Here is a 72,089-nt window from a genome sequence, read left to right as displayed (position 1 = left end):
AAGCAAAGAAACTTTACTAGATATTATTTCAGACAGGGCTTCATAACTCAGCTGTACATTAGGCACTTGGGAAACATTTTCAAAAACTCCAGTGCACCAACTCCATCCCAGAACTGTAACTTGGACTCCATGAATTGTGAAGTTGGGATGTATCATATAGTACTTGAAAACCTAATTCAAAAATCTCCATTTAAGGTGAGCCATCTTAAAAACAATGTAACAATTTAGGCATATTTTCACCATTAGAACCTGATTGATAGTGAGGGGCACTAAGACTTGTATTTTTGTTGTTTGGAAGAAAGACTGAAAATGACTGAAAAACACAATTTGGTAAAAATCTTATATTTACAAAACATGCTTTACATGTTGTTTATACTGACACTAAGCTACAGGTTTAGTATTTTTACTGACAAATGCTTGTAACTTAGAAAACATATTAACGTATTGCACTTTGGCTAAGTTTGGGTTTCTCATAAGAAAAGAGGATTATTTATTTGAACATACTTTCCTAACACTTATATTTAAAGTGACCACCACGGATCCATATTGAGGCATAACTTGCTAACTACATTAACAACTAGTTTTCAGAATTGAAGCCTAAAAATATTTGCTAGTTGGATCACTTTCATTTATTTAGTTTTTCGTGTTATTCTTTGAAAACATAAACATCTATGTAGGATTTTATTTTGATTTTAATTTTTGTTTATACAATTGAGACCTTTTGGTATATTTTGTCCATATTTGCTATCATTTATTTAGGATTCTAATTATTCCATTATTATTTTTTAGAAAGAAAGAAATGAAGTGTTTAAAATAGTAAAATATGAAACCTATGTTTCTGAAATCACATTATTTTGGGAATTGAATGATTCTGTTAACATAAATTGTCATGAACTGTTGTGACACATTTTATAGGCTTCTGCTGCCTTTCTTCTGCTTGCTTGGGAATCAGATACATCTGGCAACTCATTTAAGTCAGCAAAGTTTATTAATTACTTCCCATTATTTCAGTTACGATGTGTGATGACTTTTGGACTTGTGAGACTTCAAAAATAGCTAAAACTGGTACTTTCACTTTCTTCATCTAAAGAGGATAACAAAGAGTTCTCCTGAGAGAACCACCATCTTTGTTCAGTTAGCAGCTCTTGGTCACCCCAGATTTCCCTACTGGACAGTTGGAATGTGTTTGTATTCTGTTAGCTACTCATGGATTACAATGCCTTTCAAGTTATTGGAATCTGTTTGCTAAGAATAGACCCTATTTTATAATTAATATTTTACAAAAGAGAAGACCACTTACTTTGCATTGCATTCTTCTTAAAATATGAATTATACAGAATTAATGACTTGGCTAATATAACAATGTTAATAACAAAGGAAATATCCAAAAACACATAGGCAACAGAAACGGTCTTCAGATATATATATTATAGTTTTATATTTCTGAAAATCAGAGTCTTATAAGTCAATATCTTCATTAAGTTTGAATCTTATAGTTCAGATTATTTAACTCACTATGTATAAAAGAAAGAATTCCTATACAATACAAATATGGATAGACTATTTTGAATATCATATAGAGAAAGGGAAAATTAGAAAGCTGCAACTTATTATTCTGTATCAAGAATCTCAAATACTATTCTTGTTAAATTAATGCCTTTTTGGTATAATTATAATATGGCCACAGAAACCCAAATCTAGAAAATCTGAATTAAAATCATATTCTCAAACTCCAACACACATTTGAATTTATTATTATATGACAAATTGTTATCAGGGTTAGAGAAAAATTTACTTAACAAAAGTGGTTAGACAGGCCCAAATTCTTGAGGAAAAAACAAACACATTTCAAATGAACAAACAAACACTTCAGGGCAAATGTCTTTTGAACAAAAAATACAAGAATAAAGAGGTCTTTGAAAAGTGAACTTTTCAGTAAGAGAGGGTAAGTGAAAATATCTCATATTATGGTGACAATCTATGCTGGCCACAAAGGAAAAAAAAAGACTATCTCTGATGAAAAAAAAAATGTATATAGAATAAAAATGGAAAACCACCTTAGATTATAGAAGGTAAAAAACATATGAAAACCTCACGTAAAAATGACTATCATGAAATAGACTTAATCAAGACTCTCTGACAGTCCAAAATAAAAAATTCAAATGTGGTTTTATTCATTTTACTAATGTACAAATTTACCAAATTTGCAACGATAACTCCTGTTAAATTCTCTAGTGTATTCTCCTTAAGATTGCTCATTGGATGGTATTATAATAGTAACTTTGTGTGTGTTGAGCATGTTTGTGTTTGTGAATGGATGGACATGACTGATAGCAGAAAGGATGTGTTACAAATTAATATCTCCCAATAAACCAAAGAAAGAAAACTTAAAATTTCCTTATCTTCAGGAACAAGTTGAATTTAATGGTTGGTTGTTAGATCCAGTCAATTACTTCATCACTCAATATAACCGCAGCTAAATTTTATTTTTCTTAAACAATGGAATCATGTCCTGGTTGTATTATTGAAATTTATTTGTGCCTAAGCTAAATTTTTATTTGCTATGTTTATTTTAATTACTCTGTTTTCTATATTTCCATTTAAATATGCAATTTTTATCTGAGAATCACTGAAAAAAATCTTATAGCTCATTTCATTTTTTGGACCTGATCAATTTTTCTTTCAGAATTGATGCAATAAGTTTATGCTTCCAAGTACTGGAATGAAAATAAGCAGATTGAACAAAAGTAGATCTGTTTCTAATGAAAAACATTTTGATAGTAACATAAGTTTGGTTGTAACTGAAAAGCAGTGGCTTCCATTTTGGAGAAATGAGCAGAGTACTAAATTTTAGCTTCCAGGCTGTGGGGAGCAGTTATAAGGGATGAGAGAATTGTTGAAGTTGCTGCTGAGCAGAACTTTAAGAACCTGTCGAGTAAACCTAATATTTTTCAAAATTTGTAAAATCTATTTAGCATAGAAGGGAAGTTAATGGGAACTTCTCTGATTCTGCCAAAGGAGGAACACAGAAAAAGCAGAAATAAAGAATGCTCTGAAGTTTTTTTTTGTCTGCTTCGTTGTTTTATTTATTTTTAATTTAAACTAACAATGAAGTAGAAGTGAAACTTGAAAAGAGAGTTAAGCATGTCAACATCATAGATGCAGCAACATACAATATTTGAATACTGCTAGTATTGTTTGATTTGAAATCCAGACTCTGAGGTAAATGTTCTTAAGATTTAAGCATCCAGGAGGTGCCTGGGTGGTTCAGTGGGTGAAGCGTCTGCCTTCAGCTCAGGTCATGGTCTCAGGTTCCTGGGATTGAGGCCCTCATGGGGCTCTCTGTTCAATGGGGAGTCTGATTGAAATTTACCCTCTGCCCTCTGCCCATCTCCCTGCTTTCTCCCTAAAAAATAAAAACAAAATAAAAAGATTAAAGCATCCAGAATATTTAAGCAATCTACTCGTTTACTATTTAAGTGAATATATTTTGATACAAAATTCATACTGCTCTCTCTTTCCATTTTGTGCTTTAGAGTGTCTCAGGAATGATACAGATACAATATTCCAATATTACAGTGGCAAACCTAAGTGAAAGTAAAGAACAGTGTTCCATTTAGTAGGAATTTTTATATATTTGATAGATGCTGCTACCTAGACAAAGAAAGAAGGTGTTGTAAACATATTTGAAAAAAATCACTTAAATTTTTACCCATTCATCCATCAATGGGTATTTGGGTTGTTTCCATTTGTGGCTATTATGAATAGTGCTACTATGGACATGGGCATGCAAACATCTCTTTGAGATCCTGCCTTCAAACGGAGGTGGAGAGAACATCTTTGGATCATATGGTAGTTCAATTTTTATTTTTTTATAACTAAATAAAATGTGGTATATACATGCAATGGAATTTTATTCAGCCTTAATGGATATAGTGGATATAATTGACACCATTGAATTATTCACTTACAATAAGTAACATGGTTTGAAAATGGTTAAGATGTAAATTTTATGCTATGAGTGTTTTACCACAACTGTAAAAACTTCTTACATGGCTTATAGGATAGTCACATGGTATATAGTATGTGGCTATATGAGATGTTTGTCCCTTATTTGAATATTAGGAATGTCTTCATGTAAGAGTGAAATTGATCTTGGGAAAATTTGACATGCATACCATAGAATTTGAGGCCGATATAAACAGTAGAATTGATATTCTATTTACTTCATGAGAAATAATGAATATGAGAAGCTAACTGGAGCAGTTTACCATGGAAGGCCCTACATTATTGAGACAGAATGTATAGTCTGTGGGCCACATAGATGACAGAATGTCAGGTGTCGTCAAGGGGTTTTGGTGGGATCCTGCCCAAGAAGATAACCTGCAAAGATGAGTGTAATTTAATGGTAAGAAGTTATATTAATTATAACTTTAAAGTATTTTAGTGCTTTTTAAAAGATTTTATTTATCTATTCATGAGAGACACAGAGAGAGAGAGAGGCAGAGACACAGGCAGAGGGAGAAGCAGACTCCATGCAGGGAGCCTGATGTGGGACTTGATCCTGTGTCTCCAGGATCACACCCTGGGCCGAAGGCAGTGCTAAACCACTGAGCCACCTGGGCTGCCCTTTTAGTGCTTTTTATTTCATGTGCTCTTAGAGACTTCCAATAATAAGTCTCTACCTTACAAAAATATAAGTTGTTATTTTAAAAGTGATGAGAAATCTGGCATTTGGATTAATATGGCCATTTTCCTAGAACAACACGGTAGCCACCGAGTATGATTGCTTGAATCATTCACAATGAACAGGGAACAGTTAATAATAACTTAATCATAAGAAGAAACAGGAAAACATGATCTATCCTCAAAAGGGAAGATTATCAATGGAAACCAGCCACAGGCTGATCCAGAAGCTGGAATTAGCAGACAAGTATTCTACAGCAGCTACTATAATCATGCTTAGAAAATAAAAGAACATATTCCTATAATTAATAAAAATGAAGGATACCTAAGCAAAACAGTAAAACTGTAATAGGAAGCAAGTAAATATTCTATAAAAACACATATAAAATTTAAAAGGATCATTGGGTATGCTTAACAGAAGAAATAATATGAAAAATAAAGTAGATCAAATATAGTTTTTAAATAAGCAGAGACTCAGGGACTTGTGGCATAGCATCAAAACAGGTAATGGATGTGTACTATTTTTCCCCGGAGGAAGAGGAGAGAAAATAGAGCAGAAAATAGCTTGGGAAAATTATGGCTGAAATGTTTTTAATTTATTAAAGATAAACACACAAATTCAAGAAGCTCGGTGGAACTCCGTGAAAACTCAGGTGGGACAAATACAGCACACACATGTTCTTGCAATCTTGAAATAAAACCAACAGCCAAATAAAACAAAAATTCCTATAACCTTAATAGTGAAAAGATAAATAATACAACAGAAATGAATAAAATATTTGAGCAGACATTTCACAACAAAAGATACACATACAGCAATAAAAACATTTTTAAAAAGCTCCACATCATTAGGTGTCGGGGAATGCCAACTGACCCACCTTGCCAAATCATTATATAATCACCAGGACTTTGAAAATTAAAGAGACTATAGAGAATGTTGTTAAGGATTTGGGGCAACTAAGTCTCATACTCTGTTGCTATAGTATAAAATTGTACAACCACTTTCAAAAATCGGCTGGTAGTGCTTTGTTTGGTTTGGTTTGGTTTTGATTTTTCTTTTGACTGATAGTATTTTATAAACCAACATGCATTTCTATGCTTCAACAATCGTGTGCCTAAGAACTTAAGTTTATAACTAATTTTATATTAGAATATTCATACCAGCTTTCTTTATAATTGCCAAAAACTTTTAGCAATCCTGTTTTTTTATTAATAGGAAAACGAATATACAATATCTGGTATATTTACACAATGGAAAACTCTTCAGGAATAAAAAGCCACAGAGTACTACGCATGCAGCTGAATTAATGGATCTGAAAAACATGAAGCTGAGTGAAAGAGTATATACTGTATAAGTCCATTCATAGAAACTACTAAAAAAGAAAAGATAGTTTTTGGTGGAAGCAATTAAAAAAGTGGTTGCCTGGTGGTAAGGATGGGTGACATTTCTTGAAAAGTAAAATGAGGAAACATTCTGGAATGATGATAACATTCTGCATTTCATAGATATTTAAGATGCCTAAGTATACACATTTTTCTGATTAATTGAAGAATAATAAGAACTTTGCTTCATTGCATGTAAATTTTCTATTTGCCTTTATATAGCTACTAACAAAGATCAAGATTTCCTTCAGTTTCTAATCATTAATCTTTCCTGTTTATCAGATTTTCTCTTTGTCTTTTATGTTCTATGTCCTTACTACTATTTTCAATTTTCAAATAATTTTTAAAATTTGTTTTTTTTATAATAAATTTATTTTTATTGGTGTTCAATTTGCCAACTTACAGAATAACACCCAGTGCTCATCCTGTCAAGTGTCCCCCTCAGTGCCCGTCACTCATTCACCCCCACTCCCCGCCCTCCTCCCCTTCCACCACCCCTAGTTCGTTTCCCAGTTAGGAGTCTTTATGTTCTGTCTCCCTTTCTGATATTTCCCACATATTTCTTCTCTCTTCCCTTATATTCCCTTTCACTATTATTTGTATTCCCCAAATGAATGAGAACATATAATGTTTGTCCTTCTCCGACTGACTTATTTCACTCAGCATAATACCCTCCAGTTCCATCCACGTCGAAGCAAATACTGGGTATTTGTCATTTCTAATGGCTGAGGAATAGTCCATTGTATACATAAACCACATCTTCTTTATCCATTCATCTTTCGATGGACACCGAGGCTCCTTCCACAGTTTGGCTATTGTGGACATTGCTGCTAGAAACATCGGGGTGCAGGTGTCCCGGTGTTTCATTGCATCTGTATCTTTGGGGTAAATCCCCAACAGTGCAATTGCTGGGTCGTAGCGCAGGTCTATTTTTAACTTTTTGAGGAACCTCCACACAGTTTTCCAGAGTGGCTGCACCAGTTCACATTCCCACCAACAGTGTAAGAGGGTTCCCTTTTCTCCGCATCTTCTCCAGCATTTGTGGTTTCCTACCTTGTTAATTTTCCTTATTCTCACTGGTGTGAGGTGGTATCTCATTGTGGTTTTGATTTGTATTTCCCTGATGGCCAGTGATGCAGAGCATTTTCTCATATGCATGTTGGCCATGTCTATGTCTTCCTCTGTGAGATTTCTCTTCATGTCTTTTGCCCATTTCATGATTGGATTGTTTGTTTCTTTGGTGTTGAGTTTAAGAAGTTCTTTATAGATCTTGGAAACTAGCCCTTTATCTGATAGGTCATTTACAACTATCTTCTCCCATTCTGTAGGTTGTCTTTTAGTTTTGTTGACTGTATCCTTTGCTGTGCAGAAGCTTCTTATCTTGATGAAGTCCCAATAGTTCATTTTTGCTTTTGTTTCTTTTGCCTTCGTGGATGTATCTTGCGAGAAGTTACTGTGGCCAAGTTCAAAAAGGGTGTTGCCTGTGTTCTCCTCTAGGATTTTGATGGAATCTTGTCCCACATTTAGATCTTTCATCCATTTTGAGTTTATCTTTGTGTATGGTGCAAGGGAGTGGTCTAGTTTCATTCTTCTGCATGTGGATGTCCAATTTTCCCAGCACCATTTATTGAAGAGACTGTCTTTCTTCCAGTGAATAGTCTTTCCTCCTTTATCGAATATTAGTTGACCATAAAGTTAAGGGTCCACTTCTGGGTTCTCTATTCTGTTCCATTGATCTATGTGTCTGTTTTGGTGCCAGCACCACACTGTCTTGATGACCATTTACCTCCTTCCATCTTTTGCATCATTATTATCAAACATCTCAATAATATATATATTTTAAAAATCAGACATTATTAACAACTAATATTTATTTATGCATAAATAAATGCCCATCTCTCTTGCTTTTTACCACTTTCAACAATTTTGTGATTATCACTGATATCATTTTCTTTATCCTGCCTAAAGTCCTCCTGTTGGAAATTCAATCAGATATTTTCCATTCATAAGTTAAAAAAAATAAAATTACTCTTCAAATGTTAGTATGCATATGGATTCAAAAGAAATACTTTTCATCTTTTAAATTATTTATTTATTTATTTGAGAGAGAAATAGATCATGAACTGGGAGAGAGGCAAAAGCAGAGGGAAAGGGATAAGCAGACACTCTGCAAAGCACAGAGCCCAGAGCCCCATATAGGGCTAAATCTCAGGTCTCTGGGATCATGACCCCAAGCAGAAAGCAGGAGTCAGATGCTTAAGCTACTGAGTCATCCAGGCGCCTTCAAAAGAAATACTTTTGCACATTCTGTGTTAATTTAAATTATTACGACCATTTTGGAAAAGCATTGAGAGCATGACAACACTCAAACATGGCTGGCAATGAGGTCCGTTTTCATATGATTAATTCCTTACCCTCTTCCTGCTCTGTTACAGGAGTTTGCCACTTGTGAGATGAGTGTTTCATGCCCCAGTGTCAGCTGTCTTCCTGCTGAGCTCTACCAATGGGAATTTGATGGGGAAGAGGGCAAGAGCCAGAGCATGTTTCCCTCTGTCACCATTCTTCCTGCCTCTACTAATAGAATCCCAAATCTGAGTTCCTGAAACTCCCTTCCTGCCATTGTCACTCATGCCTGAGGGTAGTAGCCACTTCTTGGTATTGTCAGTCTTTGCTTCTCTGCCACCTGGGGGGTCTCTCATATGAATAATCTATTTTCTGTGATGTACTCCCCGTGATTTAAGAGCTCAGAATTTTTACTGTTTTTCTATTTAAACTCTTGAACAAAACAATTTCATTCCTAGATCTGGTCTTGCACATATATATCAAGAAACAAATGCAAAAAGGTTCAGAGCAGCATTATTTATAACAGCTCCACATTGGAAATCACCAAAATGCCTTCCAGTATTAGCATAGAAAAAATAAATTAATGTTTATATAAAATGGATTTCATCAGTGAAAAATAAACGGCCTCCAATTAACACAACCACATGGATGATTCCCAGGAACATAAGGTGGGGAATTCAAGCAAATCAAAAATCTCAAGCAGTGTAATTCTATTTATTTTTTTTTTTTTAAGACTTTATGTGTTTATTTGTCAGAGAGGGAGAGCACAAGCAGAGGGAATAGCAGGCAGAAGGAGAAGCAGGTTCCTTGCTGAGCAGGGAGCCCAATGCAATGCAGGGTTCCATCCCAGGACCCTGGGGTCATGACCTGAGTGGAAGGCAGACCCTTAACCGACTGAGCCACCCAGGCTCCCTATTGTATAATTCTATTTATATAAAATTTAAAAAGAAGCAAACTTTGGATGGAAGTGAGAGATAGAGAAAAATGAACAAACACAATCTATGTAGGGAAGAGAAGATTAAATCAGAAAGGAACCATAGATTATCCTAAAGTATTTGTAATATCTTAATTATTTTAAATGGTTTGTGTGTTTATCTGTTCTTTTTTATTTTTTCTTTATACATTATACAAAATTTAAAATGTTTTTTTTCATAATTCTCAATATATAATTAAATATCTCCTTTTTTAAAATATATTCATGATAGAGTCAGAGACACAGGCAGAGGAAGAAGCAGGCTCCACCCCAGGAGCCCCACAGGGGACTCTATCCCCGGACTCCAGGACCACATCCTGGCCCAAAGGCAGGCGCTAAACCGCTGAGCTACCCAGGGATCCCCTATAATTAAATATCTATAAAACATAATTTATGGGCACCTGAGTGGCTCGGTTGGTTAAGCACCTGCCTTTAGCTCAGATTGGGATCTCAGGGCCCTGGGATCGAGACCTCCACTGGGCTCCCCACTCAGTGGGGAGCCTACTTCTTCCTGTCCCTCTGCTTGCTGCTCTCCCTGCTTGTGCCCTCTCTCTTATTATCAAATAAATAAATAAAATCTTTAAAAATATATTATGATTAATTATGAGGAGTTTGTAGTTTAGAAAATAGACTATCAATTTCTTTCTACTGTTACTTTAAAAAAAAAGATTTTATTTATTTGAGAGAGAGAGAGAAAAAGAGAGAGAGTAGGGGGAGGGAGAGGGAGAAGCAGACTCTCTGCTGAGTGAGGAGCCAGATATGGGGGTCAATCCTAGGGTGCTGAAATTAGAAACTGAGCCAAAGTCAGACTTAACTACCTGAGCCGCCTAGGTACCCTCTACTGCCTATTTCTTATCTTTCTTTTTCTTGAAACACTACTGTAATTTAGCACTGTCTTTTCTATATCTCTAAAGAAAACATAATACATTCTACATGAAAAGTAAATATTAAAATATTATTCACATAATAAGCACAATATATATCTGAATGTGTGTAATACCTGTGTATCTATGTTTGTGTATATATGCATATGTATTTATAAATATAACTAACTATAACTGAATAACTATATAACTATAACTATGGCTATACATATGCATATATACAAGCTATGGCTTGTGTTTGATCAGACATGCTAGGTTTTACATTTTAAATATCATGCAATAAATTGATTAAAATTTCTAAGCTGTCAATAACTACTTTCAGTCATAATTGTGTTAAAGATGACTTCCTCTATCAAGTAATAAGGAGATGATAGTCTTGAATTATTACAAACATGTAGCTTTCATGTATATATTTGGCAATAAAAGGGGAATATGACTTGACTAATAAAATCAAAATCAATAATAAAGTTTCTGCAATTACTCAGCATAACACTATTCAAAAATAATTTGTGAGAAATAATTATTTAGGGGTCATTTATCAACTCATTCATTCATTTGGTAAATAGATACACTCTTTGTGAATAACTTGAGATAGTATTATATGAGGAATTTTTGAGAAAAAGAAAAATTATCTAATAGTATTGAATATACTTTTTCTCCCTCATTACTCAAAATCTATTCTTCAGAAATGTTCATTTCCATATGAAACAATAATTCCACATGTTAGGTAGCCCCCTTTGCTCTTTTTTTTGACTTTTGTTTGCTGTTTATTCATTGATTTTCAGACTTACATAATCAGTGCTATTACGTCATAACCCCAAAATATTTCATTGCTTTTAAGATTTTTTAAAAAATGTATTTGACACAATAGAAAAAAAGAAAAAAAAGAAAAAAAGAAAAAAAATGTATTTGAGAGAGAGAAAAAAAGAGAGAGAGAGAGAGAGCACGAATGAGAAGGGAGAAGGGGCAGAGGGAGAAGCATACTGCCCGCTGAGCAGGGAGCCTGATGTGGGGCTCAATCTCGGGACTCCAGGATCATGACTTGAGCCAAAAACAGACACTTCACTGACTGAACCCCTCAGGTGCCTCTTTCATTGCTATTTCTGAAGTAACTGTTACTTATTTTTCCTTAGCCATTAGTGTTTTTTTATGTTTTTTTTTCTATAATTATTTTCTATAAACAATACAACTCAATCAACTACTTTCCCCAGGAAAAAATAATTTTTATTTCTCTTGGCTCCTGTCTTCTAATATTAGAGGTCAGAAGTGGTTGAAGACTACACACACACAAACAGAGACACACACAAACACACACATGTCTATGAATGGCTGTGGAAATACAGTAAAAATGTTACCCCCAATTTATTTTTTTTAGGTTGAGATAAAGCATTATTGGAAAGCATGAATGTCTAACTCCATATGAGAAATTGTTCTTGTTTTCCTTGGTCACAAGATTCTTTTTTAAAAGTTGTTTTTCAGTCACCAGAGTTAATTAAAAATATTCCTGAAACTTATATATATATATTTCATTCATGGACAGTTTTTCATTTGACAGTATTTTTTATATTATTTATTTTACATAGTAGGTATGTGATAAAATAGCCATTTTTTCAAGGAATTATTTATATATAGCATGCCATTCTGATAGTAATCAACACAATTTTATTTTCTAAAATTAAGCTGCTTTTGGTCAAGAGGGTCATAAACACATGATTTGTTCTTTTGCAAACTTTGACATCTTGTCTCTGATAAATACAGTTAATCTAATTTCTATTCCCAAAGAGATATACTTAGCCAATACTTAATTAAATAAAAATCTCTCCATTTTTCCTTAAGATTCTACCTTGAACTCCTAGAATACTGCTTGGTTACCTACCTAGTTATGTTTCTTCTTCTTTGGATTTTAGGCTCCACAATTAAATATATTCTAGAACAGTGCTGTTTAATATGAAAACCACTAGGAACACGTGGTTGTTGAACACTTGAAATGTAGCAAGTCTGGATGGAGATGGATTTTATGCATAAAATATACACTGAAATTTGAAGACTTATTACCAAAAAAGATTGTGAAATAGCTCATAAAATATTAGTTATGATAATATTATACTGATTATACGTTAAAATATTTTAGGTTAAAAAAAATATTTTAGGTTAAATATTCATATATTTTAGGCTAAATAAAATATATTAAATTTATTTTTATTTTTTAAAAACGTCTGTACTATAAAACTAAAAGTTACATGTGTGGTCCACATGATATTTTGTCTGGGCAGCACTTTTTGTTTGGTTCAGTTTTGAGTAATCTCTACACCCAATGTGAGTCTTGAACTCACAGCATTGAGATCAAGAGTCACACTCCATTGACTGAGACAGCCAGGAACCTTGGGCAGGATTTTTCTTGATAAGTCACCTCTTCTTTTTTTTTTTTTTTTTTAAGATTTTATTTACTTATTCATGAGAGACAGAGACAGAGACACACACACAGAGAGAGAGAGAGGTAGAGACACAGGCAGGGGGAGGAGCAGGCTCCGCCTTCCCTAGGCTGAAGGCAGCACTAAACTGCGGAGCCACCCGGGCTGCCCTAAGTCACCTCTTCTTAGTCATTGTTAATTTCTTAATTATTATCTTCAGTATGTGATGTTGAATATACAATTGCCCATATACTTATAAACTACCTTTTTAAAATATTGAAAAATTATTTTGTCAAAAAATGGAAAAGAACTTTAACCAATAATGTGATTATAAGCACTGTAGAGACCCAGGTTATTTGTTCTTGTTCCTGTCACAATCATCTAAACACTTCAATTTCTTATTAAAGTGTTGCTTCCACTGAAAACCATTCAGACAACTCAGCTCAATATTTCTAGCATCCTCCAAATCTACTCTAGTCCAACTCTAAACCATCATACTACCATATTTTATCCACATTCATTAACATTCACTATTAAATCATAAACCAAATATTCATATACAAGTTATTCATCAACAATTGTAATTACCAAACAACTCGGTAATTACAAATACTTACCTACTTGTTTATTGGCTTACATCGCCTTGAGAAATCAGCTCTAGGAAAGGACAATTCTTGTCTGTCTTTATCTATAGCTCTTAGAATAATCCCTTGCTATTTTTTATATTTATATTATGCATTTATGTATATTTATTAATATACAATATTTATATATAGTATATAAATTATTATATACAATATAGTGCAAAAAGTGTTTTTTTCTGGATGATATTGGGTCAAGATAGCACTGAAACTTTATTTTGTAAAATCTACCTACTTTTTAATCTCTCTGAATCCCCAGATAAACATCTTCAGAATATATATGTACATATTCACAAAAATGACATATTAATATTTGTGGACCACATAGAAGGAGCTGGAGGTATGGGTCTCCTGAAAGTTGGGTCTGGCAACAAGAATTGGACTCCTGCAGGGTGACTGGACTAGAAGACTACCCAGCATGGGAGGGCTCAGAGGCTGGCTTATTTTTTGAAACTAAGCACTGTGGTAAGAGTCACACAAATACACAAAAAGATGTTCATGGAAAATGCATCACCTGCAAGGATCAACTGCATTACTTTAGTGTTAAAAGGAATTACATCTGGCTTCAGGAGAATAAATTTCCTTCAAAATAACCTGGGTATCACTCAACCTTTTCATTATCATGCTAGTGTGCATGTGGTATGGAGATAAGATGTGGAGCTGGGAATGAGGCAACACACTTATATAGTAGGTCTCTCTCTTGGGAACAAGGCTTCAGGTAATCTATCTTGTCTTTCTCCAGGCTTTCCCCTTTCTGCTTTCCTTCTTGAAAATTAGTTGTAATATCCACTTATCCTCCAGAAGTAATGTTTCCTGAGCCTTCAAGGGTCCAGCCTCATTGGCAACTGGGTGAGGAGTTGTGGCAAATTCTGAGATTTGGTTAACCCACACCTTCGGCCAAAACCCCACCTTGCAACCAAGGCTCTATCAGCAATAAAATTGTAAGTTTGACTTCAAAATTCTTCATATTTGTATTATTTCTTAAGTGTTTAACATCTGGGAAGAAAGAAAAGATACCACTTGTAACAGATCTCCATCCCTCAGATCATAATAACTAGGTTGGCAAAAGAATTCAGACATCATGATCTGCACTCGCTGCCTTTATGATAGAAAACTAGTATTTGACTTTTCTGAATTTTCTTCTCTTCCGTTTCTTTCATTCTATAGTCATGAAACTCTTATCTTGTAATTTTGCACTTCTTAATACTTGTAATTTTGTACTTTAAAATTTTAAAATACTTTAAAATAAAAAAAACACATTAAAGTGGATTTAATGGTGGTCAGGTATAATGCACTAATTCTTTCTGGGTCTCTACTATAGGATTTGCTTATGGAAAGAGTTATTTGTATTTATGGCTGCAGATCTGGTTTCTAGGATGGATGTTTGTCATATATCATATTCATTCATTAGTTCAATTTACTTGTTATTGTTTGTGACTTTTGAAAAATGGGTGAAATATTTTATATTTTATATTATTTTAGTTTTATTGAAAGGACTTTATCTACAGTTTTAATTTGCTGGCTTTTTAAAAATATTTGCTTCCTTTGTATGTTTTAGAATATTAATATCCTCATGAACAGAAGGTGTTTTTCTCCCTTACCTTGAAATCACTGTTCCCTGGTTGCCCATTTTGTGATGTTCCTAAAGAAATACAAGGTCAATCATTAGTCTGAGGCAGGAAGAAGATTACAGGTTACACTGAGATGTGATGTGAGACCAGATGGATGTGTATAAAGGAACATTAGTAGACAGTGGTAAAATGATTGAGTTGCCATTTGTTGATAGCATTTTCTCTTCTGTTTCATTGAGATATAAATCAATACATATTTATTTGGCCCTTTCTTTTACCATATCCCTTGGAAAAAATTTTTTCCTTAATCTTCTTCATGGTTTTATCTTCTTTCTTCACGTTGTAGATTTATTACCTACTTTGATTTTTCCTTCTTTTATTTTGTACATTCCTCTTAGACAACCCATCTAAAATTGTAAGTTCCTTCATGAATATGATAGCATGAAAACATCAATCAAAATCAAATATGCCTGTTGAGTTTAGATTCTACAATACCTATCTTCCCTTTGGTATTCCATAGTTACATAAAACCCCCTATATCTTTAAATATATATTTATTTTAATATAGATATATTTAAAAATAAAAATTATTTTTTATTTATATATATATTTTATATAATAATAATAAATTAAATTAAATAATTTTAAATAATAAAATTATTTTTATTTTATATATATTTACATATATATATATAAACATAGTTGTCAATATCATCATCCTGAGATTATCTTTGGCATTTTCTTCTCCTTTGCCCCTATATCAGAAAAAAAAAAACAAAACTGTTTTTTTTGGGAGAGGAGGGAAAATTCTAATTTCAATATTTCAGTTCGGCCTCCATTTCTCCACTTCTCCACGTGCACACCGTTGCTGAGGTTAATTCTGATTGTCTCTCCCTGGATCACCGCTACATCCTCCTCTGAGGACCTCTGAGGTCATCCTGACTGCATAGGACCCCCTTGCATCAGGGTCCATAGCACTGTTCAGCTGTTTCTTCTAAATGCCCTAATGTAATTGTTAAGAGGGTTTTTTTGTTTGTTTGTTTTTGTTTTTTTTTAATGATTTATTTATTTATTTATTTGTCTATCTATCTATTTATTTATTTATTTATTTTAGAGAGAGAGAAAGCATGAGCAGGAAGGGTAGAGGAAGAGAGAATCTCAAGCAGACTCTGCACTGAGCATAGAGCTGGATTTGGGACTCGATCCCAGGACCCTGAGATCACAACCTGAGTTGAAACCAGGAGTCCAGCACTTATCTGACTACGCTACCCAGGCACCTCTGAAGAGAGTTTTAACATATTACTTTCTAGGTACAGAATCTGAGGCAGGAATTATTCAAATGTATTTAAACATGTAGTAGGTAGACAAAATTTCTCAAGCTATGAAATCTCCAAATATAAATTTCAAAAGCTGAGCAATACGAGACAGTGATGTGAGAGTCATTATACTAAGTAATTATACTAAGCAGGAAATGATGAGAGAAGAAACAAGGAGAAAGGACTGTTTGTGATATACCATAAGTTGCCATGTAAAAATTGTTTTGTTTTTGTAATTACTCTCTGAGATGGGTGGAAGGAAGGGTCCAACTTTGTTCTAAGTATTTTCTCTTTCTCAAATTAATAATCATAATAATTTGTCATATTTGTTGAAATTTTCCACTGGGAATAATTTTCAACTCTATTTATTTATTTATTTATCTATCTATTTATTTATTTTAAAACTTTTTTTTTTTAAGATTTTATTTATTTATCATGAGAGACACAGAGAGAGGGAGGGAGAGACATAGGCAGAAGGAGAAGCCGACTCCCCTCAGGGAGCCTGATGTGGGACTCGATCCTGGGACTCTGGGATGACGACCTGAGTCAGAAGCAGAAGCTCAACCCCTGAGCTACCCAGGTGCCCAATTTCAAATCTATTTAAATAATACTTACATAACAAATATAAATTACTATACTGTCATAAGCTGTCAGAAGATTATACCACAATTATGTGAGATATATACGTTTTAGAAAATTGAGTTCCTTAAAGTTTTTAATTAATGTTGACATTATTATTACCAAATCTAGTATATTTCTTGGTCACACCTTTTTCTTGTGTTACACATGTGTGGAATATAATTTATTAGAGTTTTTTTTTTTGCTTTAATATGATGAAGTTTCAGAATAATATAAAATATGTGATTCATATTCAAACAATGATTCAATTGTATCATTTATTCTAATGGCTTTACCTACATTTTAAAATTTCTGCAAAAAAAACGTGTTCTTTTACCTGAGGTGAATCTTTCCTATAGTTTCTTCTTGCTTGCCATTCCATAAGAGCTTAATTGGTGCCCACTGGCAAAGAAGCCCACTGGGTAAAGTGCTCACGCTTGAGATTTCTTTAAAAGCATCAAGGAAAATTGGTTATTGTAATAAATTTGTATTATTCAAAGGAGTGGTTAAGAGGATAAAAAAGGGACAAATTCAGCTTGTTGATAATGATTATGTGTATAGAGACAACACCTGCATTCAACTTTTTTTTTTTTCAACTTCCTTCCTGCCAAATACTTTTTTCTGTTGCATTTTCCATCTGGCATACATAGGACACTTGAACAACGGATAAAAGAGTCAGATAAGAAAGTAGCAATATAAGGCAAATTGTCATTATTCTGTACTTCATTTGATTCTGTAGTCTTTATTCAGATTTATCTTATAATGATTTATTATATGAATTGATGGGATGCTCTTCATTGCAACTTATGGTTTTGAATATAAACAGAACTAAAGCAACATAACTGAATTTCTTAACCACACTGTTAATGTTGTCTAACAGCCTCATAATGGAAAGTAAATTTAATGTAATGAATACTGGCACAAAGAAAAAAAAGGAAGATGTGGCTAAAAACAATGAAAGCTAGGATGGATCAGACATTGGATCATAACATTAATTCCACTGGCTTATCATAGAACATTTAGATGTCTTAGGAGCAAAAAGAATTTGGGTCACTGGAGCCTGACGTTTGTGCATTCACTATGAAAATTAACTCTAAGTGGAACCATCTTCAAAAATTTTTATCGGTCTAGTTGCCCTTAGCCACTGGACTTATTTTTTTTTTTTTTGAAATTCAGTATAACTGGTGACAAGCTTTCTATTCATGATGCTATCTATTTCAAATATTGTGTGAGCCCTAGAATATGTAATGTTCTGTTTTAGAATGTTGCATGGTATAAACCAATGTAAGAATAAGTTCATTGAAATTCTATATAGCTAATCAATTGTTTACACTACCATACCCTGGTGATTTTTAAATTACATAGTGTGCTTTAATTTAAAAATACTATGGTATCATTATTGCTATCAGGAAAGCAATATGATATTTGTTATGTCAGAGAAAGTGTATCTCTGAGCGGCTGTGTAAGTTGTATACTTCATGAGGCTGAGTATCACTCTTCTTTGTCACTTTAGATAGTTATCTTTACTATCTTGCAAATAAAAAGAGATTTGCTGTCACTGTTAACACAGTATAGGTTATACAACCGAAGTGTGAAATGTCATATCTAGATACAATGATCACAGTGCATTCTCTACTAATGATGTACTGTTCACCTATGAAGCCAACCCATATTTTTTAAAGCTATATTTTAGGCATCATTTCTGTGCTCATAATCTTGACATGTTCATTTTATTTGCTTCTGAGTCATTTAGAGAATTCTAATTCTATGTCTGAGCACCTGTAAGGGATGTAAAAATGTAAAACAAGCATGAGGAATTGCTAAATTATTTAGGTTTGGCTAGGTTAATGGGAGAAGTAAATGTCACCGGAATGTTGATATTTGGTGGAGGCTTATAAAAAAAGAAAAATCCAATTTAGTGGTTTGTAATTGGGTCAGAATATTTCCATGGTCTGTTGAATTGGGTCAGAATATTGCTATGGTTAGTTGGTTTAATCTCGAGGAATATGATCATTGAATGTAAAATAATTCCCAATACATAGAATTTTCATCATTTGTACATAAGTAAAGAAATCATTTGTATATTTGTAAAAAAATAGTCAAATAATAAACCATATACATCAGTAATAACATGTCACATTTGTGGAATCCAATAAGCTTTTAATTATTTGTTATATTAATTTATTCTTTTCAATTCAAAAGTCCCTAAATACTGGATGATGAATAATAAATATACATTTAGGTTTAAGAGGGGATCACTCTCTCAAGATGATGCATTACTTTTAGTTAACTCTTTAATCGAGTGGGAAAATTAATTGGAGTTATTTGAAGGATTCAAAATTCACAATACTTTAGAATAGTATCTACTTTCTATACTGTATAAAGAAATGATCCTTGGAGTTTGAGTTATAGTATCTACTTTTGTTTCAAGTTTTTATTTGAATTCTAATTAGTTGACATGTGTGATATTGGTTTCAGGAAGAGAAATCAGTGATTCATCACTTATGTACAACACCCAGTGCTCATCACAAGTGCCCTCCTTAATATCCATCACCCATCTAACCCATTCCCATGCTCACCTTCCCCTGAGTTACAATATCTAAATTGTTTCTCTAAGAGGTCAAGATTGAGAAGTACCTAAATGTGTAAAAAACATGTTAACATAAATGTAAGAAAAAAGATCACTTCTTTAGCAAATATGACTTAGTTATCTGGAGTTAACAGGCCTATATTTTTAACAATATTTTTATTACTCACAACCCTGCATTACTGGGATGTAGTTGATCTCTGCCACCCCCCATTCCTTTCTCTGTCAGTCACATTTTTGAAAGAGATAAATATTCAAATGTTAACTGGTTGTAGGAAAATGAATCTCTTGATACTTCTAAAATTTCACAAATTAAAAAACAGTTTAGAATTGTGAGCAAATCCTGGGATCCCTGGGTGGCGCAGCGGTTTGGCGCCTGCCTTTGGCCCAGGGAGCGATCCTGGAGACCCGGGATCGAATCCCACGTCGGGCTCCCGGTGCATGGAGCCTGCTTCTCCCTCTGCCTATGTCTCTACCTCTCTCTCTCTCTCTCTCTCTCTCACTGTGTGCCTATCATGAATAAATAAAATAAAATTAAATTAAATTAAATTAAATTAAATTAAATTAAATTAAAAAAAAAGAATTGTGAGCAAATCCAAACTAAGCAGGATTATATTTTATTATGCTTTCCTTGATCATTCTACTCTCCTTTCCTCAGTAATCATATATCCAAGAAATTGATCCATGTGATTCACAGTGCAATGGTTTTTGCATCCAAAGGACTTTATGCTTCATGAAACTATGAATGTATTTTCTCTATGTACTATTAGATCTTTGATAGCTAGCTCAGCTTCTATTGGAGAGTAGATGTTTAAGCTATATTAGTAGGATATATTAATACTAGGATGAGAAATGTGCACTTGCAATGAATAAATCATGTGAGTGAACTAAGAGAAAGTGAAAATTCACCCAGTGGTTACTTAGTGGACCACAGTAGCCTTCTGTCTTCCTGCAAACATGCTTGGCTTTTCCAAGTCACTCTTCCTTAAAACATTAATTTACTTTCTAGGGGAATCATCTAATAACTCTCAAAACCTATTTGCTGAGACTACATTAAGACCAAGTTGTGGGACGCCTGGGTGGCTCAGTGGTTGAGCATCTGCTTTTGGCTCAGGGCATGATCCTGGGATCTGGGATTGAGTCCGCATTAGGCTCCTTGTGGTAGCCTGCTTCTCCCTCTGCCTGTGTCTCTGCCTCTCTCTCTAGCTCTCTCTGTGTCTCTCATGAATAAATAAATAAAATCTTAAAAAAAAAAAAAAAGATCAAGTTGTAATGTGAGTGGCGATTATATCCCTATAGTCATTCTGTACATTTTCTTTAAATCTACCAAACAAAAATGAAAACAATCAAGGGAAGGGCTGCCATCTTATTTTTATTGTTATTAATAGGTCCATGTCTTTTGCATCCAGGGGGATTTAAACCTTATGAAAGCATGGACTTTGCTTTCGATTTTATTGCCACCACTTGAGTGCATTTCTACTAAAGGGTGGACTTTCCAGGGCCATCAGGCTAAAATGCAAACCCTTATGGACTCAGACAAGGCTGTTTATGACATTTTCCTTAAGAACCACTGCTGCCTGTCCACTACTCCCCATCTCACTTGAGGATCCTGAACCCACTGCTCCAATTCTTGCTGCTCACACATAATCGCTGTCTCCTAGACTACTCCACAGCTCCAGCTCTTTCTGACCTATATCTCAACTAATTCTAATTCTATCATTTCCCCTAGATCATCCTGACTTGAAATCAGGGTTAATTTCCCTTTATATTCACTCTTAGCCTACCTTTTCTATCACAGCAGTGCTCCTATTTATATTATTATTATTAACTTCTTACTTATGTAAGCCGTATATCACCAATCTCTCAAGAACAGCCTCTGTTTCTGCTCTATATTATACTTGCTGCCAGTCTTAAATCTTTGCATCCTATTTCCCTATTATCCTATTTTCATCCTATCTTTGTATCCAACATCATATCCCCAATACCCACCAAAAGGGGAAGGAAATCCACAAACTATTAGAAGAAATCTAAATTTTACTGAAGATTTCAGAAAGAAGAATAAAGAATGTATATATATCTAGGCTCCAAGCACTTTATTCCAATATTTTCAAGTAGATCTCTCTTTCAAGCTTGTCTTTTGGGCCACAGCACAGATCTTTTCTTCTTTGAAACGTTGTTCTTAGTTAAGCATTAAATTTCATTCTGTGAATTATTATAGCTATGAAAACAAAGAAAGCATATAAATTTCCTTTCATCCTTGTCAAACAATATAATATATTAAAGCAAATAAAAATTAATAATTCATTGAAGTCCTCTCCTCTCTTATTATTTTTTTTGGTAGCTGTAAAGAAAATGTCCAGAATGGTTATGAAGATATATTCATATATTTCATATATTTCAAAATTCAGTTTCAATGTCAAGAAGTAGGTTTTCAGAGTGCTTCCGAGCCTCAAGTTACATAAATATAATAAAGTGGATTTTATATTTTAAAAAGGAATATGGAGTTAATGAGATAATTTATATAGCTTAATTTTAAAAAATACTAGAAAATCATCCTCATTTAAATGAATAATCCACTTCTTGAGTGTCTTTTTTACTTTGTTTCACTTTGCCTGAATGCTGAAATCAATATGGGGGGATCCTTGGGTGGCTCAGCGGTATAGTGCCTGCCTCGGCCCGGGGCATGATTCTGGAGTCCCAGGATCGAGTCCCGCATCAGGATCCCTGCATGGAGCCTGCTTCTTCCTCTGCCTGTGTCTCTGCCTCTCTCTCTCTGTGTCTCTCATGAATAAATAAATAAAATCTTTAAAAAAATCAATATGTATTTTCCAAAGTTCAATATGAAATATTTTCATGAATGATTAAGTAATATAAGTTAATATGATTTTCTTATTTGTACAGAGTTCATTTACCTTAGCGTGGTCACAGAATATATGTAGAAAGTGGAATACTGGCTCCATTTAGGTTTTCTAAATAGTGACACCAAACTAGTGTGCAAATAAAAGGTATTGCTGCACTAAAAACTTTCTAGGAAACCTGACAGTGTTGTAACAAATAAATGATTTATGCATGAGGATTTCTGTTTCCAGAAATTGAATAGACCACATCAATAAAGCCCAGACTGACATATGCAAATGCCATCAAAACATCCATACCTGTAGGGCCACCAGTTATCTTTAACTTATCTAAAACAAAATATTTGCTTTTCCCCAACTACCCTTCCCTCAGTCTTGCCTGGTTGAGATGTGGGCAACACCATCAATCCAGCTACTCAATCTAGAAGCCTTGAAATTATCCTTGACTCCTTTCTTCCTTAATATATCACATCCAGTGCATCAGTAAATAGCATTAGCTCAACCTTCAAAATGTATTGAAACTTGAACTGCATCTCACTGCCTCTGGTAGTACCACTTTGATCTAAACCACCAATATTAATTATATGGATTTTTGCAATAGTCTTTTACCTTCTTTCCACCCAAACCTGTATGTTTTCTTAATATGAGAGCTGGAGAGAATCTTAAAAAAAACAACTTAATTTCAGTCATGTTCTTCTTCTGCTCAAAACCCCCAAAGGCATCTCTTTTCAGCATAAAACCAAAGACCTAATTAAAGCAAAGAAGGCCCTCAATAATCTGCTCCAACTCTAATTCCTTCTTATTTATGACTTCACACTCAGCACCTGCCACTCAATGCCTGTCTTTCTGTGTTCCAATCACACACATTAGCCTCCCAACATCCATGCACCTGTCAGTGTCAGGCATGAATAGACCAGAGCCCTTTCCCTCAGGCCTGTACAAGATTTATCCCTTGTCATCTCATTCAGATCTTTACCCAATTATTCCATCACTGAGACTTTCCAGAACTATTCTAAACTGCAATCCACTGTTTCAATATCCTTTCCATGCTTCTTTTTTTTTCCCTAGTGCTGATCATCATCTGATATATTATGTATTCTATTTATTTGCATTCTATCCATCTTCCCACCACAGGAATGTATATTTCATAGGCACAGGGTTTTTTCAATATTTGTTTGATGCCTTATCCCCAATGCAAAGGACATATAAATGACACTTGATAAGTGCTTGTTGACTGAATGCATTACGGAAGTAAGCGATTTAAACTATAGAATAAATAATGTATTATTTTAATTATTGATGTTATATTTATATGATATTGTGAAGTAGGTAAGAGTGACACTTGCAATGTCCATTCGACAGTTGAGGAAAATGAGTATAAAAATTGATAGTATTCCCTAAATTAGACCCTGGCTTTTCAAATTCCTCAAACATGTCAGATTTGTTAGATTCCTATTGCTGTTGTAACAAACTACCACAAACTTAGTGGCTTAAAACAATACAAATTTATACCTTTGGGGATTTGAAGTCTAAAAAGGGTCCCACTGTGTTAAAATCAGATATCCACAGGGCTGTGTTTTGTTTTGGAGAGATTCTGTGCCCTGTGTTTTCCAGCATTTACAGGTCACCTGAACTCCTTGGCTCATGACCTTCACAGATATGTCACTTCACCTTCTGCCTCCATGATTATATCTCGGACTCTGACTTGCTGTCTCTCTCTTACACTTATAAAGACAATTGTGATTATACTGGCTTCACACAAATAATCTAGTATAGTCTCGCCATTTCAGGATCCTTAATCATGTCTACAAAGTCTCTCTTGCAAGGTAAGGTAATATATTCCTAGCTTCAAGCATTAGGAAGTGAGCCACTTTGGAGGGCTATGTTTCTGCCTCCCCCAACAAAAAGTAGCAAATGCTCTGTATCATATCATGACTGTAATCTTAATGTAAACTACATTAGTGAAAGTTACATGATTTTTCTTAGAGAGGTTTTAACTTCTATAACTTTGATTCATAAATTTATTTCAAAAGTTATTAATCTGGATTTTTTATTACAAGGTGATGTTCTGCTACTAAATGTCTTCTTTTGAAACGTATAACATACTCACTTGTGTCTTTTCCTCTGGTTCTAATTATTCAAAGTAATCATATAATTTAATCATTGATCGAAGTAACAGTTTGAGTCATATGGTCTTTTTCACAGTATCTTTTCCCATGCTCATCTAAGTAGGCTTTCTATGTAAAGCTACTGAACACTTTGATGCATTTTATTTTCTTCAGTAACTAACTATAAACAGTATATACATTTAAAAAAAATAAAAAGGCATACTTTATTCGAGACAATATTAGTACCTGGAATTGTCATTAAAATTTGGTCAGTAATCAATGAGTGCTTACTATACATCAAAAACCAATCACTTCTCTGAAGCGATCATGATCCTAACTAAGCCTTAGTGAGTCAAACATTTTATATTTCACATTTTATGTCTTTTTCCCCAGGTAGCCACTGCTAAATAAAGTCATGGATATATTAATCTATGTTTGGCATATATGAAATTTAATTCGAAAAATGAGTAAATTAGCTCTTCTTTTGAAACTTATAAACAGAAATGCTATCACCACATTAGTGAGTGGCAGGCTAAGATACCTAGGCTTTGGAGTGTATGCAATTAATGATTCTGTGTAACACTGATCCTCACAAATAAAGACAATCTTTAAAAAGTAAATTATGAATTATGATTAAGAACATATCCAAATAAGGGGTACCTGGGTGGCTCAGTCTGTTAAGCTTCTGTCTTCACTTCAGGTCATGAACCCAAGAGTCCCAGATCCAACCATATGTCTGGCTCCCTGCTCAATGGGGAGTCTGTTTTTTCCCTCTGCCCATCACCTCACTCTCTCATGCTCTCTCTCACTTTATCTCTCTCAAATAAATAAATTAAAAGTAAATAAACAAAAAGAAAATATCCAAATAAAAAATTACTGCTGTGGTTCAATAAGCATATAAGTCAAACTGAAAGAAGTTGAAATAGGGTAAAATAGTAAAGTAGATTTTACTCCTTGAATTGACTAAATAAATACTTTTGTAAGACAAATTAGAAGCTATTAATCGAAATTGACATTAGAAGTAATGTATGGCAAAAAAAAGACAAAATACAGACTGATAGCTATCCTTATATGGGTTATGAAGCATATAAATTATTCTATTTATATTCCACAAACATATATATAGTACAGCTTTAATGAATAAGATACACAGAAAGGCTGACATTTTTAAATGTTTTCTAAGTGCCTAGCACTGCTCTAAATATTCTATGTTAACTCACTTAATTCGCTTATACTAAAGAATGAAAGCTTAATTTTTTGATACAAAATTGTAATTACCAATCAATTATAAAAGTGTTGCTAAATATTCATAATGCAGACCAATATACTGTCCACTACACCTTACTCTTCAATCTTCACCTGTTTCATGATGGTGCTACCCTCAAAAATTTAAGTTGCCCTTGATTTCTACATATTTCTTATTCAGACAGAGAAGAAAGTAACCTGCAGTCTCCTCTGAAATATTTTGAGCTGATTTGCTGATTGTAGCAAATAAAAATAATCAGTTTCAAGATTCGGTAAGTGCAGACATCTGTAATTTGTTTTGGTTTAATCAAGCAATAGCAATATCTCTTTGGAGATAAAGTACATGATCTATTATAAGCATAAGCTCTTAGAAATTTATTTTTGTGAAAAAGTGGAAGCAAGATTTATTTTTTTATTATGAATGTTTTAATATTTTGCTAAATTTACCTTCAATGATAGCAGAAGATAATTTATTGCGGGTATGTTGAATGTAATTGTATCTATACACTTTCTTGCCAGAATCCAAATTATTCATAACAACAACTTTGAATTTATGGGGCATTAATCAGAAAATCAGTTGTTTGAGAGAGTGTTACAAAAGGGGCCATGATGAAGGAGAAGCGTAAAGAGAAGTTTGCTTGGGAGATTTACCATCAGTTACAGACTTGCCATCTAATTTACTTCAATAAGTCTTAGCATAATATTTTGTTGATTCCATGTATTTTTTGTACACACGTATCCTTACCTGTCACCCCAGGTGGCATCTGATTTTTTACTCTCTGACTTTGGTTTGGAAATGTTTGGAGAAAGGAATGTCATTAATACTTTGTAGAGGATTTGTGATCATAATATATCCTGCTAATAGAGTCTATTTAGCTCATAAATGAGCTACTATTTAGCCTCTGTAATTGTGGTTTTGTAAATATTCAGAATAAACATTCGTAAGTATTTATACCTTGAAAGAGTCTGCTAGTATTTCCACCAACATCTATTTTTTTTTTTTTTTTTAGCAAGATCCTTTTTAACTGGGTACATAAATGCCCACTACAGACTATAATTTCTAGCCTTCTTGGCATTGGAAGAGAGGTGTATAACTTCTGGAAACTGACTTTAGAAGGAAAGGGTATACTGTCTGATGTGGGAAACAAAGGAAGAAGAAAAATTATTAAATTTCCTTACTACTTGCAGCCCACTAACAAATCCTTGAAACAGGTAGAGTGACCTTCCTCTAGAGATTCAGCTGCCTCCAAGTTGATACTTTGCTAAGGGCAAAAGATGACCTTACCCTGACCCCCAGATTCTGTAAGTCTACTTTAACATATAAAAATTCTTTTAGTTGGGCAGCCTCGGTGGCTTAGAGTTTTAGTGCCTGCCCACAGCCCAGGGTGTGATCCTGGAGACCTGGGATCACGTCCCACGTTGGGCTCCCTGCATGGAGCCTGCTTCTCCCTCTGCCTGTGCTCTGTCCCTCTCTCCCTCTCTCTGTCTCTCATGAGTAAATAAATGAAATCTTAAAAAAATTCTTTTAGCAATTTCCTTTTTCTCTATCACTCCTCCAAGATATGTGTTGGCAATCATCCCTCAAGCATATGACCCACCGATATTCATCTGGAGGGTCTCATGAATACGGTTTTATTAGATGGTAATAAATGACTCTTTCCTAACATTAGCTATTCCCCTCTAGGTTCTGGAAACCTTGCTTCTGAAATTCCTTAGAGACTTACCTTATCCCTAACCCCCTCCCAGCTTGAAAGTATATAATGACCCATTCCTCATGACCCCAGTGCATCTCTTTCTACCCATAGGTTCTGTCCCCATGCCTTAATAAAACCATCTTTCTACACCAAAGACATCTCAAGAATTCTTTCTTGGCTGTTGGCTTCAAACCGTAACGTCTTTTCCTACATCATTTTCTTTTTCCTCTGTATGTGGACTGCAGTACAAGTATTGTGTTCTGTTAACCCTCACCAAGTGGACTTGCAACCCATTCTACAGATAATCTGCCTTCCCAAAATGACCAAGCTTCCATGCCTGCCTTTTTCTGCCTACCATGAGTTCTACATAAGAATGAAACAAATACAGAGACTGTTCAAGTCACTGTGTTTTGTTTTCCTTTATGTCCTAGCTCATATTTCAACCAATAATGAATTTAGTGGGAAGATATAGGGGGCACCTGGGTGGCTCAGTGATTGAGTGTCTGCCTTCAGCTCAGGTCATGATCCCAGGGTCCTGGGATTGAGTCCTGCATCAGGCTCTCCACAGGGAGTCCTGCTTCTCCCTCTGCCTATTTCTGGCTTTCTTTGTCTCTGTCTCTCATGAGTTAACAAAATAAAATCTTAAAAAAATATGTAGGAAAATTCTAGACAAAAAATAGAAACAATGTGGTCTTGTCTCCTGGAACAGGAAGTAGGCTGCGCAAGGACAAAAATTGCTGCTGGAGTTGGTAACCTCTGATAAGTCACCATAAAAATGTCATGAGGGATACTTTCAAAGGCAGACCATATACCAACAGAGCTTCTTCTCTCAGCAAAAAATGGTTGAAAGCATGCAAGATCTTCTGTTTCTTGTTACTTTTAGTAATGCTCTACTGCAGAACTTAGATAATTTTTACAAGGTGTTTTTACCCTAAAGAGGCAGGGGATAATACTATACTATGGCCCTAAGATTTTCTCCATCTCCTCAGCCAGTCCAGCTGCTAGCATTGAATTAAAGATTTTTTCTTTTTCTCTTTCTTTCTTTCTTTCTTTCTTTCTTTCTTTCTTTCTTTCTTTCTTTCTTTCTTTTTTTTTTTTTAGCAACTGTAGCCTATGGTTCCAGATGACCTTACTGCAAGATCTGTATTTGGAGCTCAATAATGCACTGCAAAAGGCTACCAGTGAAGAGCAGAGGTTGGGGCTGAAATCTAGCTTTGGCTCCATTCAACATGCACTGAGGTTGGCAACACAGAGGGGGAGTAGCTTTTACTTCTTACAAAGGCACTGTGTCAAAGCCTGTGTGAATACTGCAGCACCTAGGGGGACACTCTTTCTATGCTATCCATTCAGAATAGTGTATCATCTTTAACTCTCACTCTTGGCTTTGATGATGTTGTTAATGTTGACAAAAAGGGTTGGCTGAGTTTTGAGGTTAGTCAAAGTTTTTAAATGCAAAAAAAAAGTTTCAGAGATCAATGTTTGATGTTGCTACTTGCACTTGGAACTTATTAGAAACAAGTAAACTGGAATTCTACTATGTATGTTGCAGGAACTGCATTGCAGAAATAAGTGAACCAACAAACCATAATTACCTAGATGGCAAAACCTGTGAAGCATATCCCACAGGAATCAGGTGATACTGTTGGGTAGCTCTCAAAGACATGATTGCCCTTTCCCATCACCATCCCAGATGCGACTTCAGAGTAAAATGAGCAAAGAAGATTCTGTGAAACAGCAACCCAGAACTGCCATATAAACTCACCCAGAGGAATTCCTTGAATGCCAGTGCAGAGACTTTTCACATTCATTCCTAATATGTATTAGCAATTGTTTGGAACAGAGAACAATTGTTTCCTATGCTTTCATTTTCCAAATGGAGCTATCATGGTAATTATCATGACTCTATTCTGATTTGTATTTTATGTGTAAGAGGATTTAGTTTGGATTTGGGTTAAAAACATTTGGAGATGATTGCTTATCAGGAAGACATTGTATAATTTACCTTGGTATAATAAGTAGATAGGTTCTGTGTTGCCATTATTGCATTACAGATCAGATTATTTTACTTGTGAGAAGAGGGATTCACATAACTATCCAGCTAAATACTATGTGCTCCCTTTCATTAGGTATGACCTGATGTCTTATTCTGATTAATGAGGTATTAGCAAAAATTATGTGGTCAATTCTAGATCATTTTCTTCAAATGATATGAGTTATTTTTCTTTTTCTCTTTTTGTTTCCCCACTGTGGACAAAAATCTATAATCATGGGAGAGTAGAAGATAAAAGGAAGTTTGGCTCCCCAATACGATCAAGCTGCTATGAAAGCCCTGGAATACCTGCCTAGTATATTGGGTGACAGATAAATATCTACAAGCCCCTAAATTTTGGGGGGGTCTTAAGATTCATAATATTATATAAATCAGAAATAAAGTAGTTTGAAATTTTACTAAATTTGAAACCTTGCATAAAGATGAAATAGCCATTTTGAATAACAATGGTTTCCTGATAATTAGTTTTGCACTCTGGCTCACTTACTGTAGCAGAAGATGATTTATACCTAGCATGTGTCTGGCACAGAGCATTCACTCAATAAGTGTTTGTTGAGTGAATTCATTTAAAAATTTTCCATCTATTTATTATTCATAATTCATTCTTTCCAAAGACACGAATTATGCCTAGAGAAAGTTTTCTAATCTCCATAGAATTGCTAGAATTTTAATACTATTCTGGTGCCTTTATCAAAACACCAACATAGGAGCCAAATTGGCTTCACAAAGCCAAAATGAAATTAGCTTTTGACAGAGCAATTCCAAAATAAATTACCCCAAACAGGCTCTTTTATCCCTTGTAAGTGCAAAGCTCTGCTGTTAAGCAAATATGCTTCTGTGCTTGATAATAAAGTTGATGTGATCAGACTTTTTTTTTTTTTTTTTTTTTTAAGATTTACTTCTCACTATGCTCAGTCAGGTTTGAGGCTCAGTTTCCATAACATCTTATTAACTACACTCATTTTGTGACTTTCTGCATACAGTGCCTCTCAGAAGCAGAAATAAAAGTATGCAGGAGTGGAGGGGTGTTGGCCTTGCAGAGACCAGCTAAGTGATGACTAGTTATCAAGGTAGAAACAAGTTTCATACATCAAGCATCCATTATTTGACTCTAATCATCTTACACTATTTTATAATATATTATGTGGTCTTATAGGAACTCCACATTATATTTTAAGCCATTCCAAAAGATACAGACTTGGCAGAAATGAAATAATAAATAGTATTCCAATTTTACCTTTCATCTTTATATTTTAATTTGATTAGTTTTAAAATAGCTTTAATAGAAATATATTCAGTTAGTTCTATTTAAATATGGACTATAACTGTATACTGGCAAGAAAGAGCTGACAAGATAAAAAAAAAATAAAAATTAAAGAACAAAACTGGATTAAATGTGGTAGATGTATAAATGCAAATGTTTCACCATGTATTGACACTGGGTTCCAGTTAGTCTTTGACTATGTCTTTGTTTTTGTTTGTTTGTTTTTGAGGCAGGGGGGTGCAGAGAGGGAGAGTCTTAAGAGGCTCCACACTGGGTGTGGAGCCCCAGGCAGTGCTCGATTTCACAACCCTAAGATCGTGACCTGAGCCCAAATCAAGAGTCTGACACTCAAGCACCCCGTATTTGACTGTACTTTTTATGCACCATATATATGGATCTCTTCTATTAATTTTTCTTAGTGCTTTACTGAAGATAATTTTTTTCTTTTTCTTTTTTTTAAAGAGTTTATTCATTTATTTGAGAGAAAGCAAGATTGAGAAGGAGCGAGATTGAGAAGCAGACTCCTTGTTAAGTAGGGAGCCCAATGAGGGTCTGAAGCCCAATGAGGGGCTCAGACCCAGGACCCCAGGATCATGATCTGAACTGAAGGCAGATGCTTAACCGACTGAGCCACCCAGGTGCCCCTGAAGACAATTTCTGTTAAAATTTCTTTATATTCACTGTTTCTCTCTGCTGAGTCCATTGTTTATTCCCGAGGGGTGTTTGCTCATTTCTCCATTAATGGCTAGAAGATGTAGCATGTCCCCTCAATGTCCTAGTAAAATAGCTGTTTTAGGGGAAGGTCATAGTCCATCTCTGCTGATGTACTGAAAGTGTGATGCTGTGTACATGTTCTGGGCCACTCCTTACCACTGTGTAGGTAGGACCAGTAGATTTCACAGAGCCTTTCAGGACTAGCGCCACTACCTTCCCCATCCCTCAGGTATAGACCTCTCAAGGCCTGGCAAATCTTTGCCAGTTATTACTGATAATTCTACCTTTTGGGGATTTTGAGATTAGCTCACTAAATCTGAGGCACATGCAGGTTCATAACCTGGCAAATGTCTGGAGTGGAAGACCTGTCTTACAGGCTAAAGGCTTCTCTAGTCTTTGTCTCCCTTGCTCTGCTTCCCAGCAGGGCAGGACTGAGACCATCCATCCACTGTGCTTTCAGAAGCGGTAAATCTGAGTTCATGTTTTCATGGTGAGCAGTCTACCACCTGTACCACACAGATCTACTTCCTAGATGGGTTTAGAGAATAGCTCCTGCATAGTTGGTGGGGGCTTCTTCCTGATGTTAAATTCAGAACAGGAAAGTTAATATAATGAACTATATAGATTCTAATGTTGCAACTGGCACTTATCCTCCTCTTCCTGAACTATTCATTCTAAATTTCCCTTAACCTCATAATCACCTCAGCGATCACTTTAGTAATTTTTGATGACTTACTCATCAGAATGAATGACGCCATTATTACAGAGGGATTTGAGTCTTTGGCAGTTATATTTGTTTTAGGATAGGGTTATTTTTTATGTCCTTTCATAGTTACAATGACTCAATAAAGAACTAAGAAGTGCTAGTGCTCGCATGGTTTCATACCCTTACCTGTCCCATCACCCCTACCTGTCCCATCACATAAAAACAACTCAACCATCATCTGTTGATTAGGGTCAATTACCCCTGACTACGTGGCAATTCCTTTTCAGACTGGCTATTCCCTGACCATAAGAAGTCCAAAGTATCCTAGAACAGTCATATTATACAGTTCATTGAGAACTTTCTCATATTTCCGGATAAGACTGTGTCTCTCTTTAGTGACCAAAAGCTCCAATCCTACACAACCTCAAATTACAGACACAGGAAGCACAAAATCACTTTAAAGATAAGAGGGATAATTGGGTGACTCCTGATTTTGCCCCATGGATCCCAGATGCATATCTGGGGAGTGACATATCCCGAGGAGAGACACAGTGCAAAGTCTCTGATTTAATATGTATATGGTACTCTGAAAAAAACATTTCCTTTCTGGAATTTTAATTCATGTGTTTCTCCTTGCTTCCACAATTATCTGATATTTCTAAACCATATTTTTAAAATATTTTTTCCCCATTTGCTACAGTGGTTTGCAGTTACCTTCTACATTCTACATGGAAACAGAAGTTGCTTCAGGCATATCCATTTATATAATGATTAGATTCTGGCAAAAACAAACAAACCAAAATATTAAAGTGTGAATCTTTGGGTAGATGTAAAATTGGAGGAGCTGATGTTGATATTACATATTTTATTAAAACATGTTTACATTGTTTGGAAGTTTTATATTTATATTACACATTCATTTTATTTTACATTTTTATAAAAATATATGTTTTATATGTATCACACCTTATTTTAATTTTTTGCAAATTTAAAAAAAGACCAGAGCTTACCATTAGAACATTTTGCTGCATTTATTTATTTATTTATTTATTTATTTATTTATTTAATAAAGAAGGTGGCCTCTAGAAGCTGGAAAAGCCAAGGAAGAGATTGTCTCCTAGAGCTTCTAGCAGGAACTCATGTCTGTCACAAGTTATGCATGAATGCATTCTTGTAAGTATGTATAGAAACAGCAATTCATTAGGTGTCCTGAAAACTTCCCTAGCCCCTCTTTTACAAATGACACATGCACATGGCTTGAGACTCATAAAGCAATAAACCTTCTATAAAAAAGTGATTTGGGGTATATTGTATTAGGCATACAGAAAGTCCTATGTGAAGACAGTGAGATAGGAAACATCTTAGTAATTTTCAAGTACTAGAAAAACTCTTGTGAATGAAGCCATGAAAGTGAAAAGGAACATCCTAAGATAAGATTAAAAAGGTGGGTCTTAGTTTGTGGAAGTCATATCATCACATAATCACTGTTTTGATATTTTCCCTCAGTTATTGGAGACTTGTGGTACTGAATGAAAAATCAGAACTTCCAGTGTTCACTGTATCCAAAGCTATTATATGTGAAACGTTCATTGGCAGTTACACCCCTGCCATACATTAGCCAGATGATACAGAAGTAGGCAGTGCCTTCATATCTAAAACTTTTATATTGCAATTTTTAAATGTTTTTTGAGGAAGGGAAAAATCATTTGTATGAATATGTATTCTAAGTTGTATATATTTCTTATCATTCTAAAAATGTGAATTTGTGAAGCAAAATTTTGCTAGGTGTTAAATTTAGAAATTTAATATATTATTAAAATGCTGCTAACTAGTTCATGGACTTTAAAAGTAAAATATATCTAACCATTAAAAGTTTTTAAAGAAAATTTCATTTTTGGCTAATTGTAATTATGTCTTTTCTCTTTTTCTCTTTTTTTTGTCTAATTGTAATTAAAAGAAAAAGTTAAAATACTAAAAGAAAAATAAAAGTAATACGTTCCAACAAAGAACTCAGCGAGTTATATACCAGGAATAAAATACATTCTTGTTAGAAATAAAGCATATATAAGCCAAATAATCAACAATGTGAATTCCAATGGATTATTAAAAAATAAGACAAAAGATTATTTATTTATTACCTACCCCCACTCCCCACAAAGATGTCCATTCCCTAATCCCCAGAACCTGACACCATGTTACCTTACATGGCAAAGGGGACTTTAGAGTTGACTAAATCAAGGATCTTGGGATGGGGAAATTATTCTAGATTTTCTGTGTGGGTCCAATGTAATCATGAGGATCTTTTTAACAGGAAGTAAGAGAGCCAGAGACAGAAGATATGTGACAAAGGAAGCAGAGTGAAATGATGCACTTTGTATGGAAGAAGGGACCATGAGCTAAGAGAAGGAGGTTGTTTCTAGAAGCTGGAAAAGTCAAGGGAACAGATTCTCTCCTAGAGTTGCTGGAAGGGACTCATGCCTGTCAACACCTTGGTGTTGACCCCATGACACCCATTTTAGATTACTGACCTCCAGAACCATAATAGAATATATTTTTATATTTTTGTTGTTCTAAGCTACAAAATAGTTTGTTTCTGCAGCAGTAGGGCATTAATACAGCATTGCTTTAGCTTATTCTTTCCTAAAGTCATATTGCCCTGCTTAACCTTGCTATTTCAGAGAGATAGTAACCCCTGTGGGGAAGGAATGGTAGAGTAAGGAAAAGAGATGAAATAGCCTGGCTGGCTTTTCACAGCAAGGTGACAGCTGCCCCGGGGTTACTGAATCAGTAACTTCTGAGAGGGAGAAGCGTGTGGTAGTATATCTAGATGCTTCTTTCCTTCCCATATTGTTCTGATCATTCATCAGTTTTCCAGGTCTTTTGTACTGAAACTGTACTTCTCTTATGGATGTTCTCGACTGTTTAATTAGAAAGCTGTGTAGGGACGAACGAACATCAATATCTTTCATGATTCTTAACACAAAAATTGTCAGGCTACCATCTTTTATGAATTTAAATAAACTGTAACCAGATTTAGCAACACTGGAACAATAGAAACTTTGATGGAAACCAGAAATGTGAATACAAGTTACCATATTCCAAGAAGAATCATCTAAACGCAAAAGTTCTTTTTAGTGAAGTCATCTTATAGAGACAAATCTGTGTGAGTCTCATCTACTAGACAGCAGCAGCACAGCAGTAGGGCGCTGCAGATTGACCTATCCCATAGATTTAGGCTGTTTAAACAAATCAACCAAAAGGGCACCTGGGTGATGCAGTCGGTTAAGACTCTGACTCTTGGTTTAAGCTCAGGTCATGATGTTGGGGTCATGATATTGGGGTCATGTGAATGAGCTATGGGTCAAGCTATGTCCTCTTGCTCAGCACAGAGTCTGCTTCACTTTTTCTCTCTTTTTCTCCTTTCCTTCTGCTCCTCTACTTGCCCCCACCCCCCACACACTCTTGCTCACTTGCGTGCACTCTCTCTATCTTCCTCTAAAATAAGTAAATCTTAAAAACAACAACAACAAATCAACTATGGTATAGCATGTGGTCTCCACAAAAACAAAATGAAAATAAAACAGCAAAATAGCATTAATCTTTGGGTAGAAATGTAAATAATGCAAGTAAGCCTAAAAATTGTGAACACAGATATATGCCCAATACTTCGTAACTTATTCCAAGTCCTAAATTAAAACCAACAGGAAAAGATTGCTGAATCTTAAAATGAAAGACTGGTTGCATTGTTTCTTTATAAGGTCTATGATCTTACTTTCCAGAAGCTGAGAAAGGTGGTAAGGTTTGATCCCCGCTCTTCAAAACAAAGTCTGAGCAGACACTAGAATCCTGAGGGCAGATTCCCCATAGACTTTAACAGGAGGCTGAATTAAGCTCAGGACAAAAAACTCAGAAGGAAACTATAGTGGTGATAACCTTCTTGGTGTCTCCCTCTGACAGAAAAAAAAATATTTTGAAATATTTTCTACATTTTTCCTTTTCTTCAAGAAGACTTTCAACAAAGCTGCAAAATGCAGTATGATTGTGTAAATGTAGGGCAGATAATTGCTTCATGTATTAAAAAAAATTATCTCTACCCTAAACTTCACTCACGCTAATATTCATAGTTGGTTCGCCAAGCATGACACTCCGCTCACACCCTGAAGAAATTTAAAAGAAGAAAACTTTAGAAAGCAAAATGTACTTTGGTAAAACTATTCAATCTGTTGAAGGATAATCATATATATGTTATATGACATCTGTAAGGTCATAAAGAAATTATTGTTTATATTCAAATCCTATATATTATATGATCTGTATAAGATTACTTAAGACTGGGCAGCCCGGGTGGCCCAGCAGTTTAGCGCTGCCTTCAGCCCAGGGTGTGATCCTGGAGACCTGGGATCGAGTCCCACGTCGGGCTCCCTGCATGGAGCCTGCTTCTCCCTCTGCCTGTGTCTCTGCCTCTCTCTCTGTGTCTCTCATGAATAAATAAATGAATAAAATCTTTAAAAAAATTATTTAAGACAAAAGCAGCACATAAGTCACATATTTTTATTTTAAAACATGAAATACACATAGTAGTATTAAAGGACAAATATTTGAAGCAATAGATGGCAGTATTGTTGCATTTTTTAATGTTATTAAGCTTTTGCTCACTTTTACTGCTCATCCAACAGCCTGCATTTCTTTCTAAGGTTTTATAGGTCAATGTATAAAGATATCAGAAACGTTAATTTGGAGAAAAAAAAAAGAGAGAGAGAGAGAGAAATGTTAATTTGAAGACTGCTTTTTTTTTCTTTTTTTTTTTTCTTTTTTTTTTTTTACTAGACGACTTTGATTTGCATTTCTTCTCTGTATAAAGGAAGTTACCTGGAGAACGACAGGAGTGTGGAAGGAAAGGTTTCCATTCTTTTACATCTGGTCTTCAGAGCTAACCGACAAGGTCAGGAGGGTCGTGAAACTGGCAGTGAGCTGCTGTGGACTCGCCCTACTATCCTTCTTTCAGTTCACTGAGTTTGCAAAGGGTTTTCAAAACATGTCGTTTATAATATCTATTTAGCCTTTAAAATCTCTTTGATTCCCACATATGCTTTGATGCTGGAGTTAAATGAGATTTATCTATCTCACACGACTTGCTGTCTTCTGTCCAGAGATATTTTTAAAGAAAATTTTTCAATGAATGAACTAGATCTTATAAGGGAGAGAAAATTAAATGGTTTATCTTTGAACAGCACTAACAAGATGACTACAGGAGATATAGACAGAAAACTGTAATAATGAGGCTATCATAAAGCCAGCTAGACAGAGAGAGAACAAAGGGGGAAATGAGTAATGGGTCATCCACTTAAAATTGTTTTCTAGAATTTCAGGGTGTAAATGGAACTACAGGCCCAGACATACTGAATTTAAAGCTTTTGCTGCTACAGGAGTAGCGTTTGATACCTAAGTAGGCAAAGAATATTTTTTGCTGCATCCATTGACTTCAGTCATACAAGATTTTTCTTGCAAGAGTGCTGGTTTTCAAAAAAGAAAAAAAAAAAAAGCACTGACATATTTTACTTTACTTCCTTTTTTTCATAAAAAGGAATCAGCTACCAATTGGACTTAATAGCTCAAGTAAGAATGTACCCATTTAATCTTATCAATTTTTGTGTGGTTTTCAGTGACAAGAATGCTGTATTGAAGTGTCACACTTAAGTGATGTGTCATTCCTTTTTGAATCTTCAACATAATATGGCGGAATTTTGTCATGAACCACAAATAGCAACTAATGTAGGAGCAAGCCAGGTTTCTCTGTACACTTTATAGCAAAACCAGGACATGATAAAGAGTCTTTCTTTTGAAATCTCTGTATTTGACTAGATAACATAAAATGATCAGGATCAAAGTTCTTTCTGTGGTTTGACGGGGCTTTACCTTTTGTCTCCAATTCGATTACTCAACCTGCACAAATAATGACCGTTCATTTTCTTAGTGATAATGTTAAAAGGGTTTGTGATTTTCAATAAACCATTATACATACTACATAATTCTATCCCAGAAATCGCCTTTTAGGAGAGCTGGCCCACTTACTGCAAATCCCGTTGCCGTTTGTGAACAACTAGACGTAGTTTGAACAAGTCAAGAGCCTCAGGCAAATCCTGAATAAAAGTCGGACTACACAAGAAAAATTCTGGGGATCTGATGCAGGAACCTTCCTGCCACCTTGGGCAGCTTATCATCAGGAAAATGAATATGTTGAAATTATTAGTTTTAAGGATTCGATGGTCTTCCAAAGCATTGAATTAATGTTTAAAAGAACAGAGAAACAGGTAGAGAGATCATTTCACTTTCTTTCAAAATGTTGTCCTATAATGTAGAAAGAGTAAATAGAAGACTTTGTTTGCTTATTATTAATAGACAATGATAGGGAAATGATTTATAAAAGTCATAAGCAATTTTTAAAATTTATAAAAGTGATTTTTAAATTATGAAAACTAGTTTATAAAACTATTAAACTATATAAAATAGCCTTTTTATTAATAGTGAAATTGCTGAATCTGTCGTGAAATAATGTCAGGAGGGAAAGAAGGCATTCCTCAGCAAAGTTTCTTTCAAAATTATAGAAATGTAATATATAGCGACTTTAACAAAATCCTCCTAGACTCATTAGCTAGGCAAGATCACATGTCTGTTCCAAGCTAAAGAAATTAAGAAGAATGAAGACTGGTGCAGATATAGCGAGATTGGTTTCCCTGTGTGGGATATACAGCTGTGCTGGCAAAAGAGCAGTATAACAGAGGCGATGCAGTAAGCCTGGTTTAAGAGAGTATTTGTATCCGTGTTTTTTTCTTTACCTTGCTCCTTAGTGAGGCAGGCCCATTTTGAGGGCCATGAATCTGGCCAGTGAAGGGTGAGCAATCTTCCCTGGCCGGGCTTCAAGAGTTAGCATTCGACTGCAGAAGTCATGTCTGTGTTCAAGAGTCCACTTACTATCATGTAGAAATAGAGGGGTTCTTGCTACATTCTCATACTTAATTCTGCCTTCTATATCGAGCAGATCATCAGACAAACAGGATTTTTAATTTTGAGCATTAGAGCTGCTATCCTAAATTATACCAGGAAAAATTCTCTCAACAATGTTTTTTTTAAAAGAATTTATTTATTTATTTATTTATTTATTTATTTATTTATTTATCAGAGCTAGAGAGAGAGAGAGAGAGAGAGAGAGCAAGCAGGGGGAGTAGCAGGCAGAGGGAGAGGGAGAAGCAGGCTTCCCACTGAGCAGGGAGCCCAATGTGAAGCTAGATCCCAGGACTCCCATATGATGACCTGAGCCAATGGCAGATGCTTCACCAACTGAGCCACCCAGGTGCCCCTCTTCCATGTTTTAAGATACAAATTCACAACTACAATACAACGAAGTTCTAGAGATCTAATGCACTGTATAAGGATTATAGTCAATAATACTGTATAATATAGCTCAAAATTGACAGACTAGTCTCAATCGTTCTCACAATAGATACATAGATGATAGATGGATAGATGGATAGATAGATAGATAATTATGTGACATGATAGAAGTTTTAGCTAAAGTTGTGGTAGTAATTATAATATAAATATATCCAATCAAGACATTGTATACCTTAAGCTTACTCAGTATTTTATGTAAATTTTAGCTCTATAAAAAAAATGCTTACTCAACTGTGCTGCTGTTTGCCCTGAAAATATTTATTTATCAGGGGGCTTATTAAAACATTTTAAATATGCAAAAAGTATACATTTGAAGAATATCTTAAAGAGTACTAGGGGAAAAACACTTTTTTTTTTTTCATCTAACCAGCTTAAGAAATAAACTTGAAAACCATGTTATGGCTCTCACTGATATGTTCTCAAGTTTTTCTTTCAGAATTAACCAAAACTCAATATTTCAATGTTCTGTTCAATATTTTCCTTTCCATATGTAATTTTACAGTAATTACATGTGCAGGTAAAATATATTTAGTGATTTGTTTTCTTGGTCTTTGAACATTAATTTACTACACAGGAAATCTTAAAGATTTTTAGTACTCTGTAGTATTTTAGTATATATGCATAATGCTACATGTATATTTGTATATATATACACATATAATATATGTATGATAATATAATATATGTTATACTATGTATATACACACACAGACACATACAGTAGACTCATTTCCCTGTCAGTGAACATGTGAGTCATTTCTGGGTTTTTGATATTGTGAATGATGATGTCATAAAGATTATCTATGGGGTTCTTGGCCGAAAAATGCAGATTTTAGACTATACTTACGAGTGTAATTGCTAGGTCATGGGATAAATGTATATTCAACTTTAGTAGATTATTCCAAATTTTTCTTTAATGTACTTATAAAACTTTTACTTTGAGCAATTCATGAGTTCTGGTTGCTTCAAATATTTCCAAATTTCATTATTGTCAGATTTTAATTTTTGCTAAACCTACTGGTAAAAAATAAAATCTTAATTTTTAGTGTTTTAATTCGTATCGCTTTGCCTGATGAAGCTGAACATCTAGTACTAGATTTGTTGCCTATTTGTTTGAACTCTGTGAAATGCTTTTTTTATATTCTGCATCCATTTTTCTTTTGCAGTGTTTGTATTTATCTTATTGTTGGTTGAATGTCTTATAGGGCCACCTGGGTGGCTCAGTTGGTTAAGCGTCTGATTTTTTATCTCAGCTCAGGTCTTGATCTTGGGGTCACACATTCAAGCCCTTTGTTGGGCTCCACACTGGGCATGGAGCCTATTGTTTTTATTTTTTTTTATTATATAGATTTGCATTTAGCTTCAGTCAATAAATTCCTTCACGTTTTCTGTATTGTTTATGACATTACTGACATAACTCTCTTCTGAAGATCATAAAGATATTCTCTTAAGTTCCATTGTAAAAGATACTTTCACATTTAATATTTAATCCAATTGGACTTGATTTTTGTGTGTGTGTGTGTTGGTGAAAAGTAGGCATTCTTTTTCTTTCAGAAAATGGGAAACTGTTGAAAATCATCAGTCTTTTCCATACTGATGGACAGCTCCACCTCCACTGCAATCATACCTGAAGTTTCCACGTACAGAAGATCTGCCGTCAGCCTTTCAATGATATACCACTGGATTATTTTCAACAATATCAATATATTTTCCTGCTTGTAATACTCTAATAAATACTCTTTTTAAAAATTTTATGTTAGAGATATTTTTACGTATAAATCACAATTGTTTCTCCCTATTCTACTTTCTGTAATACCTGAAAAAAATCTGCAAATTTATTGCTATTTGTTCCTTAAATTCTTGGAAGTATTTACAAGTAAAAGTAATTGGATCTAAAGTTTGTTGGCATCCCCTGTTTTTCATTTTAAATTTGAGATATAATTTGCTTATAATAAAATTCACCTCTTTTTAGTGTGATTGAGGGAAACCTTCTATATCTGGTTTATTGAGAGTTTTTATAATAAATGGATATTAAATTTTGCCAAGCATCTGTGCATCTATTGAGATGATTGATTGATCATAGTTTTTTCTTTTCTTATGTTTCAGCCTATTGATATGGGATATAACATTGCTTAGATGGCAAAATTTGCAGTAATCTTGTTTTCCTGGGATAAATTACAATTGGACACAATGTTTGTCTTCTCTATAGAGCCCTGCATTTGATTTGCTCATATTTAATTTAGAATTTTTGCATTTATGTTCATAACTAAACTCTTAGTTTTTGTTTGTTTATTTTTTGCTTGTCTGTTGCTTTACAATATGTTTATCTGGTCTGTGGATGAGTTTAGCTACATGTGAGTTGGAAAGTGTTTCTCGACCTCTTATTTTCTAATAGTTTTTTTTCTAATAATTTTTATAAATGGTATTATTTACTCCTAAAATATTTGGAGAAAGAAAACAATAAAGCTATTCAAGGCTGAATTCGCCTTCAGGGCATAAGGCTTTCAATTTTCAAAAAAACAAATACAGGATGATTTATCTACTTCTTGAGTGACCTTCCATAGTTTTTTGTTTTTTGTTTTTTTGCTTTTTTTTCCCATGGCATTTGTACATTTTATCTAAGTTGTTTAAGGAGAGAAGCTTTTGAAGTACAGATTTAATTTCTTTAATAGGTGAGAATATGCAGGTCTCCTACAGGTTTTTTTGTTTTTTTGTTTTTTTACAGTTATAGGAAGTTTGTGTCCCTGAATTTTTTATTCCATCTATATTTTCACATTTATTGGTATAAATACGTTTATAATTGTAATCACATGTTTTTAATATCTCTAGTGCTTAATCTTAGTGTATTTTTTTTCCTGGATTAGACTTTCTAGTTACAATTTTGTTCCTTATGTTTTGTTTTGTCTTGTTTCATTAATATATGTTCTTATCTCTATTATTTCCCTTCTACTTTTTATGGGTTTCTATTGCATCAGATTTTGTCAAACTTCATATTTTAATTCTTGAACCATTCATTTATAGAATTCTTTCCTTTCTTTTTTTTTATTTTCTGACAGAATCTTTTAATATAAAACAAAGATAAAACACATCTCAGCCCTGCAACCTGCCAGCATGCCTTGGTTTTCACAAGATGCCCGCTAGACCTTAAGACTTAGTAGGAGAGTCTTTAAGGAGCACTTGGTTGGGAGAAATAGAAAAAGGAGATTTCAGGTAAGCCTGGGCAAGCCCAGAAGCTGAGCTACATCCCTGAACACTAGAGCAGTCCTTGTCTCTTCAGGTCCTCATTGGGCTTCTTATTCACCACGTTCCCACTGGAGTCTTCATAGTCTTCCTCGGTGTCAGGCTGCCATCGCTCTGATGCCTTCTGCAGTTTCAGCTTGGCCCACAAGGAGACAGCATCTTCGATCTGTATCACGTTAGCCAAGTGGGCAGTGTTTGGGATGCCCAAACACCTCATGCCATGGGCATGACGCCACTCAACAAAGTGCCGCTGGAAGGTCTTGGGACCTCGGTACGTGTAATCTCCACAAATCTCACAGTTATAGTTGATGTTTAGACCATGAAGCTACAGCCAGTAGGGAAATAGGTTTGCCATCCCAGCCGAGGGGCAAGTTTTTGGGGTTGTAAAAGATCTCATTCTCCTCATCTTACTTTCACTCTCACTGATCTTCTCTTCCTCTTCTTCTTCTCGTTCCTCCTCTGTCCTCACCTGCTTGAGTTGTACATTTTCATGCATGAGATGCAGCTGTTCCCCAAGAATCTCTACATATTCATAGAGCTGGGCTTCTAGGAAGGCAATGTCTTTATTCCTCTCAGTATCTCGCTTGGTGCCTTTTGACTTGGGATTTTTGGCAAACAGGGAGGTGTCAAGTGACTCCAGGGACTTTCCTTTGGTGCTGAAGAGCCTCTGGGCTGGCTCTTCTAGGGTCCCACCACACTTCAAGCCTAGAGCTAAGAGTGCAGATTTCAATCTGTCCAGACCCAGGGAGGCCAACTCCTCCCAAGAAGAGAATGCAGACAGGTCAAGATGGGCTCCAGCATGGGTCAGGGCACTGCGTGTCTTTTCGGCCATCCAGGAAAGGTACCATTCTCCCACTTCTTCTCAAATTCATTCTGAATCTTCCCAAAAAGTTCATTCTGATCGTGGAGGGGCTTGACTCAATCTGTGTAATCTTGAAGGTACTCAAGCAGCATCTCTAGGTATCTCTTATAGTCAGCATTTTCCTCTCTTTAGAAATGTCAAATAACTGGTCAAAGATGGACAGGTAGGTAATATAATCCAGTTTCTCTGAGGCCTTGAGATTAATGTATTTGAGATAACAGTCATGGAAGTTGAGATAACGACCATATCCCTCTTCATCTGTGAACTCCACCAAGTTTTGTGCCTCCTCACTTGGATTCTCTCTAGCCTTCAGAAGCTTCTCAAATTCCACTGACATTGGCACACAGATCTCATTTGGGTGTTTCCGATGGAATTCTTTTATTTTCTTGAGTCTATTATAAAATTCAGAAAATTCACTGGGTCCTGAAATGGCATTGAGTTCCTCCTTTCGTAACCCATCCTTATCATCATGCAAATACCGCAGGTTCCCACTCACTTCCATATACCTATCCTGCATGGCCCGTGTGCGGTGGTCAGAATTGATCTGGTCCCGGAGCGTGGACTTACTTCTTAGTGAGCATCTCTTTGGCCACGACGTCCATGAGCCGTTCCTTCACCTCATGGTACCGCCGCTGCTGCTCCAGGATCATCTCCATGTTTCCTCCTCCGCGGGTTCGACCCCCGACCAAGTCTTTCTTTTCTAATGCATCAGATAAGGCTGCAATATTCCTAAAGCACTGCTAACATGCATTCCACAAGTTTTGATTTACTGTATTTAATTATAATTCAAGTGAAGATAAATTTTGTGTTTCTTTGTAACTTCTTTCTCCACCAGTAGATTAGAGTTTTATTACTTAACTTCTAGATATATATAACTTATTCTGCTCTTGTCAGAGAACATAAACAAATAATCACAGCCCTTCAAAATTAATTGATCTTGTCCTATTTTATGATCAATTAATTATAATTTACCAATTAATTTTGGTAAATGTTTCTTGTCAGCACAAAGTAATGCGTATTTTTTCTTAGGTGCAATTTTCCATAAAATTTATTTAAATTGGTTTTGTTAAATCAATCAGATTTACTGTATCCTTCCTGAGTTTTCTCTGGCCTGGTAATCCATACAAAACACTACAACAAGATTTGCTATATTTGTTCATTAATAAATCCACATATAAATCAACTGCCTAGACCAGGTTGTGGCAGGAATAATACATCTTTCTTTTAATGCCTCTTTGTCTATATTTAATATTTTCTTGTTAATATATTGTATTAAGAAAGAATAATACAAAATGTTGTTTTGTCCCTCTACTAATTTCAATTTCTCAATATGTAATTCGTAGTAAAACTTTAAATTTATAACAGTAATTTTCAAACCTCCACTTATAACTAAATAAATGCATGCTAAAGAAAAAAATTAAAGTACTCATAGGTTAAAAATAGCTGTCAAATAATATAGTTCTGATTTAATTTCTTCTATGAATTTAGTATAAACTATATCACAACCATGTAACACCATAAACTATACTATGTATCATTTTGCATAATGATTTATATTGGTTTCTATCCTAAAATCGATAAAATTAAAAATGTCTAAGTGTATACATGTCTTGCTTATACTAAAAAATAAGAAAAGAGCATATGTTGGGAATTGGGGCTGGCAGAAATTAGTATGCAGAATTTACTTCTAGTTTCTAGATAATTCTACAGTCAGATCAGTTTTCAAATATGAGGCAACCCAACTGATAGCAGCTCAAAAGTCTGGAGTAAATTAAAACATGAGTAACATGAGTAAATTGAGTAAGCACATATACTTTCTTTTTTTTTTTTTTTAAGATTTTATTTATTTACTCATGAGAGACACATAGAGAGAGAGACAGAGACATAGCTAGAGGTAGAAACAGTCTCCTCACAGGGAGCCCGATGCTGGACTTGATCCCTGGACCGGGATCACGCCCTGAGCCAAAGGCTCAGCAGCTGAGCCTCCCAGGCATCCTGCACATATATTTTCTGATGATTGATTATTCTTTAAGAGTTTAAGCAGACCTTCACTAGCAGCATTTATTTATGTAATATATTTAATATGTTTGTAGAGGCCAGATGCCAGGATGGGTAAAGAGAATTAAGTACCCTTATAGCAAATCAAATCACCATGCAGCAAATTATATCACTTTTTTTTTTAAGTTTTATGGCCTTATAGTTTGAGACCTCCTTGATTTAGTGATTATCAAGAATCTCTTTTAGTGCCATGAATAGATTAATCAGCCATTTAAATTGCCCTAGCAGTTCTTTGACCTAAATGAATAATTTTAATTTTTCTTTGGATCATTTCCATTAAAAAACTGCATTTGGTTTTAGAATAATATATTTTTCTTTTCTGGATGTATAGCCCTCATTTATTTTCAAGAATCCTTTAGAAAAAGTTTCTTTATTCCTTCCTATAAAAAAGTGATGCAGTGATCAATCTGTGCATTTTTAAGTGAAGCTTGAATTGAATTGATCCTGAGTTAATAAAAACAATGATAAATGGATGAGTTTTCAGAATAGTATTCCAGATTTTCCGTCGAAAAGCCCAGTTCAGTTACCAGTTAGAGATGTTTTCCAGGTTACAGCACAGGGAAAAAGCACACATGTGGAGCACAGTGATCTCATTGAGGAAGAGTGATTGAGCTGGCCAAGGTGGCTGGATTTCCCAGGACAGACTCTCAGAGAGTAGAATGCCTTACAGAGAGAAAATTCTAGAAAATCTGTTTAGGATCCTCTTCAAGACCTCTGCTGAGAACTGAGCAGCGTAAGTGTATAAGGAAACTACCCAAGTCAAGGAAAGAACCATTCAAAGGATTGCAGGAGGTAATACTTGAGCTACCATGAAGTCAGAGATCAGTACCTGTCTTCATATGCTAGAGTGGAAAACCTGATAATTCATGGGCCTTGATGAAGGGCACCCAGAAAGATTTTGCTTTATTGAATTATTAAAATAAGGTAATTATTTTTTGAAGATTGATTGATTGATTGATTTAGAAAACATGAGTGGGAGGGAAGAGAAGAGGAGGAAAGGAAGAAGCAGACTCCCCATTGAACACAGAGCCCCATGCTACACATGGGGCTCATCCCTCCATCCCAAGAATACCACCTGAGGCAAAAATAGAAATCAGACTTAACCCACAGAGCCATCCAGGTGCCCCTTTCTGGACTAATTTTAATAACTCTATTATATTTTGCTGATACATAATAATCCAAGCACTTGTACCCCATTTGTTAAATCTATTTTCTTTTGGTTAAAGAGATTAGTATTATCCTGAGCCATTTCTCTACCATATCTATATTCTCCTTTCCTTACATTGTTCTGTGCCCCTAAGAATATCAATGCATTGGGTCATCAGTTTAACTTGGGCCTTGTTGGGTTTTCACAAAGGGAGATGTATTATTATCCCCTCTGTTTTGGTTCTTGCAATAGTTATAGCCCTCTAAGATTATAATTCTTATAGGAGGGCTTTGCTTCAGTTTTTCTAGTTGCAAATAACTTCATTTTTGCCACTTAAAGCATAAGAGTAGTATAGATTTCCATTGTTGCTAGTCTCTGCATCCCTCTTCATTCCTTCTTGATTCCAGTCACCCCAGTTAGACCTCTGGAAAAGTTTTCTTTAATGTTTTCTCTTCTGTTAAATTCATTTGGAAGTGTGTTCTGCTTCCTGTCTGATGCAATATATCTTCCTGTATGTAACCTGTTGACTTGAAATATCAATAATTATTATCTTTCTATACTACATCATAGCTTATTAGTTAGCTTGCTCCCTTGGGGTATTGATCATTGTGCTTCAGAAGGAGGGGACTGGTACTGAGCTAGGGTGCAAAGTGAGAATTCTTACTTATGAGATACCAGTAAAGTTGGGACCAAGAGGAAGGTGTACTGGATATTTGCCAATGTAGCTTTATATTATTACCATACCCCTGCCACGCACACTTAAATAAAAACACCAGTCATAATAGAGTTGCTCCAATGACCACATGCCTCAAAGTTTATAAGAAGCATGTTCATAGCAGCTGGCCACCGAAAACCTCTCCTTTGAAAATATAGATGAATATTTTCCTATCTAGCAAAACTGCTATTGGGATTAACATGAAGTTAACATGTTAACATGACATATTTAACAGAAATTCTGCATTCTGTTTTGTTTCAAACAGCCGAGCACTTAATTCTTATTTACTGGGTAGAAGCCTTGTGCAAGGCAATGTTGGCCATATTCAGATTTGCTATTTTTCATCAAATAACTTAAAATCAACATAAGGTAAAATATAGATACACATTTGGAGTATGTATAAACACCTAGATAGTGCCTGTATTCCTTAATGATATACTTAGCCTTTTTAATGACACTTTGTAGGTGAGGAAACATTATACACAATATAATTAAGGGAATTGCCTAATTTCACACAATGGGCTAATGATTCTGGTTGAGCTTTGAACCCAAGTATACTCTGCCTTGTAAGTACATGCTCCAACCAATATGTTATGCTGCTTCTTGATATGTCATTACAATATTTTGCATTTAAAAAACACACATTTTTTTAGTGGCACCTGGGTGGCTCAGTGGTTGAGCTTCTGCCTTTGGCTTGGGTCTTGATCCTGGGGTCCTGCGATGGGTCCCACATTGGGTTCCCCACAGGAAGCCTGCTCCTCTCTCTGCCTATCTCTCTGCCCCTCTTTCTGTGTTTCTCATGAATAAATAAATAAAATCTTAAAAAGTATGTTTTTAAAAAATTGTCATTTGTTACTTTTCCATATAAAGCAATGATCACAGTGGTTTTATTATTTAAAGAGCTATCTGAAGTGAAAGAATAGCTAAGATCAAAAACAACTTTATTCTGAGATATTTAACCTGTTTGTTTCCATCCAGTCAGCCCTCCTCCAGTCAGAGGTTACAGAGTTTAGAGTTCCAACTCATACTGAAGCTTTCATAAACAGTGATTAAAATGACAGACAGATGTTCCCCACAACCAGTCACTCACAAGAGCAAAAATGGGCACTGAATGGATGAGAAGTAGAAAGACTCATGAATTTTTGTCCTTAAGGGTTAGAAGACAAATAGATCTTTCAGCTCTGCAAACGAGCACAACAAGCAATCCAAAAGCATTATTGGTGCAAGGTAGTTTGTAGAATCTGTTCCATTTGTCACTGGAGCTAGTGATTGATGTTAGCAGGATTTGACTTATAGTCCAGGCCCAAGATCAGTGGCCCTGTGTTCAGAGCGATACTTTAGGTTTAAAGGTGATTCATGTCCCTAAAACACTCAGCAGCAGCATTTACGTCTATTACCATTTTTTAAGTTGAGGTGTGGGTAGGAAGGAGGAGTTAAGCTTGGCTAACCTGAGGAAACGGGGAAAAATACAATTCTACAAATTATTTTCCTGAAAGCAGATAATAAACTATATTATTGCAGATAAATGATATTAATCCCTCTGAACGTTCCTTTTATTTATAACTACATTAATTCAGAAAGTGAGATAAATCTTTGCCTTTGATACTATTCAGTTTCTTTTTCTTCCTTTCTTCCTTTCTTTTTTTTTAAATAAGGATTTTATTTATTTATTTGAGATAGAGAGTGAGTGAGAAAGCCTCAGATCATGACCTGAGCCGAAGGCAGATGCTTACCAACTGAACCACTCAAGCACCTTGATACTTCTCAGTTTTTGAGCACAGAGTTTCTTAGAAGGTATTTTTGATACTTAAAAAAAAAAAGAATAGATAAAACAAAACAAAACAAAGGATAACTGAAACTATAGACTTTCTTTTTGTTTGTTTTTTGTTTTTTGTTTTTTTTTAACTATAGACTTTCTATAATCATTAGCAATTAGGAAAGAAAAATGAAAAGTACGGTGCCTGTGACATTCATACAAAAATCAAGATATGTACCATCTGTATTATTATACACAGACAGCATGGGAGCCAGGAGATGTGGAGTTCATTTGCTGTCAATTCTTAAATATCTACACTAAATAAAAAATAACTAGATGATTTTAGTTGAACCGAGTCTCTAACACTAATATTGACTGTATAAGGATCAATCTGAATATGAATATTACCCACATGTATGTATGTGTGTATGTAGTATCTATCTATCATCTATCATCTATCTATCTAATCTGTAGAATAGCTTCAGCACATAAACTATTTCAAATCAAATCATTTTGTTTATCTGAGAGATAAATAAGCCAAATAAAGTGATTTTGTTGGTAAGTAGCAAATGTGTGCCAGTATAATAACATGTGAGGGACACAGTTCTGGGTACTGGGAATATAATATTCTGAACCTCATGTACCTTACATTTAAGTGGGAGAGCCAGAAAATAAATGCTGTCAGACTATGCTCAGTGCTGTAAGGGAAATTCTTGGGTAGCATGTTGTAGGAAGATCTCTCTGAAAAAATTGAGTATGGATTACTGGTGAGAAGGAATGTTTTCACCAAGGATTATGTGAAAGTAATGCAAGGAGAATAGATGCCCTAAAGACAGGAGATGGAAAAATACTTATTGGAGGAAAAAGTAGGAGAGTGGTCTGCTTTATGAAGCAGAGTGAGCATAAGGGGCGAATGGTAGGGAAAACAAACAAACTATAGAGGTGGCTATGGGTCAAATAGTAAAAGATTATAATGGCCATGTTTTTGTATATCATAAAATGCTTTAAACAGAACTTAGTAGAGCATTATACTGTCCCCAAGGAACTCAATGGAATAATATCTATATAAATGGGATTCTGTAACCATAGTTTCAGAAGTTATTTTAGGGCATAACATACTATCTCCCCAACATTATTTACTAAAAGTAATTGGATTTGTGGTTTGCACTTGGTTTCATTGGAGCTTTGAGATTTTTTTTTTTTTTTTTTTTTTTTTTTAGATTTTATTTATGTATTTGAGAGAGAGAGAGAGAAAATGAGAGAAGCAGAGAGAGAGAGAGAAGCAGGTTCCCTTCTGAGCAGGGAGCCCAAGGGCAGGACCCTGGGATCATGACCCAAGCCTAAGGCAGATGCTTAACCTACTGAGCAATCCAGGTGCCCCCAAAAGGGTTGATCTCTAAGTCTGTTCAGGTAGCTGGAATGCCCATGTGACCAGTTCACTATGACAAATTACCACCACGAACAGACTTTGCGCTTCCTCCCTGACACCTGGTACCCAGGTGCTTTACACACATGCTACTGATAGTTTGAGATCTGAACAGAACACACCTTAGGGGATCCAGTAGTGGAAAGAAAAAGACTCATATCCTTTTTTTGCTGTTAGTTTCTCATGAGGGCTCTCTCCTTGGCCACCTTCTCTCTGTGTTCTTACATGGCCTTCTCTCTGTGCATGTTCTTGGTGTCTCATGCTCTTTTTATGAGGACATCAGTCTTATCGGAGTAAGGTCCTCTATTTAAAACCTCATTTAACATTAATTACCTCCTTAAGCTCTCCTTCCACATACAGTCACATTAGGGTTTCGAGTTTCAGTATATGAGAGTGGGAGTGATAGAATTCAATTCAGGAGAACCATATTGCATAAATGATAACCCCAGGATTTTCTTTTTGGAGGAATGATTTTTATTCATAATATGATTCTCTAATGCTAAATTTGTACTTCTTTGTCTACTATTAGGTGATTATGAAGATTAGGGGACCATTTGGTGATTACGGTCCTGTGCAATTAGAAGTAAAAACCTCAAAATTATTCCTATTTTATTATATTTAAATATTTTAACCACTTTCCATGAGATGAAGACCATGGCTAAATCTAAATTTACAAAATTTAGAATTTTTATTGTTAACACTTACAGTAACAACACTTTTTATTTATTTATTTTTTTTCAACACTTTTTATTTAAATGTTAATTATATACCAGCTATATGTTTTGAAAGAATGTAAGTTGATATTTGAGGTCTCTTTGTTATTTAAGTTTAACAATTGTCTAATAATCCGTTAATTATACAAAGAAGAGAATTTTCTTTTTCCCAGTCTCTTTGCAATGTGTATCATAAAGCGTGTTTGATAGTTTGACTCATTTCTTCTAAACATAAATTGATTTTCTATATATGCCAAAGGAAAATTAAAAGTCAATTTTTTATTTGGTGTTTTTTTGTTTGTTTGTTTGTTTTTGTTTGTTTGTTTCTTTGTTTTTTATCCATATAAGGATGCCTGGGTGGCTCAGCAGTTAAGTGTCTGCCTTGGGCTCAGTCAAGTCCTCGCAGGGAGCCTGCTTCTCCCTCAGCCTATGTCTCTGTCTCTCTCTGTGTGTCTCTCATGAATAAATAAATAAAATATTTTTAACAATCCATGTAATTATTTGAGAGATAGGCAAAGCCTGTGTATTGATTTTGTTTGAATAATGATTCCGAAATAAAGTGAAGTCTACACCCTTATTATATTATAGTTCATATTATAGTAAAATCTGAGCATACAAAAGGAACTGATAACATTGCTTCATGTTAGAAAATAATTTTGTCTGCTTTAAAAAATAATGCAAACAATGCATTTAGTACTATCTAAAGAAAACCACTTCTATTTCTCCTTACTCACTACTCACAGAATATTTCTGTACTCTACCTTGTTTCTGGTCACCATTGCATGATTTTTCCACATACCAAACAATTATCCAATGCCAGCTGGGTGTTCTGCAATTGAACTCAATTCTGACATTAACCAGAATTGGCACAGACCCTCTGAGTGTAGGAATCAGTCTCACAAGAGTGCCCCCCACTCAAGATGCCTATTGCAAGTGGAATCTCCGAGTTATCCACAAATTCTGATTGACTTGGCTATATACTGGAGGTGCCCACAACACCCTCACTGGAATCGATCATTTGCTAGAACAGGTAACAGAAGTTGGTAAACATTTACTTACATTTGCCACTTCATCATAAAATAGAGTGTATGATTGATATATGATACAGATAAAAAGGTTCGTAGGAGAAGGTCTGGAAGGGTGCTGAATGCAGGAGCTTTTGTCTCCATGGATTTGGTGTGTACCACCCTCCCAGCATGTAGAAGCTCTCCAGACTCCACACTATTAGAATTTTTATGGAGGCTTCATTACATAGGCACATTGATGATGAACTCCATTTTCAACTCCTCTCCCTTCTCTGAAGAATGAAGAGCAAGGCTGAAAATTTCACGTTTCCAATTTGGCCTGGTCTTTCTGGTAACCGTCCCCCATTCAGGAGTCTAACAAGTTGTCTCGTTAGAACAGAAGACATTTCTATCACTCAGCAAATTCCAAGGGCTTGAGAAGCTCCGTGTCAAGCACTCTCATCACTCAGGAAATTATAAGCTTTAGGGGCTTGGTGTCAGGAACTGAGGTCACTGACTTAATATTTGAACAGAAAATTTCTTAGCACCTCTATTTATAAGGGTGCTAGGATCTCTTTGTCAGGATGGGGTGGGGAGGTAGAGATATTATCTATCTATCTATCTATCTTTATTTATTTATTTATTTATTTATTTAAATATATATTTAAATTATTTCAAATACATATAATTATTTTTTCTAATTTTATTTACATATAAATATAATGCAGAGCACCTAATACTTTAATGCACTTAAAGCAAACAACCAGAAGTGCAATAATTATCATGACCATGAAGACATAATTTGATCATCTGAAATTTGGATCTATTTTGAGTCATATTTATCTATTATTTTTCTATCAGACTTTATAACTGTAGGGCATGTCAATGGAGTTTGACAGAACCAGTCACAGTACTATGGCTGATATTAGATATTTATTGAATGGTCATCACAGCATCCCTTTTGTAGAGCCTCTCCTTCCCTGTGTTGGTTTCCTATTAATGCTATAACAAATTATTTCAAATTTAGTGGTTTAAAGATAAACTAAAAATTGTTATTTTAGATCCTATAGGTCAGAAATCCAACATAGTCTCACTGGTCTAAGATCATAGTCAGGAGAGCTTCATTCCTTTCTGGACATTCTAGAAAAGAATCATTTCCCCTGCCTTTTCCTGATTGTAAAGATTTCCCTCTGATCTTTGCACATAGCCCCCTACATTCCAGAACCAGCAATAGGGCACACCATTTTTCTCATACTGCCTTCTGACCATAACTGAGAAAGGTCCTTCTCCACTTTTAAGGACTCCTATGATTAGATTGGGCCTTCTCTGAGTAATCCAGCATGATCTTCTCATCATTCCCATCTTAATTTAATCACACCTGAAATGTTTCTTTTGCCAAGTAAAGTAATATATTTACAGGCCTGATGATTAGAGTAGAGACATCTCTGAGGTCATTTTCCTACTTGTCACACTTTCTTTGTCCCGTGCACATTTTATCATGGGTGTACAGTTAATGGTCATTCTGTCTATGAAAGGTGATAATGATTCATCCAAATATATGTACCTGATTTAATCCACATCAAAGAGTACCTCCATGGGACTTTGCTTTGGGACTGGTTCCTAGTCATTCTCTCTTATTGTACTTAAAGCTATGAATTTTTAAATTACAGAACTGTTAGTGGACAAATTTCTTGCTGTGTGGAGAAAATATGCCAATAGATAGAATCAAGCACACAGAGATTAAAAGACAAGAGCCAGAGCTTTAAAGAGCACCTGATATTGTCTTTATGTGGTCTCTGAGGTCCAGCTCAACCCTTTCTACATCTGAGTAGTTCAATTCCACATTGAATTCCAAGAACCAAAGTTATTCACTTTTTTTTTTTAACTAAGTCAATTTGGATTTCTGTTCTTGAAGTCAAGAGTCCTAATTAGTAGGCAATTAATCAGATTTACAGAGGGATTTAGATTGAAAAATAATTCTTAACCAAATATGCTCACTTTGATTTTATTTATACATTAATTAAATAATTAGCCTTTCTTACTGCCTCAGTCAACATTATTTCAAAAAATAAAGTTCTAAAGTTCTTTTGATCAATATTCTCAAAATTATATATATATCCTAAACCTGTTTTCTAAGATACATCATAAATCTCAGAAATTACTTACTGAAAGGATTTACATATTTTTTCCTTTATTTAAGAATCCCATGGAAATTTACTACATTCTCATTTTTTGGAACATCTATCTTATCTCAATTAAGTATCATTGTTTTTTTTATAACTTTGCATAGATTTTTAGCTCAAGAAAGCAGATATTTGCACATTGGATGAATATATAATCTAAATGTTTTTGCAAGCCCAGGAAATATATCTGAATAGAAAAGGAGAAGCAGCAATCACTTTCTCCGTCCCATGGGGCCATTCTTCTCTCTAATTTTTGCTTTTATACTGTGTGTCTTCTCTGTGCTCAGGCTTCTCTCCACAGAATCACTCCCTTTGCTCTTTTGTTGATTCTCTTTCCCCAAATTTTTGCTTATGCATAGATTTGACTGGCCGGGACAACAACTCCAGTACCTTATCTCAACAATATTTTGAATTTTTTTTTTATTTATTATTTATGATAGTCACAGAGAGAGAGAGAGAGAGGCAGAGACACAGGCAGAGGGAGAAGCAGGCTCCATGCAGGGAGCCCGACGTGGGATTCGATCCCGGGTCTCCAGGAACGCGCCCTGGGCCAAAGGCAGGCGCCAAACCGCTGCGCCACCCAGGGATCCCTTTAAAAATTTTTTTTTATTTATTATTTACTCAACAATATTTTGATTCAAGAGGCCATATCATCTGACTTAGTGTCCGCACTCAGTGCATACCTCCTGGGAGAGTCACTGCCTGGCTTTTAACTTGGACGGTCTTTGTCTAGCCATCAGATTTGGATGATAGTAAGATTTCCTCTGGGTTTTGGGATAGAGTGTCTGCTCCACGAATCCTTATGTATGCTCCATTTCAACTATGCAGCATTAATTTAGTTTTTAAATATAAAATTTACTGGTTTAATGTTTTAGCTTCCTTCTGAAGCCACCATGTCTTCCATCTCTATGTAAACTCAATAGCATGTAGAATCTCACACATTTTCTTGGTCTTCTGATAGCTTAGATCTAGGTCTAAATTTAAATCTACTTTTAGATCTGTCCAATATAAACAGTTTCTTAATGATTTTTTAAATGTTTTTGAGATAGACCCCAAAGTACTACCAAGTATAACTTATAAAAACACAAGTAAAATCAGAAAAATCAAGAGATATGACACATTGATTAATTTAATAGGCTCTGAAATCAAATGGATCTAAATTCACTTATTATCCATGGCATACAGAGCAAGTTTGTTACTTTATTTCCTTACCTAAAAGATGCGGAAAATAGTACCTTTTTCATAGGGTGTTTTACTCTGTGAATGAGGTGATAAATATAAAGCTATCCATGCTCTGTGCCTTATGTATAACACACCGTAACTGTTAGCTGATTTGGGTATGATAGTTAATTTCATTGTTTATTATTGTTGTTTTTACATTGTAGAGCTATTCTTGATTAATTCATTTATTTGGTAGTTTTTTTTCTGAACCTGTACCACACAACAAAAAGGGAATTGACAATGAACTAGCCATACTCAGTCCTTGACTCTATGCAACTTATATTTTTCTAAAGAGATAGTTTTGAAAAAAATCAATATAGTAAACAAATAAACTAATCTAAAATTAAAGTAGTAATCCAAAATTAAAGTAAAATTTAATTTAATTTAAAATTAAATTATAATTAAATTATAAGAAAACAAAGAAAAGATAAGCATTGAGATTTAGAACTGGGGAGGAAAGCTTTCTGTGAGATATGCAACTTAATGTGAGATATGAAAACTTTCAGAAGAATTTGGACAATAGTGGAAGGTTTGGAAACAGGGGAGTCCTGGGAACAGGCAAAGCAGCATGTACAAGGCATTGTAGTAGGGGTCACTTGACCTATTTGGAGGACTTAGATCACTGCCTTAGGTGATTGAGAAAGCAGAAAAGATGGAGAAATGGATTATAAACTGGCAGTAATAACTTTGGGTCAATTTTAGGCAGTTTTGAATAGAATTAAATAGGGATGCCTGGTTGGCTCAGTGGTTGAGCATCTACCTTTGGCTTGGGTCGTGATCCCGGGGTCCTGGGATCGAGTCCCACATCCAGCTCCCTGCATGTAGCCTGCTTCTCCCTCTCCCTATGTCTCTGCCTCTCTCTCTGTGTCTCTCATGAGTAAATAAATAAAATCTTTTTTTTAAAGAATTAAACAACAGAGTGATAAAAAAAGTCTCATTTTTAGAAAGAGTAAAGTTTTACAGAATAGTTTATATAGCATGGTGTGATTTCTTCCTCAAAAGGGTAGTCTTTTCCCTTGAACTTGATCTTAGCTTATTTTTCCCAGTTTCATGTACACAGTTATTTAAAACTTTATATAAAATATAATCATGTTCTGAACCACTTAACAACAACTCTGTATGGAAATTTAATGACTAAAGGTAAAGTATAGGACTTTTTAAAAAGATGTATTTATTTATCTTAGAGAGAAAATGTGAGGAGGTGTTGAGGGGCAGAGAGAGTCTCAATCAGATTCTCAAATCAATGTGGGGCTTGATTCCACAACCCTGAGATCATGACCTTAGCCAAAACCAAGAGTTGAATGTTTAACCCACTGTACCACCTGGGGGCCCCAAACCAAGGACACTAAAAAGGTATATTTTCATAAAGTGTCAGAATAGTTTGATTTACATAACAAATATGCATATATATGTTAATAGAGTTTATCTATTTTATGTAGGGTTCAACCTTTAAATGAAACTTCAGTGGTTTAACATAGATATATTTGTTTTATTACTGAAACACTTTGAAAATCCATCTTTTGATATATGACTTGCCATTATTTTACGGACCAAGTGGAATGAGTTGACCCTCAATATTCATGTTGAAATAAATGTTCTCATCACTATTCAGGTTGAAATAATTGACTCTTTTAGAGAGCTTGAGCTTGAAATTTTAATATCCTATATTTTTTACCCTATTATACAACTACGAAATATAACAACAGAAGTATTCTACCAAATAGTATTATTCTCAATTAATAGGTGAGGACCATCAGTCTGTGATATATTAAGTAAACTGACCAAGTTTATATAGTTAATAAGTTTCACACCTAGTCCACAAAGCTATTATAATTCCAGAACCCTGGAATCAAGCCCCACATCTGGTTGTCTGCTCAGTGGGGAGTCTCTTCTTCCCTCTCCCTCTGACTCTGCTCTTTCTCTCTCTTTTTCTCTCTCATGTGCTCTTTCTCTTTAATAAATAAATAAAATTTTTTAAAGAGATGTTATTCTTCTACTTATCAGTCTATATTTCTTTTGTATCTTGCTTTAAATTGACATATTTATCTTAAAACTAACAATTCTCATTTTTAAAAAATATAATTTTTGCACTTTTTTTGCTTATCTATTTAGCTTTTTTACCTCACTAGGATTTTAGAGTGTGCAGATTAGACTAATAAACCCCCATTTCCAAAAGCTGTTTGAGTAGTAGATTCTTTGGGTGTACTAGCGAGGGTAACCAATTCATGGATTATTTGGTAATAGGGAGCAACAAAAAAAAAAAGTGAAAATCAAAAGTAAAGATCATATAGCAACCCAGAAGTAATATTGAAAGTATAGTGTATGACTATATCTGCTCATTGCATTGAATCATGTTGATCAACTAATGGTTTTACTTCACATTAAATAGATAGTCTAATATTGTCTTGAGTCATTTAGAGTCTTTGAAAATCAAAGTCTTCCTTAGTTTGATATTTTCTATTTTAAGTCTACAAGGAGTGACTTTCTCACTCTGAAAGATCCCAAATTTCAGTAATCTGAATCCATTCACTTTCATAACATACAATCCTATATTTCACTAATCTGAATCCATTCACTTTCATAATATACAATCCTATATAATTTAGATTCAATCTATTCTCATGCATTCCACAGTCTGTTTCTTGCCAATTTTTACCACTGTTTTTGCCAACTCAACCCTCATATAATTGAAGTATTAATACTATTCAATAAAATTCTCTTTCAACTCCATATGCTTAGACTCTGCTCTCAAGCTTGAAAGAGCTGCATTCATTTATGAATGTGGGAAATACATTTTGGGTTTTAACCAACTTCTGACTTCCTATATACTTCTTATATACTTTCCTGTGAACAGTTTCCATGATTTCTTCCAAACTCAAAGGTAAACAAGAGATCTCATAATGTTGCAGCTGTTAGAGTCACAATTATATTTAATATCTCTAAAATTAAGGAATATTATTTATTAAGGACTGATCCCATCCATGAATGCTACAATGTCTACAGGGGAGGAATAGGAGCTAAATAATATTGATTATACCGAGAATCATTTTTTAGTACATAACTTTTTAAATATTTCAGTAACAGAGTATGAACTAAAAATATGTTGTATACTTGAAGCGATGTGACTACACCAAAGAATAGAATGAACAAAGCCATAAAGCTGACTTATAAAGTAGAATAACATTGCCAGACTGGTTGAATCAAGATAGGAAAGCACAGTCTCTATACTTTTACTCCCTCTCTCAATAACTTCCTCTACGAGGAGTTCTCAAAAATTCCCAAGAAATCATTCAGTCATTTTGAAAACCACTAAGATGGTGGATAAGACCCAAGTCCAACTTTAGAAAGCCTGCATTATTCTGATACAGTTTCAATAGAGCTAACAGTGTGACTTCAGCCTCTGGAACTTACAGCTTTTTCAACCTCAGATAAACTACTGAAGATAGGTTGGAAGTGGATGACTTTTCAATTCCACCCTAATCAAAACATTTACAATATTTGATCTACATTTAATTACTTACAAAAATAGAAACACTTAAGAGTTTATAATCAATGTATTTCTGAAGTCCAAAATGATAAGGTCTCCAGAGGAAATGTAGCCATAAATTATTGTTCAGACATTTTGAAATAGCAAGCAATCTTTTCCTTTGTGTTTTAAAGCAATTTTGAATTACATATAGAACCCCTGTGACTTTCTGTGATCATAAAAATGAATGACTGGAATGAAACAGATGAATGGCCAATGGCTATGATACATATTAATTGAATTATTTCCTAAGTACCTCACAAATATGAATTCATAATGGCCTATTACAGGAAAAGAAATTTCAATCTTTATAAGATTTAAAATTTGCCATTCCATTGTAAGCACCTAGTGCTTCTCTTTTTTTCCTTAGATTCATTGTATAGAGGATTAAAAGAACAAAAGAACAAGGGATTTCTAAGGATAAAATGGGGTATTTTTCAGATTTTGTTGTTGTATGTCAGCTTGATTTTCTTTTAAAGATTTTATTTATTTATTCATGAGAGTCATAGAGAGAGAGACAGAGAGAGACAGAGAGACAGAGAGAGGCAGAGATACAGGCAGAGAAAGAAGCAGACTCCATGCAAGGAGCCTGATGTGAGACTCGATCCTGGGACTGCAGGATCATACCCTGGTCCAAAGGCAGGAGCTAAACCTCTGAGCCACCCAGGGATCCCCTATCAGCTTGATTTTTAACATATAAAATATATGATATAAAGTTCTGTTCATTGAGAAAATGTTGATTTAATTATTAGTCTACTCTAGAGACAACTAAATTTAGTAGATCTAGATCTATGTAAACAAATTATTTTGAAACAATTAGAACACAGTATTCTAATAAATAATTAATCTGGGTAAATATGAAATGCTAATCAAAAATACAAATATTTTGCATATAATTCCCAATCCTTCAGAGTTAGGTGTTTGGTACTATGCTCCCCTATCATCCCCTTGATCCCAAAAGCTACCATCCACTCTTCCTAATGTGAGGAGACAAACTCACAAAAAACATATTAAAATAATTCCTTACCCTCTGAATTCCAATTGAATTTGGCCCCTGATAAGGAAGGAGAATGAGGTCAGTGTACCCATTTGCCTGATTTCCTCATCTGGGGACTCAGTGTCCTTCAATCAAGGATTGCTGCTTCCCTTCAGGTACCTTTCTCTGCAAGACTCTCTCCTTTGGGTCTCAATAATCACTTGTCCCTCTTGTCTTTCTTAGGGAATAGGAGTGGCAATGCTCTGATCATTCTACTCTGTGTTGCCCCATTGTTCCACATGGTTTTTCTACACCCTGCCTACAGTTTCGTAAATAGCACCTGTATGGAAGCCTCCAGATACTATGCTATATGCATGCACCATCTACTTCTTGTGGGTAAGTGATTAATACTGATATGTGTTAAAGTAAAAAAGATACGTGTTGCTTTATCTTTTAGCAACAGGTAATACAAAATAATGTCTTAGCGTGGTTCCTTTAACATTTTAATTCAGTCTTTAAGCAAATACTTTGTGAATATTCATGTACAAGGCACTCTGTTGGATAGTGAGGAAACAGTAATCTATTACTTGGCTCATCTTACTCTGTTGCTAGTAGTATCTAAGTAACTACTGTCTCTCAACTTTCTAGAAACATACAAGGCCCTTACCCCTGCTACAACTTTCTTTCTATAATCTTTTCTTTTATCTGTTCCAATTTCATTTGAGGTTTCATATCTTGAGCAGATATTCCCTCTGTATCACCAGCCAAATTACAGCAGGGACCAAAATTTACAAATCCTTCTGCCCTTCCAGAGCTTCCATGCTGGTATGGGTTCTTTACATCATACTACCAGGTAGACATTGTTCTTTGATCTGACCTAGAAAACATGCACCATTTTTACATCATTCTATTGCAATGCCTTCTTTTCTCTGGGCTGTGGGATACTTCAGCTAACTTTACACAACTTTTATATGTTGCTTCAGTGCTGTTTGAATCTACATAGAAATCCTTCTATGGCATTTGTCTGGGTAGCTCTCCTTGATCTTCAGTTGCATGTTGCATTTCTGCACATTAATTCCCATTGCCTTCTTTGTGAGCATAAAATTTACAAGAGAAGTTTTTAGAACCTATTTAAAGAAGTTTTTCCTTTTGTTTTCTAAAAATATAAATGTTTGAATAGCACCATTTGAAATTGGAATAGCATCCTTTAAGATTTAAAGTAAGTGTCTAATGATTTACTCACATTTGCCAAAAGGCATGTTAAAGATGAAGCTTCCCAAGAAACATGTATGTAATAAGCAGGGATTGTTAATTTTAATCAAGTCTTTCTAGTTATTTTGGCTGAATACTTTTTTTAATGTAAGGATATATCTTTAGAACTATTTAAGTAAAACAAAACAAAACAAAAGACCCTTGTTTTTCCTGGAACTCATTCCTATCTGAAACCTTAGAATCCTTACAGAGATATGAATTTTCATATTATTTAAATTATGAGCCAGATTGCCACTTCAGGCTCTATAAATATTCTGGAACCACTAAGCTCTTGGGATATAGGTAACCTTTTACAACCAAGCACTGTCTTTTTGCCAGAAGGAGAATTCTCTTGAGAGCATGGCAATCCCCTGATTTTCTTTTTCTTTCTTTTTTTTTTCTGCCATGTATCTAGTTTCTAGTTGCTGTATAAACATCAAGTATAATAGGAGATTAAAATAATTTTGGGGGATCCCTGGGTGGCGCAGCGGTTTGGCGCCTGCCTTTGGCCCAGGGCGCGATCCTGGAGACCCGGGATCGAATCCCACGTCGGGCTCCTGGTGCATGGAGCCTGCTTCTCCCTCTGCCTGTGTCTCTGCCTCTCTCTCTCTCTCTATGTGACTATCATAAATAAATAAATAAATAAATAAATAAATAAATAAATAAATAAATAAAATAATTTTGGTTTTAGGATTATTTTGTTTTCAATTTATCAACTCAGTAGATAAAATTTTCCAGTTTCCTTACAGTAGGCTCCCTTCTGATTTTAAGACACTGACTGTAGAGATTTCTCTGAATTAGTAGAAAGCAAGAAGTAGTTCCACCAGGAGACATAGAAATTACTATTTGACTGAAACTCTGAAATTGTGGAACAGCAAACTGGATGAATGACTCTCCGTGTCCTATTGTCACTTGAGGTATGTACATACTACAACATTCAGCCTAGTTCAAGCAGCACCGTTGCCTCTCAGGCTTGATTTAAGGAATGATATCTATGTATTATACTGATTGTTATTCTCAGTATAATTTCTTTCTTTCTTTTTTTTTTGAGATTTTATTTATTCATTTGAGACACAGAGAGAGGCAGAGACATATGTAGAGGGAGAAGCAGGATCCCCAAAGGGACCCTAATGTAGGACTCGATCCTGGGACCCTGGGATCACGCCTCGAGCTGAAGGCAGATGCTCAACCACTGAGACACCCAGGGGTCCCCATTTTCAGTATAATTTCTACTAGAACTACAATCCAATATAATTTTGCAAGTCGTAGAAATGGAATCACTGCATTAAATTTGCATGTCCATACGGAACCAAAATAAATATGTTTTTAAAATTCCGTTGTTTTATGATTGGTATATACAATTAGATCATTAACAGAAGCAAGATTTCTTCCATTCTTAGAATTCTATGTGCTTGCAGTTTCAACAGTGAAGGCGGTGACTGAAGACAAATCCAGAGTGGATAACCTTGAAAAACAGAATTAACAGCAATATAAGTATTATCCCATATTGTTACAAAGTCTCATCCTTTACAGTCTGTTCCAGTTAGTCTAGACTAGTTAATAGTATAGCATTCAATCAACTCCCACACGTCAGTAGCTTGGAACAACCAAGTTTCATTTCTTTTTTTTTTTTTTTTAATTTTTATTTATTTATGATAGTCACATCACAGAGAGAGAGACAGAGAAAGAGAGAGGCAGAGGGAGAAGCAGGCTCCATGCACCGGGAGCCCGACGCGGGACTCGATCCCGGGTCTCCAGGATCGCGCCCTGGGCCAAAGGCAGGCGCCAAACCGCTGCGCCACCCAGGGATCCCCCAAATTTCATTTCTTTATCAAGTTATATATCAGGTAGAAATCAATCTTAGCTCTGATACTCTGGCTATTAGAGACATTCTCTGTTGGGAGACAATTCTCCATGGATTATTTGTTTCTGCATGTCTTCTGAAGAGGTATTAGCAACTTTTATTCTGAATTCTATTTTCAAAGTCATATGAATAGTAAACAGTCTTGGAACAGAGATAACATGATCCTTCTGAAAAGAAAGCAGAGTTATTTTCTGACTCAGATAATAGAAATATCATCTTCTGGAATAAGGTTTGGGCAGATCTGTTAACAACCCCTTTGGGGATTTCCTCAACTCTGGATTCCTCAGTTGTGCCAGAACTCACCGAGTGCCACAGTCACCTGGGTCATTCTTCATGGGACTTGAGGCAAGGAGAACCAATGTGAACGTGAAACTCCTGCTGTTTGCTGTACTGTGAGAAATAAAGTCATTTGACTCTGACCCAGAAGTGCCATGTGTTCACCTAGCATCAATGGCATTGTAGCAAGTTAATTTGTTAGTTTGCAAATAAGGTAAAATTACAGTTTTTGATGCTCCCACCTGCTGTATTATTTAGAATATGGGCCTCTATTACAGCTGTCTAGGAAATTCTGGCAAAATACAGAAGTCACACCTGACTTTGTATTCTTTAAACCAAAGTGACATAGTGAAGGGCCAAAGACTGGAATATGACTCTAGAGTCACATGACTCTAACAAGTGGGAGGGTAAATGTACCCTTCCCAGATTCAATTCTCCAGGAAAAGGGGTACTATACATTGGTGGGTGCTAGTAATGCATAACTTCACAGACTTTCTTCATAATGTGGCCTGTGGGTTGACCCCCTGCCCCCTTATAGATGCCAGATATTGATGATCTGTTGTTGATGAAAGAATTCACATGAAGGTCATTCCCTTTTTATGGTTTGTGCTTATTCTAGCTTCCAAATTTGGGAATACTAGCAGACAATTTTAACTTTGTATTTAAAAACTGCATTTTTTTCCCCCAGGAGAGATTATATTGACTTGCCTCTAATATAGTATTTCAGTTTTCTCCTGTGTGCAAAAATCTGATCTTTATAATTTCACATATTTTAGTAGTTTCTGGTTGTTGATATCATTCTCTCCATATTAATTAGTATTTTCCTATGTGTATTTACTTTCAATCATTTCATTTAGTTTTTATAATGAGTATTTGGAAGAGAGCTATTAACATGCCATTCTTTCCAGATGTTCTGAGAAAGTTTGAAATTTTTAAATCCCTATACAGTTCTTAATAACTATCAACTATTCCAGGGTATTTTTACCACTTGATGTCATTTCATATTTTGGATGATCAGGAAGCTTGATCTAAATCATTTCTGTACAATCAGTAGAGGCTGTTTAGATTACTGTGTAGAAAAGTTGTGAGCCTATAATGGAGGGGAAAAAAAGAAGATATGCACTGATTAATATTCCAACCCAATGGAAACCTCTCAAAGCATATTACAAAAAAAAGAAAAGAGTTATCAGATGGAGCTAGAAAAATCTTCATTTGCCAGATCAAGTGGCAACTGGTGGAGAATATTAAAGTTTTTTAACTTTATGTCAGAACAATGAAAATCCACTGAAGAGTTTCGCTAGGATCAGTCTATCAAATCCCCTTCACTTTCCCCCAACACGCACCATGTGGCTGCTTTCTCTTTGAAATAACAACCAACCTTTTCTATTTATATATTATCTAAAATTAAAGCTCAATCCATTAAACTATCTAATGCAAACTTTAAAGAAAGGATAATATAAAATGACAATGGGAAAAAGTGAGAAGGTCAAAGTATTTCCTTTTGGGGGCTAGATGTTTGTCGAGTTGCAAGGATCAAGAAATATCTTCGAGGAGAAGGTCCAGGGGAGACCTCAGAAACCTTGAGTTTTGCTTTGACGTGGATTGACCTGGAGAGTATTATGCTGAGTGAAATAAGTCAATCGGAAAAGGACAAAACATCATATGGTCTCATTCATTTCACTATAAAAATTAGTGAAAGGGAATAAAGGGTGGTGGGTGATGGGCACTGACGGGGGCACTTGGCGGGATGAGCACTGGGTGTTATGCTATATGTTGGCAAATTAAACTCCAATAAAATAAAAAATAAAAATAAAAAAAAAAAAGAAACATTGAGTTCGTCCCAAGCAATCTCCACTTCTCTGAAAGCTGTGACCAATGCTCTGAGCTTTGGAACGATGCTCTTCTTTTATTTGTGCCTCTGATATTTTGATATGTTTTTGACAAGTTTTTGGTGATTATTGGATGCTCTACATTTATAACAACAGTTAAATTTAGCTAAATATTTACCAATTCTATCATACTGAAATTCTTTTTCTCTGGATTTGTACATATGACAATGTATAGAAGATGGTTATGCTTTTGTGGAAAATTGGTTTTATTTATTAAATAGACTAAACTTATTTGGATAATTTTGATAACCTTGAAAACAAACATTATTAAACCTAGGATTGTGATAGCGTACTTTAAGAAACCATAGATTGAGTATATTTAATGCACTAGAGGAAGTAATTAACCAGAATGAATATTCATTATCAGTAGCAGCCTCATGGAGGGAAAATCAGATAAATCTTCAATTCACAGGTGTAGTATACACCTACATCGAGATGCTGGCTTAACTGTCTCTTTTGTGGGCAACATCTTGCAATGCATAAAATAAATTGCCCTTTGTTTTATAACTTGGCCTAAGGATGGGAAATTTGTATTTGGATGAGTTCTGTTAGATATGGATTTGAGTTCACCAGATCTGGTTTGAAAAGAATGTTATCCCCAAGAATGCTATAGGCAGTTTAATTTTCTAACATTAACTGCTCCCTGTCCCATGTATTATACTAATTATTTTATCCTTATGACTCATAAATCAAAATAAGCTTTTGAGGTTGCAAAATAAAAGCATTATTATCATTATTATTAGTTTTAATGTCATTTCACAAATTATCTACATAAGTAAAACAGATGGGAGGAAATTTATATAAGGCTAAGGAATGTGATTTACAACTGTAAACACAGGCCTGATGTGAACACCAGGTTCAGAGTCTATTTTGTAATATAACAATGTTATAAATCTTAAATAAGGAATAAAATTAAGTAAATCTTCTTCATCATAAGTGTTTAATGGACCTTTCTCATGTGAATGAAGGAATAAATGACTAGGGCGTATACAATAAAATTATCCCTGATTATCTCATTGTTTGAAAACAACAAAACATTTTAGTAGAGATAGATGTCAAAACGGATTATTTGGCATTTATAAAAATTCTTATTTAAAAATCAGCTTTCTAAAACATTAAAAACAGGATAAAAATCAGCTTTCAATAATCCTCATTTAACTTTGTTTAATGAAATTACTAATAAATCATTTTTTTTACTAATAAATCATTTTAAAGACTTGATAATCATAAAACTTATAGAATTAGAATAATTCTCTAATTATTCAATTCTAGAAAATTCAATAATCAGTGTTCTTAAAAATGAATTTCTCTAGCTCATATGTTTGTTTAAGGTACAAATAAAATTTACATTGATACAAAAACAAAAGTAAATTAGAATTTCAAATATTTTATATTAAATGCACTACAGATTTTATTAAAAACTTAACAATAGGTATCCCTGGGTGGCGCAGCAGTTTAGCGCCTGCCTTTGGCCCATGGCGCGATCCTGGAGACCCGGGATCGAGTCCCACGTCATTCTCTCGGTGCATGGAGCCTGCTTCTCCCTCTGCCTGTGTCTCTGCTTCTCTCTCTCTCTCTCTCTCTCTCACTGTGTGCCTATCATAAATAAATAAAATAAAATAAATAAAATAAATAAAATAAATAAAATAAAATAAATAAAATAAAATAAAATAAAATAAAATACTTAACTATAGGTCACCAAATCACTACAATTTTGTTTCTTAAGGTAAGCATGGGATGGGACAAAGAACTCAAAACACTTATTTTTACAAAAACAATAATGTGAATAACTCTGTCTTCTGTGTTTGCTTTAATCCACACACCAACTATATGAGGTCAGGTCAGAGCTCTAATTCTAAACTATCTTCTGTTGATATCAAAACACAGAGGCCAACAGAGTCCAGCTCATATACTAAACATGAACTCTGGGATCATCAGTGCAGAATAAACTTAAAATACCTGGGACAATCTCAGACTCCCCATTACTTGTTACGTAAATTTCAACAAGGTATTTAACTTCTCAAGATTTTATTTTTTCATCTATACAATAAGCACAGTGGACCTAATACCTTAAAGGATTATTTTGAAAATAAAGCAGGTAATATATGTGAAGTATATATGGCAGCACTGGGCAAATGGTACATGCTCTGCATTAGTTTGGTATTATGATTATGATTTCTATCTAATATTCTTGGATTCTAATGATTCCAGCCTCATCTTTAAGGATCTTGGTCCTCTTTGCTGGCATTTGTTCCAGTCTCTCACACCCTTGCTTTTTAGGCAATATTCTTCATTCTGATGTAAACTGGGATCTATCTGAAATATTATTCCTGCCTGACAAACACAAATTTGATAAAACATATAATAAAAATAATATGTAATAAGGGCTTAAAATACAATCCCTCTTAGGATGCTTTATATTGTAAAAGAAGAAGAAAAAGAAGAAGGAAAAGAATGCTCTATAACAAATGGGTACTCTGCTGGCAGTCTCACCCCTGCCAAGCTCCTCACAGAAGTTACATGTGCATGATTTGTTGGGGGTCATCACATCTACCTGGAGAAGTGATTTGTCTCAGGCTCTAATGGAGGCTCAAGGAGTCCCCAATTAGATCAGGCACTTTCCTGTTCTTGCAAAGACATATCTTCAAAGACCCGAACAATCTGTGTTGGTTTCTATTTGTCCTTTCATGTTTGATGTGTCTTTTATGTTTATCTTAGAAGTAATGTTATGTGACTTGTGTGGGTTTTTTTTTTTTTTTTTTTTTTTTTTTCATTTCATTGACTTATCTTTTATCTCCTAGAAGGCAGGCAGGGCAGTGGAGTTAATCACTTTGTTTTCTATAGCACAGTGCTAGCTGGGACTCCAAGATCAACAATTCTGTGTTTGCAACAGATGCTTAATAGAATTTAATTCATAATTTTTTTCCTCCTAGCAAAATAATATTAAAAATTGTCCCATTTTTAGAAACATAATTCTTAAGCCTTTACACTGTGGTAAGGCATATAATTAGGTGATGATTTGCTTTAATTCTCCTGAGGTGGCCTCCACACAGTTTTATTGGCAGGATAAGTTAACCTTTTATTGAGTGTGTAGCTGAGATACTCCATTAATTGGATTAAGTAGGACTCTCAACCTGGAATGTTCTTTTGTAAATTTTGAATATGCAGTTTGTTAGATCCTTATTACAGTTCATGCAAGGTATTCATATTAGGTACTCCCTGTCCCTGTTCATGCAAGGACTGTGCAACCTGACAGTTCTTTTTAGTATTTCTTAAACATTGCTATTTTTAGTAATGAATAATTATTTTAAAAACCTGTTAATCTAGTTAATGAAACGTGTAATGCACATTTAGGATACAATTTACTAAGGTCCTGTAGCCACATCTGAATGTGGATTCCAAATGTGAGAACCTTTTTTTCTTTTTTTTTTTTTTTTGAGAGAGAGGGAGAAAGGCGCAGGGAGGGGAAGAGGCAGAGCAGGAATCATCAGCAGGCTCCACACCCAGAAGGGAGCCAGATGCCAGGCTTGATTGTACAATCCCAAAATCATGACTGGAGCTGAAATTAAGAGTTGGATGTCTTCACCCACTGAGCCACACAGATGCCCCTCCCAGTGTGAGAATGTTTAAACAAAATGAACATGCAGTTGTATATGTGTAAGTTTCTGATTCTAATAGTTCAGATTTTGAAATCTGCCCTTACATTACAGGTTAACTGAATTCACACATCTATATATTATACTGTTTTAGTGGGCATACTTATTCCATATATTTTTATGTGTTTATGTATATCTGCATATATATGCATTATTTTATATGTATATATATGAAGTATCATATTTTTCAGTAAATCCTAATTATGTGTAATCATCTGTCACCTGACCTATAGGGGATGCAAAGGAGCAAAATAAATGAAAAGATGGCCTCAGAAGAAATAGGTCCAATGCATGGGAAGAAAAGGGACATACAGATATCTTCAAAGATTTTCAAAAAGATATTACTTCTCTCAAAAGGCAACAGAAAACAAGAAGAATTTTGCAAAAATTATAGTATCAAAATAAAAGAAAAGCTTAAAGATAAATTTGAGATACTCATCTTGAATCTTGAACAAAATATAAAAATATAAAGAAGATATGAGATAAAGGAGACAGCAAATATCTATCCAGGGGGATTCCAGAACCGAAAAATTCAACTAATTTTATGTTAATATTTCATTAGAAGACAATTTAAATTTTCTAAAATAAACTATGTATGATTTAGCTACCAATCATATTTCAGATTCATTTTTCTAGTATATATGTATGTATTTTTAATGTAAAATAACTGTAAATCTATATCTACCTATAACCTGTGTATCTATCATCTCTGTCTGCTTGTCTGTTTATTTCATCCATCAACTTACCACTCACACATTTATCTGTCCATGCGTTCATCCATACACCACTCTATCTATCTGTCTACTCCTGTAATGCATGGATCTTCTATTTAGATGACTTTTAGAAAATGTGAATTATTTCAAAAATATAATAATATGCATTTGAGTTGGAGTATTTTGTGTTCATATTGCTATTTTTGTTATATTTTTGTTCCTGTTATTTATGCTTAGCAAGCTAATAATCAATACATAAGATAAATCATAAGATAAATTTTACTTCACAATTCTTCAGATTTCAACTTTAGACTGATCTCCAATGGCTTGTACTTCTGATCACAGCAGATCTCCTTCATGTGTTTGCACTAAGCTGAAGGCCTCTAGTTGGCTCTGCTTCTGAGTATATTCTGACTGTCTGCTGGACAATCTCACTTGTTCATATAACAAAGACCAAGCTTGTTCACATGGCAACAACAGAATTTAAAAGAGAAAGCAGTAGCCAGTAAGAATGGTTGATTACTATGATCAAAACTGGTATACTATCACTTATGTCAGGCACATATTGGCCAAGAAACTATCAAAGCAGCCAAGTTTCTATTGGTGAGGAAGTGGACTAATTCTTAATGGGATGATCTTCAAAGTCACATTTCAAAGGATGCGTGTTGGCTCTTTTTGCCATCCCAATTATCCCAATTATGATCTTATCTTGACTTCCTTACTGATTTAGAAAAGTTTAACAGATTAGCTTATGAGTGCTAAATTTCATTTCTTATTTTATAAAAGGGCTAAATTATTTTTCTCTGTTTGTTTCTCTGCTCTGCTTTGAGTACACACTTCAAACTAGTCTCAGCAGTGTCTTTTGCAACTGGTGCCCAGGGTTTCTGTGTGTATAAGTATTTTGTATGTGTGTGTGTCTGTGCATACATCATAGCTGGATTATTTTAAAACTATGAGTAATTAGCAAACTGCTTAGAAGTAATGATGCTAATATATTCAAAGTCTGGTATGGAATCCAACCTATCACTTTATATCTAAATTTTAAATAAATAAATATACAATAAATCATATATAATGAATATTTAATATATATTTTAAAAATCAGACCCATGTCCCCAGGAGAACATCATACAAATGTAAATACATATATATATAAATATATTAATAAATAAACTCATGTAAATATATAAATTAATGTATATAACAATATAATATATATAATACATATATATGTTTGTTTAAACTACTAATTCCTGTTCAGTTTTAGATAGCAATGCAATTGAGCTACTATAATTATAAAATGGGGGAAATAAAGGCAATTTAAAGATAATATAAATTAAAATTTTTAAATATAAAATGCTGGTTGAGATGAAAAACGAAAGTAAGCTGTCCCCAGAAATAACTTTATTTACTCTGAATTTCATGGCTTGCAGGAAGTGACATTGATTCTCATTTTCCTAGCCAAGATGCATAATCAAGGTAAATGTTTAAAAATAATTTAGAGAGGTATTCCCTGGGGGCATTAGTTTAATCATGCATACATTGTTTTTTTATGTAATAAGAAGTCAGTCATGATTAATAAATTAATATAATTTCATACTGAAAGGATAAATCTGTATTGAATTAAATGGTCCACTGTAGCTGAGTTATTAGTATTACTTTTCAATTTTCTGTACCTAGACTTCAGAGATAAAAATATAAAGCAGTATATATGAAGCTTCCAATTAAAAAACATGAAAGTAACAAAATTCCACTAATTCTTCTAACTGGGTTATTAGGGCAATTTTATACCTCAATAAGTGCTGTTATCTCTATTAAAAATACACATTTTTTTATGTAAGGTTAATTTGGCTACTCACTCATTGAAGAGGGGAGAGAATCCCAAGCAGGCTCCACACCCAGTGAAGAGCCCCATGTGGAGCTCCATCTCACACACCTGAATTGAAATAAGAGTCTGACGCTGTGACCCCTAGGTGGCTCAGTGGTTGAGCATCTGCCTTCAGCTCAGGTTGTGATCCTGGGTCCAAGGATGAGTCCCGCATCGGGCTCCCCACAGGGCGCTTGATTTTCCCTCTGTATCTCTGCCTGTCTCTCTGTGTCTCTCATGAGTAA

At 34.7% G+C, this 72,089-nt stretch overlaps 1 long non-coding RNA gene and 1 pseudogene across 1 annotated transcript; both read right to left on the bottom strand.

Moving 5' to 3' along the window:
- Nucleotides 1–42,524: 42,524 nt before the first annotated feature.
- On the bottom strand, nt 42,525–44,259 carry LOC144301614 (splicing factor 3A subunit 3 pseudogene; annotated as a pseudogene).
- Nucleotides 44,260–66,994: 22,735 nt separating this feature from the next.
- Nucleotides 66,995–70,423, bottom strand: LOC144301788 (uncharacterized). Its single transcript, XR_013368677.1, has 2 exons — nt 70,261–70,423; nt 66,995–67,196 (listed from the first exon to the last, which is right to left on the bottom strand). It is a non-coding gene; the product is annotated as an uncharacterized LOC144301788 (long non-coding RNA).
- Between the last annotated feature and the right edge of the window lie 1,666 nt (nt 70,424–72,089).

The sequence above is a fragment of the Canis aureus genome, chromosome 30 (assembly GCF_053574225.1).
Source record: "Canis aureus isolate CA01 chromosome 30, VMU_Caureus_v.1.0, whole genome shotgun sequence".
Lineage (NCBI taxonomy): Eukaryota > Metazoa > Chordata > Mammalia > Carnivora > Canidae > Canis > Canis aureus.
Note: the sequence above shows the minus strand (reverse complement) of the source record. Positions and strands in the feature narration are given on the sequence as shown.